General features: G+C 39.8%; 3 protein-coding genes across 11 annotated transcripts in view; all 3 read left to right on the plus strand.

Moving 5' to 3' along the window:
- Positions 1-4,199: 4,199 nt before the first annotated feature.
- On the plus strand, positions 4,200-13,392 carry c9orf72 (C9orf72-SMCR8 complex subunit). Its single transcript, XM_033987657.2, has 10 exons — positions 4,200-4,373; positions 5,164-5,663; positions 7,099-7,194; positions 7,942-8,006; positions 8,505-8,577; positions 9,090-9,206; positions 9,429-9,664; positions 9,745-9,802; positions 10,653-10,762; positions 12,407-13,392. The coding sequence occupies exons 2-10, from the start codon at positions 5,217-5,219 to the stop codon at positions 12,591-12,593; spliced, it is 1,389 nt and encodes a 462-aa protein (XP_033843548.1). The 5' UTR covers positions 4,200-4,373; positions 5,164-5,216; the 3' UTR covers positions 12,594-13,392.
- A 516-nt stretch (positions 13,393-13,908) lies between these two features.
- On the plus strand, positions 13,909-52,787 carry kiaa1109 (KIAA1109 ortholog). Of its 9 annotated transcripts, none has more exons than XM_055231222.1 (90): positions 13,909-14,050; positions 15,250-15,361; positions 15,452-15,568; positions 16,189-16,267; positions 16,344-16,408; positions 16,601-16,763; positions 17,179-17,260; positions 17,355-17,548; positions 17,728-17,807; positions 17,896-18,046; positions 18,755-18,911; positions 19,252-19,330; positions 19,589-19,680; positions 19,753-19,870; positions 19,982-20,137; positions 20,287-20,384; positions 20,497-20,681; positions 21,342-21,448; positions 21,524-21,756; positions 21,843-22,061; positions 22,169-22,306; positions 22,699-22,875; positions 22,966-23,094; positions 23,493-23,612; positions 23,696-24,030; positions 24,278-24,528; positions 24,597-24,837; positions 24,928-25,410; positions 26,213-26,486; positions 26,569-26,706; positions 26,895-26,965; positions 27,840-28,013; positions 28,110-28,230; positions 28,435-28,584; positions 28,795-28,922; positions 29,037-29,239; positions 29,309-29,509; positions 29,617-29,828; positions 29,906-30,057; positions 30,136-30,286; positions 30,361-30,513; positions 30,819-31,059; positions 31,250-31,398; positions 31,754-31,985; positions 32,090-32,251; positions 32,681-32,865; positions 32,935-33,110; positions 33,206-33,788; positions 34,234-34,432; positions 34,512-34,766; positions 34,877-34,970; positions 36,087-36,293; positions 36,390-36,625; positions 36,717-36,961; positions 37,037-37,142; positions 37,257-37,354; positions 37,437-37,625; positions 37,712-37,880; positions 37,955-38,166; positions 38,333-38,416; positions 38,952-39,150; positions 39,269-39,332; positions 39,464-39,686; positions 39,872-40,048; positions 40,519-40,649; positions 40,732-40,855; positions 40,940-41,052; positions 41,127-41,217; positions 41,454-41,507; positions 42,320-42,576; positions 42,652-42,867; positions 43,122-43,302; positions 43,409-43,598; positions 43,853-44,014; positions 44,107-44,246; positions 44,330-44,525; positions 44,716-44,916; positions 44,997-45,173; positions 45,306-45,443; positions 45,676-45,909; positions 46,277-46,430; positions 47,804-47,961; positions 48,571-48,760; positions 48,866-49,083; positions 49,574-49,825; positions 50,041-50,244; positions 50,354-50,548; positions 50,693-50,827; positions 51,370-51,535; positions 51,954-52,787. In XM_055231222.1, exons 2-90 carry the CDS (start codon positions 15,274-15,276, stop codon positions 52,171-52,173), a joined length of 15,447 nt encoding a protein of 5,148 aa, XP_055087197.1. In that variant the 5' UTR covers positions 13,909-14,050; positions 15,250-15,273; the 3' UTR covers positions 52,174-52,787. The 9 variants fall into 9 exon arrangements, with proteins under 9 accessions (XP_055087197.1, XP_055087198.1, XP_055087202.1 ...); XM_055231223.1 differs by having other exon boundaries at positions 44,110-44,246; XM_055231227.1 differs by having other exon boundaries at positions 43,409-43,505.
- Positions 52,788-65,063: 12,276 nt separating this feature from the next.
- sntg2 (syntrophin, gamma 2) overlaps positions 65,064-71,688 on the plus strand; it is a 73,141-nt gene continuing 66,516 nt past the window's right edge. The window contains exon 1 of the mRNA XM_055231236.1: positions 65,064-65,368. Coding sequence (XP_055087211.1) covers positions 65,303-65,368 — 66 coding nt within the window. The 5' untranslated portion in view covers positions 65,064-65,302. The remainder of the gene's footprint in view (positions 65,369-71,688) is intronic.

Consider the following 71,688-nt stretch of genomic DNA (forward strand, 5'->3'; position numbering starts at 1 on the left):
TTAATGTACCGCCTTTCTTTCACTTCTTGTACCCTTATACCCAGTCCTCTGCGTCTCAGGTGTACTAACTTGTATTAAATCAGACAGAACATGTTGTGAAGCTCTCTTTGAAAAACCTCACACAATCGTTCCCAGCCATCCCGTGTTTGTCTGTCTGTCTGTTGCTGGCCGTCTTTAAAAACTCATTATAATGATTGGCCCATGGCAGAGCACCGTGCAGCTGGGCAGGAGAAAATGAGTGGCTTTGAAGTTAGCTTGTGTGAAAGGCAGGCTATACCCAGACCCGCACTGCTGCTGCTGCCGCTGCTTCTGCTGTTGTTTCAAACCCGGACAGTCTTTGAATCCATACAAAAGGACCAGAGCCTATTACGCACACACTATCTATCCACACGATGGCCTGTAGAAAATCTGAATAATAATGACAATCACCAAATGAGCCCCTTCTGAATGGGGTGGAAGGAGCCACTTGCGTCATACTTTTAGGCGGTGTGAGTCAGAGATAGAGTCATTCATTGATAATGGAGAAAACATAAGCACACCCACTGATGTTAATGTTTTCTTTACGTCTTTACAGAACATTACAGCAATCTGCAATCAAATCTATAGGACATGCTCTTTCATACATACGCTTATGCATATATTATTAGACAAATCAATGTTTATAGTTTGTACCAGAAGGAAATTATCATGAATAGTGGTTGAACTTGTCAAGCAGAGAAGGGAGCAGATTTTTTTTCTTAATTTATTCTTTTTTGTCCATCATCTGATAAAAGGGAACAGTGAAGCTCCCGGGCATATAAAACATAAAGGGATAACTGTAACGCACTTGCTTTCAATTAAATCAAACACTCTGAGATGAATCTGGACCAGTTCTGCTCCAAACCCAGAAATAAAAAGTTACATTGAAATTCACAAAATTTAATAGGCCTTTTAGGATTTTTGTCTAAATCTTATTTTTAGTCATTTGGGCATTGTTAAGACCCAACAGATGCTCAGTCTAATGTCTATCAGACCATCCCTCCAGAGCAGCTTTACTTCTTCTTATATTTACCCAAAATAATTTAGGTGGGATTTGGAATCTGATGTTCCTCTCTGCATAGCTTGTCAGTGCGTATGATTAGAATAGTAGTCATTTTAGTCAAGAATTTTAAGAAAAATCACTCTTTAGCATAAAAAAAAAGCATGTCCATACTTCATACCTTGATCTCTGTCTCTAGCTATTATGAAACATTCAATATATATGGAATACTATTTGATCTGTTAAATTAGCTTGTGGCCTTCAAAAGCTTCCTTGGTGAAGGTATATGCTACAGCTGAAGGGTAACTTTACTAATAACAAAAAAACTCAAAACAATTAGAGTCCATTTCAAATAGGCAACTATATATAGTTTCACCATAGACCAAGTGGCATTTCTGGATTGCCGCTGTCCCTGCAGGATGCTCCGAGGCTGCTACGGGCCGTTTCTCCTGCATGATTCCTGGTCATGTGGCTTATTGTTAGAAGCAGGATTTAAACGCTGTAACTGTAAACCAAAACTGTCTGTTCATGCTCTCACTTTTAACTGAGGCAAAGCACTCTGCAGCCAATTCAGAAATGCACAATTATCACTACTCTTCCTCTTTGATACTTGTAATGAAAACCCCCAATTAACATCAATGGCAATTTATGCGCTATTTATCCTGCCAAACACTCACATATTCATTTAGGCATAATTATAGGAGCATTAAAGGCACAAAATTCACTCAAATCTCTTTTCACAAGATGAGATTTATACAAGCTTAAAGCTGATTAGCTGATGATCACTTTGCCATCTAAAGAAGCTGTTCTAAAGTTGTATTGTAACTTTTTAATGAAACATATGTGTTTATTTTAAAGGGATTATGTCAATGAATTAGTGAAGTTCTGTTTAAGTATTCATACAATTGTTACCATAGAGCTGTTGGATATGATGAATAAAACTTTCCATAAAAAATTCACTGCTACACTTGCTGCATATTTAAAAAAAACAACAACTATATATTATGTTTCCTGTTTTTCCTCTGACACTAGCTGAACCTCCTTGTATCTGGTTGTAAATAGTGCGTGGCATAGCAGGGGCTGTAGTCAGGAGGAGCTGGGGGGAACACAGTAACGCCATTAGAGTCAGTGTAAGAAGGTTATGTTCAGGGTGTTCTCTCACTGGGAGGAGAACACAGACTCACTGATTGCATCCGGGAATCTGGTCAGCAGCCAAAAACAATGGAAATGGGGGAAATGCGATTTTGATGATGTAATTTGTCTTACACTTTATTGTATTAGACACTAACACTGACCTACTGCATGTGTGACAAGGTGATTAGCAGCAGTGGTTAGCAGATTAGATATGTCAACACAGGGTCACACATCAAGTTTTAACTCCTCAATATATATATTTTTTCTCATCGGGTTGAGGGAACAAAAACATAACCTTTTGACGTCATGTGTCATCTAAAATAATCAAATAATGTCTGTCTAGTAGCAAGGAAATTGTTTGTCTTTTTGTCTACTTTCTCTAAATACTAACCAAAATAGCCAACTAAAGTGGATGGGAAAAGAAACCTGGCAATTACCCAAGTTTTTTGAAATGTTGGCAGATGGTGCTATGAGCCCAACTATTCAAATGATTAAAGAATAACTTTATAACATAACATAGTACTTTTAGCTTTACATGACCTCATATGATATCTACCCTCAAGATATTATTCCCTCTTGCTTTTCTGTTTTAACAATACTTCACCAAAACATAAAACTGACACAGAAACTCGTCTCACCAATTTACACCTGCCATCCTTGAACCCCCAATAAGAGAAATGAATCAAAGAAAGCCCGACTTTCCATGCACAGAGATGGCAAGTGGCAAAATGAAGTTAATTCTCTCAAATAATGTGTCACCCTAATGGGACTTTGATCCTTGCCGAGCTTTTATCTGGGTGTAAAAATTCATTTTCACCTCCAGGAAGACTTCACGACATCACCAATGTGCAATAACATCAGAGAGCCACATGTGGAGACCAGGACAGTTTGTCAAATTCCCTCCTGTCGACCTTGAGAACTTTCGTTTTAAACAGACTCAATCCTGTGTAGGTCTACCACACAAAGACATTATAAAAAAACAGTTTGCGTGCTTCATAAATGATACAAAGGACACTTTAAGACAGCAAACCAGCATAGGAGGCAAAACACTAAAAAGAATCCGCAGTACATTTGCCCCAGTGAACCTTTAAATGGTGGATGATCTAGTGCTATATATGTACTTTGGCCCCAAACTCATCAGCTCATTTCCCAAGAGAGCTGCATGGGAGCAATAGGGAGGAGGTCCAAGACAGAATTATACCAAGACACTGAGCTAACAACCAGCAAACAGCAAGATGGCCACCCGGGAGATTTGCTGTAGCACAAGTCTTACAACTTACTAGTTTATTCAGGGAGATTTGTAGCTGTTGGGAGAAGCTGCAAGAGGAAGCCATGAAGGAAAAATGAACACCGAGGGAGCAACATGGGTTGTAGAGTAGGATAGGCTCTATATGCTGAATAACAAACTAATAATTGCTTATCGTGCAGAGGCAGTTTGAATTGCTGATAAAAGACATTTATAGTGTCACTAATAAATATTTGTGTGGCTATTCAGTGGGGTGCATGGTGATTAGTTTTACTTGGATCACTGAGTTTGTGTAGCCTATCTATCTATATTTTGAAATCATTCAGGCTAGAACAAACTTCCATAATATGAAAAAACAAAACAAAAACAAAAACAAAAAACAAACAAACTCACATAATGTCAAATAGAAAGGTCAGTTGGCGGGGGTCAAATAGATCAAAAATAGGGACATCTGAGACACGTCTTGTAGAAAACTGGGACAAATCACTGGTTTCGGATAAATCTAGAGGGACATGGCATACGGGCTCAAAACACAGGGTAAACAGGGACGTCTGGTCACCCTATAGTCTTATCAAAACACTTTTTCATCATTGAAGAGAAAGAACAAGCAATTCAGACAGGCATAATGTCATGCTAAAAAGAGAGAACTAACCAGCAGAAGACACGTTCATTTTTTCCTAAAGTCGTATAAATAGATCTGTAGTGTAAGAACTCTGCAGGTGGATGCACGAATAAAAATGACATCATTGAGGTGCAATGACGAGACGTAGACACTAGAGGGCGCTTCGCATGAACAGCTGTGGGTGACGTATATGACGTACACGGAAGTAGCTGTGTGGCTCGTTCAAATGCTAGTCATATGAGTATTCATTTTGTGGATAATAAGATTTAATGATTACGATGGTACGACAGCAAAGGCTCAGTTCATTATCTGTGAAAACGCTATTGTGACCAGCAACAGGAGACTGAAAACAAGTAAGTCGTTGATCATCTTTTATTGCTATGTTTTGATTATCGTTATGCTGCGCGTGAGCTAGCTAGTAGATTGTGATAGTGGACAATTAGGTTATACACATTATTGCAAGTGTTTATGTTTCTTTTTCAGTGATTTGAGTAAAGACAAATGTTCAATGTTTGCTGTGCATAAAAATGTCCGCTATTCCTGACAATGCTTTTATATGGAGCCATTCAGTCTTCAAAGCTGCCATAACTGTCATATAAACTACCCAGATGATTGGCAACGTTGTAGTAGTGACAAACTTAACTTGAATAAATTATAAACAGTATAAACTGTCCTAACTTTCCTTCATCTCTAGCTGACATGTTGCATTCGTGACATATAGCGTTTTGCCTTTTTGTTAGGCAAAAGCTACATGGACAATTGAAGAAGGAAGTGAAATCTGTCCTCTGTGGTTTGCAATGCAGTGCTTATCAGATCAACACTTTGAAATACTAACTGATGTGGTTGTCAGTATTTGATAATCGTGGACACCAGTGCTGTCATTAACATTGTATTTAGTTTAACAAATTTTGATTGGTGAATAGACCTTATTCTTAAAGATCAAGAAAAAATATTAATAAAATCAATATATCAATGTTATAATGGTTTCTAGATTTTGACACTGCATAGCAAACTATAATAACCATCTCGGTCTGATCTAGCCAATTTTCCTGTACAACTTAATAACAATTAGAGCATTACTTACCCAAAGTAAATTACTTCATAAAGTGGCAGTAGTAAAATCACTACTCTCTTTTTTGGTAGGATTTAAATACAACCTTTCTTTCAAGAACTCATTTACTCCTCCACCCCCTCCAATGTCATCTGGCTGCCCGCCCCAGTCTCCTGCTGTGGCTAAGACCGAAGTCTCTGTAGACGGGGAATGCCCTCTGCTCGCTGCCACATTCGCCTACTGGGACAACATCCTGGGGCCCCGCGTACGCCACATATGGGCACCCAAGGGCAACCAAGTCATGTACCTCAGTGATGGAGAGGTGACTTTTTTAGCCAATCACACTCTAAATGGGGAGATCCTGCGCAGTGCTGAATGTGGTGCTGTGGATGTGAAGTTCTTTGTCCTGGCAGAGAAGGGTGTCATCATAGTGTCACTAATTTTTGATGGTGAACTAAAAGGAGACAAGAACACATGTGCCTTGTCCATCATCCTGCCTCAGACTGAGCTGGCCTTCTACCTGCCACTGCATTCCATCTGTGTGGAGAGGCTCAAACACGTGATACGCCGAGGTCGCATTTGGATGCAGAAGGTAAACCTCACTGTACCATGTATTTTGTTAAAGTGAAGCATTCTGTCTTTTTCTAAGTGTAAATCTAAATTAATTTGAAGCTTTTTTAAAAAGTGTGAATACTCAATTTGTACATAGTTGTATTTTTGCCTGTAAGACACGGGTGTCCAAACTATGGCCCGGGGACCAAATGCATTCCTCAGACTGATTTTTATTGGCCCTCAGGCCTTCAGTTGAACTGGTCCAATTGATCATAATCAGTACTTTTTACAGCAAATTACAGTAATCATACCAATATAACCTAAATAACTGCATTGTCATACAGACTTAATATTATATTTCAAGCCTTATTTAAAGTATGAAGTCAAAACTATGTTAATGCATTATTGACTGTATTCACCACTGGTCTGTGGCCCCCCGTGTCGAATATTTATATGGCCTTTGGTGAAAAGAGTTTGGGTACCCCTGCTATAAAAAAACAAAAAACAAAACAAATTTTCAACCTCATTAACCTTTGTGACCTGTTGGGACACCAACAGTACATAAGGAAGAGTTTTCCTTGTTGTGCATAGAAATATATTGTATAAAATATAATAAAAATATGATTTATATTTTATTTCCATAGCCTTAACTAGAAACAAATGGTCAATTTTCCAAATCTGATTTCGCATGAGCTGAAATGTTTTTTAGTTTTTATTTTAGTCGTGGGTATTAAGATTGGTAACAACATGAGTTATTAAATTTTTTGTTTAGGAGAAGTGTTTAGTTTGCAATGGGCCCTGTCACACCCGCCAAAAAATAACGAATCGACTAAGACACCATCAGCCGAACAATCGACTACGCGACTAGGCGCACAGCCCTAGAGATGACGTAAACCCTTTTAACTTAATTACATTTATCATCTTGGCTTCACTCTTAAGCATAATAGCAACATTGGCAGAATAATAAAGTTGCATTCCCTTAGCACAGAGGGGCAACCCGACTAATTACCTCCAAATGATCCAACCGAGGAAACTAGTGTGCATGTAATAATGTAATATTAAAGCAGTCAAAATGAAATGGCCGCATGTGGAGGAGACCTGCAGCCTTTTAAGATGGAGAGGGTCAGGTCAGCTCAGGTTGACAGCCTGTCTCTGTGTCCTCGTTTCAATATCAGATCTCTGTTTTGTTTTAGCTTGTGTGACAGCTCCTTCTGCTTTCAAACTCTTTCCCTTGATGCGATTAATATTTTACTAGACCTCAAAGTTTTATTTTTAGGGCTTTTGTGATTTTGATATGATATGAACCTTGAAGTTTTGTAGTAGTCAGGTAAAGGCAACTGTATTCTTTTAAGGATTAATAAAAAGGTTGTGGTTGTGAGTTGATCTTCAAACTCAGCACTACTGATCTTGAAACATATACTGGCTAGTATTAATATAGCTCAAAAATCTCTTATTTATGATGGTACTGCTTTCAGGGTTACAACATCATATCAGTGCTAGGCTTGGAAATCATCCCGATCATGGAGCTTCTGGCATCCATGAAGACACACAGTGTCCCAGATGACATTGATGTGAGTATATGGAAACATTTTTAGCACTACTGTCTCTTTGCACTGTTTCAGACGTATCTGTGTTTGCATCCCATATACAGACACACATCAGTAAGTTGCAATCCCAATTTAACCCCAAGACCTAATAGTTGCTTGTACTTTAATCATATTTTTATTTTTGTCAATAACACAAACATAGTTTTATTTACTCAGCTGAAAGTCTATTTTGCATGGGACTGTATAATATTCAACAATTGTTTTTGTAATTTGGTACATTACATTATTGTGCAATATGTAACTTTCCAGGGTCTGCCACCTGCTTGTCTCCAAGCCTCTAATTGAGTTATTGAGTCAAGCTATATGTCAAAGATCAGTGGAGAGATGAGCTTGCTCACACTATTAATGCAATTTTTTCAAGGTATTTTTGAGAAATAAAAACACCTATAAGTCAATATAAGCAAGACACATCCGGTTAATGCTATACTGTGAAACTTTCACAGAAAAACAATTACATCTGCTTGAAGACGCAGGTGGCGGACACTTCACCAGAAAAATTGCATAGTCCTCATTTAATATCAATCCAGTCACAACTTTTATAAATACTCTTAAAACTAAAATATTTTTTTGTGTATTGTGAGCTTATATAGCACGCTTTTTCTAGGCTACTGCACAAATTTACACAAATTTGCACAGAAGCATATTATTATCCCTTTAGCGTTTTAATTTAATTGAGATTAATAATACATTTCCTCCCTGGCTGTTGTGCAGATTAAAGACACAGTTCTTAATGACGACGACATTGGGGACAGCTGCCACGAGGATTTCCTGCACAAGTAAGTGCCGCAGTACAGGCAAATGGAGACAGATGATGAACACTGCCCATTTAACACCTATCAGGCCTGCAATGATAAATAATGGCTTTCCACTTAGCCGACTTTCCCCTGGAGAAAAGGGTGAAATCGCTTAGTGCCGAGAGCTGGTGAAAAGTACATTTTGACAATAAAGTGCCTAATCGCTCAAAGCAGCGCAGGGGAGCTTCAATGTCCTATGAAGATGACAAAGCATGTGTTAATCCCTGCCCACTCACCTGTATCTTAAAGATAAAAAGTGGACAAAAGTTTGACAATGTCTTTTCATGGTTTAATCAAAATCGGATTAGCCTACAGTACTTTGCCCAGGAGTACCGGTATATTTTATTTTCAAACAAATAATTAATCCTATTGTAAATGCATTATTCTGGCAACGCTTCTGACCTGATGATTAACCTCAAAATCTGTCATAAGAAATGCCTTGTTGTTCCTATTATTCTTGTCTTTATTTGTGTGTATCAGGGCCATTAGCTCTCATCTCCAGACATGTGGCTGCTCAATAGTGGTTGGGAGCAATCCAGAAAAAGTAAATAAGGTAATTTTCATAATCGGGAGATAATTTATATACACTTACTTTTTGCACCTAATCATCTAAACAATTTAGTTACAGTACATATGATTTATGTATTTAGCTTCTGGTACAAAAGGGTTCCTTACTTGTCCAACTTGATGAGTAGGCTCCAAGAATGTAACCTTAAATGCGTTGTATTTACATTAGGTGAGGCAAAGCAAGTTTATTTGTATAGCGCAATTCATACATACACCAATTTAAAGTGCTTTATGAAAGACATTAAAATCACAATACAAACTAATCAAAACATAAAAAATAATCATCATAAAATTAACTCTAAAAGAGAAGAGCGCAGAATAAAAACTTTTCAGTCATTTGCACAACTAAACAGAACCGTTTTGAGCCTGTATTTAAACACCGTCAATGTAAAGGTCTGTCTCACATCTTCAGGAAAACTGCCAGGTTTTTTAACTGCATATAACATTAGTATATTTACAAAACATAGAAAGAGGACATTGTACTTTTTGTTTCTGCAGATTGTCAGAACCCTGTGCCTCTTCCTGACCCCCTCTGAGAGGAAATGCTCGCGCCTCTGCAAGGCTGACTCCTCGTTCAAATATGACACTGGCCTGTTTGTTCAAGGTCTGCTCAAGGTAGCTTACATTTTATTAGACAGAAGGGACTCCAGATTTCACCAGTATAATACTCTTATGTGTATTTTTTTCTTTCTTGCTTTCTTGTCTTACTATTTTCATTTTTTCCTTCTTGCTGAAGTGTGATAACCAGATTTGGTTTTGGCATTTCAAGTTCTGTCATGTTTTATTGCAGATGAAATACACAAAGTACTGATTATGCTTTTGCCTTTTTCCCTCCAGGACTCCACAGGCAGCTTTGTTTTGCCTTTCCGCCAGGTGCTGTACTCCCCATATCCCACTACACACATTGACGTTGACATCAACACGGTAAAGCAGATGCCACCGTGCCACGAGCACACGTATAACCAGCGGCGCTACATGCGCTCAGAGCTCAGTGCCCTGTGGAGGACCGACAGCGAGGACGACATACCCCCCGATACTGTGATCCACACTGACGAGACCTTCACACCTGACCTGTGAGAACCATGCCGAGTCAGTGTTATTTTACTGAATCTTCAAGTTTATAATATATAACCATGGTATTTTCTGCTTTTAGAAATATATTTCAAGATGTGATGCACAAAGACACTTTGGTGAAGTCATTCATTGATGAGGTTAGTATGCAACAACTCTGTTAAAGCAACGGTATGTTGAATGGTCAAGAAAATTTGGATGAAAAAGGAATTACATTATGGTAAAGGAAGGAAAAATATAAATGTTTGATGATAATACTGTATGCGCTCAATGGTAATGAGAGGTTATGACTCAGATATCCTATTTTAAGACTATAATGCTGCATACACACGGGTTTCAAACTTGAATATAGAATTATGTCAAAAATTATAATGTCAAATCGGATACTAAGGTTTGAAATGTACAAGTTGGTATAAAGATTATAGAAGAATATGTTTCAAAGTATTCATCTAGACTACAGAAGTGTTCCTCTTTTTTTCTCCTTTTTTTTCCCATTTTTTCTCTATTTTTTCTCCTTTCAGATGGTTAGCCAATATGTTTCAATTTCAAAAACATTGTCCAGATGATTACCTTTTCCTTTAAACTTTTTCTACCATGGACCACGCAAGAGGGATTACATCAACAAGTTTCTCTAAAAAGACTATCTTAAAGACTGAATCAGGTCTAACTGCATCACCCTGATTAGTGCATTGCTAATGAACCTTGTATGAGCAATGTATTGGTTACTAAATACCCGCTAACCTTCCAAATAACTGATGTAATCCAGAGCCAACACTCAACCATCTCGCAGGTCACTTGGTGTCGTCTGTTTCCATGGCCATTCTCCCCCTGATGCTCTTTCAGGTTTTCTGCGGTGATTAGAGCAATATGTTCCGTGCTCAAGGTTAGCACAGCGGTGGGGGAAGTCTGTTCTGTACACTGTATTTGCTTGTGTCGCTTCCTGCCGAGCTGTATCCAAGACGACTAACTGACGTCTTGTGTCACACCCAGGTGTTCATGCTGAAGCCAGGCCTGTCCCTGCGGAGCACCTATCTGGCCCAGTTCCTGCTGCTGCTCCACAGGAAAGCCCTCACGCTGCTCAAGTACATCGAGGACGAAACGTAAGAACCATCACTAACAACTCTTAAGTACTTTTCAATTAGATTTAGTTTTATAAAAAGTAGGAGAAAATAAATTTTCTGAATAACAAAATGCAGACTTTTAATTTCATTTAACACTAATTTCTTCCTTCCAAGTCTGACTTCAGCTCCAAACTGCATCCTTTTATTGACAGAGGATTGGCTGCAGACCTCTCAATTGAAAAGCTAATCATTGAAGATTAGAAATGACTGAATCTCGATTAAACTTTGATTAATTACTCAGCCTTACCTCACACCACCCCCTTTTCCAACCCACGCATTACAAAAAGAATGCTTCAAAGTCAAAACACCTAAGCTGATAATGCCTTCTGTTCCCTTGATAGTGTATGACTTTGTAGTGTTGTTGTGTGACCTTGCCTTGAAAGGGACGTCACCACTGGTCACTCCGTAGGACATGAGGCAGCCTGAGCTTTGTTGTTGATTCACTGCACAAAGCGCTACTCAACACAGGGCATGTCTGTGTTTTTCTGTATTTAGTAATGTAATCCCCAGGGCTTTGCTACACCAGGGGCCAGGGTACAATCAGCTCAGAGGGGCAAACTCTAAGCATTGCAATAAACAGGGGCTGACATTCGAGGGTTCACTTGGAAAACAACCATGGACAAAAACATATGTCAAATGTTGCTAAAATGTGGAATACCCTTGTGTCAAATCATTCACAGGCCAAAACAAAAACATGTTTTGGATGCGGCATTGTTATATTCAATGGAGAATAGAGACATATAGACAGGCCTCTCTAACTGTTTCCAAGACAGTGGCTAAATGGAGAAGAACAGCAGTGCACCATGGGACAGCAGGGATTCAGGGTAGAACATGCATGTAAAGCTCCAAGAAGGAGCGGATTGAGGAATGATGGAAAAAATACAGTACACATCATTTACACTCTTTTTGAAGCTATTTTGATTTGTGCCAAATACTGTGTGGGAATTTTTAGAAACATTTCCAAAAACCTCTCTCTAAAGTGTCCCCAAATCTGTCCTCTCCTCCCCGGCCGTATGGTGACCTGGTCTTTCGTCCATCTGGGACACACTCTGTTCATTCTGTGCTTCCAAACAATGAACTGACCTTCCCACTCTGTTTTTTGAGATACTAGTAATTGTATGGATAAGACAATTATTTGTATATGTTTAGGGGTAAATTAGGAGTATCAATTTTCTTACTATGACTATAACAGGTTGAAATTTTAAATGCATATTAAACAAAACAAAAACATTTTACTACCTTTTTATGACCCAGAATTTGTTATTTACCATGTATGTAAGCAACACAAAAAACTTGCTCAAACTATTTTAAAAGTAGACCAACTGCTCTGGAAAATGTGACCATAGGTATTCTCCCTCACAAGCAAAGCCATATTCTGTGTCTTTCAACATAAATCTGTAAGAAACATAAAAAGTAGTCTTCTTACATGATAAGTGTAAGGGCAAGCTACTTTGCAGGTGCCCTATCTAGGTTGTTCATGCTCCCTGGTAGTCTCTTGGAAGCATAAATTATTCATTGTGGCATGCATAGAGCTGCAGCCAAACAAGATTCAAATGTAAAATCCTCTGACCCTTTGTACTCTGTTACAAGTTATACTAAAGATACTTTTTCATCTTTTCACAGGCAAAAAGGGAAGAAGCCGTTCCGGTCTTTGCGTAATCTCAAAACTGACTTGGACCTAACTGTTGAAGGGGATTTGAACATTGTTATGGCCTTTGCTGAGAAGTTAAGAGCAGGACTTCACTCATTTGTTTTTGGGAAGCCATTTTACACAAGCATGCAAGAAAGAGATGCACTCATGAGCTTTTGATGCACATTGGATGGTAAATGTATTTTGCTTGATATTAATTTGTTCTTTAAAAGCATGCACATTGTATCATTATCTAAACAAATACTAATTATGGTTGGCCTTTTATGTCTTCAGCAAGCATGATTTATCAAATAGTGTTACTGCAAATACGAGCCAAATGATTTTATGTTGCCATGTCCTGCTGTTATGGCATTTTTATTTTTTAGAAAAACATAACTTATTTTGAGTTAAAGTTTAAATTATTTTTGTGCCTATGAATGTGTTATTTAAGTTGAAAGCATGTTTTAATATAAAGTGCATTATACATTATTTTTAGCTGCCTTTTCAACAAATTTCATCTGGCCTTAAAATTATTTATATACACCACCACTTAACCTTACAACTGATGAAAACAAAAACGTTTTTCAAGAATTTTCTACCCATGACAGCCCTGGTTGAATCAGGTTTTTGTCTGTAGTTGACAGTCATTGTCATCATTATGTGTTTGCCCAGCTGTGTGTAAAATCGATTTACTCTGATCCTGGCCCCTCCTCAAAGCTACAGCTCAGCTATTTACAGTTCAGATTAACCGGCCGCACAGCAAACATTGTACTGCATTTTATTTCCAGCATGTTCAATTGTGATGGGAGTATTGATTATGAAAAATGGAAATGGCATTGTCATTCCAAAGTGCCAATATCAATCTTCACAATAAAATATTTTGTGTTTTTAATTTTTTTGGTACAAGAATGTTCCTAATTTGTCAGTACATACATTGTCACACAATTTGTCAGTATATATAAATAAATAATGCAAAGTGATTCTGGAGGAAGTTTGGTCATGACTTTTCGACCAACGTTGGCCCCATCTATATTAACAATTTCCAGCAAACTACTAATTTATTGTATAGCCAAAAACTTCAAGCAAGGAGCTAATTGAGTGTCCCCTTAATAGGTATAAACACACATATTTAAAGCATTATTAATCAAGTGCTATTTTTAAGAGAAAGTCCACAACCATAGCTCTGCAACTGCAATGGATTTATTGTTTAGTGTTAAATATCAGATTGAATCTATCAATATTAGTCATATTAAAATAACATTACATAATTTGTGTCTTTTTGTATCATTTATTACGCAGTATCCTCATTATTTGCATACCAAATTTGTGAGGTAAGGCTGTAATGACAATACTACGAAAACATTAACGCTTATTGGTCGAGGGCCGTGTCACTCTTCAAGGCATCAGGTATTGGTCACGCCTCTCTACGGTGATTGACCAGTCTCTAAAGCAGAACGTTTCCTATTGGTTAATTTTGTGGCCGTTAGCGTCAGAGCCGGAAGAGATGTCAGCTGGCCTTCTTCCAAGTAAATATTGAACAGAAGATGCTAGCAGCTCCAATGTCTCATATGACAAAAGGGCTACTCCTGCGAAATCGGAGGAAAGATGAAACCACATGCTGTGTCGAAAAGAATACGGTAAATTACAGTATTTACTAAAGTGTTTACAGAAGTGGATAAAAGAGAAGTTACAGGGTGCGGCCTGCTGTCATTAGCTCGCTAGCACTCTCTGCTAATAGTATGATATGTAGCTAGCTTAATAACTACTGCACTACATAAGCTATAACGTCGCACACGAAGCAGCCTGGTGGTGTTTAGGATAAGCCGCTTTTAGCATCATACAATAACAAATAGCATACATTCATGATACTTTTAAGCTGCATTATTGTGGACATAGTGAGGAAATTTCTTAAGAGTAGGGATTAACCTAGCTGAATAATAGTGTTTCTGGTCGTGTGTTGGCATTGTATTTGTTGTTTGTTAATTGAATGTTGGTCGAGTTAACTGGAAATGAGCTGCAAATACTGTGATATTACTACGCTAAAAATCGATCCATAACAACGCCACACATCACGACCCGGTGTGCCGGTATCCCAGGCAAATACGCAATTTCAGTAATATGATAGTGTTTTAATATGTTTCAAGGCTGTTTCTGTTTTTGTTGTTAGCTAATCCTTGCAAAAAATATAATTATATTTACCGGCGATGCATTTTTGTTAGAAAGCAATTTACATGCTTTAATGTTTGGTTATTGATGTTGAATTTTCATAATTATTCCATAATTATTTTGTGATCGTTACACAGCTACACCTTCAGACTTATTTAGGGTGAAAGACAAAAGATTTCTACTCATACCTTGGGCAATAGGTAGAGAACTTGCTTTTCAACTTTGTTAGAATGAATCACACTTGGCTGATTGAATTATATCACCGTTGAAGAAACATACTTGATTCTAATCAGTGTTGCTCATAATAATAATGAAAGCAAGGTGAGGACCAGCAGCTGAAAGAAATCAGCTCACAACAACACCTACTTAAGTTGTCAGGGAGGGCTCACTTTGCATACTGTACATACTTGCACACTCATTTTCACATTTTTTTCATACATAATCTGGCAATATTTTAAGGGGATTGGAATAAGATTTCAGTTTCTGTTCCTTTGTATTTGAACATGTGAAGGTGTGGGTAGACAGCACCTGCTCCTGCTGCTGATATACAATGTAATCCTTTTATAGTGTCATAGTTTATTTTCACAACAATCTATTCACAAAATAACGTATCTTTGCATAACTGTCCTTTATTGTATGTACATATTATTATCAATGTGCTCATTTTCAGATGTTACACTGAAAGTCCATAGCCATGGATGGGAACAATACATTTCCCAGCTTTGTGGATTTAGATAATTTTCTTACAAAACACAACTCCAACTTCATTTGGCTCCTCGTGGGTAAGTTCCCCAAAGCTTCAGTCTAATAGAACCATGTCAACATATCTTGTGCATATCAGTATTGTGACACTGTTGTGTCTTGATTTACAGCCACTATTCTGTCCTGTGGATGGATTATTTATTTAACTTATTACAACTCCCGCAACATTGGCCTCATCCTTACCCTGATCATCAACAGGCTCTACAAAGATGGCTACATTCATATTGGTGCGTACAGAAAGTTTTGTTGGACAGCATTAACAAGCAGTCCAAGGCGTGAAGTTGTTATATGCTGTGTCATTTACACCATGGAGTAGTTTAAAAAGCATTATAAATGCACTAGAAATGTGTCGGTATGAATGTGTGGTGAAAAGTGCTTTTATGTAGAATAAGATTCCTTTACACTGGTTTACACTTCTGAGTAATACTGGACACCTTGATCTACTGGCCTTTGACAGAAAAGGAAGTGTTAGAGTAATGGCTCTGGCAGCATTAAAGTTTAAAATGTCAGACAGAGGCATAGTTAACACTACAAAGTGAGCAGTAACCTGAGCACCAGCTTATTTATTTTTAAACATTCTAAATGTAATGTATTATGCCTTTTATATTTTATAGTGCAATATTCCATGTTACAAATGTAACATTACTTACTACAAACAATGCTTTAAAAACTTCAGCACTTTATTGTTAGATGTTTGCCTGGAATATTTGTCTCAATTTTGTGACATTTACTTAAGCTTAAAATGTGTAAAAACACTTAAAAGCTGGGTTATAAATAATTTGATGTTTTATCTGTAAGCAATTTCATAATTTTTTATAATTTCATTTTCTTCAAATTTGCTCCCCAGGCTCCTTCTCTTTCTCTGTGCTGTCAGGGAAAGTCATGTTCAGAGATGTCTACTTCATCAACCCGGATATGTCAATCAGGTACTACATTTGAGCCGACTCCTTTTTTTTTCTAAATCCATTTTCAGCATGTTTTGAATTTTTCTCTTTTTAATAGGATACAAGATGGATTCCTTATATTCAAATGGTGGAAAATGTACAACCCAAAGCAAAAACAACATGGTAAGTCATTTAAGGTTATGTTGTACTTTTTTATTTTTTTTATCTTGTCTTACTAAAATGGGAAGTGATGCCCATATTAAGAATAGATATTATGGAAAAAGCTAAAAACAAAGCCACACTCGTTGATGTTATTTTGAACCATTTGCGTCTCCTGTGCAAATGTTTTTTTTGTTTTTTTTGTTTTGTTTCTAGATCCCAAAGCAGAAACCAGGCTCTATGTGACAGTAAATGGCTTTGAATTTCATGTCTACAATCGGACTGACCTTTACGCAAGACTGCAGAAGACCTTTGGCCTGGAACCGACATTAATTCCACCCAAAAAAGAGGAAGAGGAACAGGAAGAAACCCTCGAAAGGTAAGTGTCTGTACTGTAGTTTTTTTTTTAAAGTGTTAAACATGTGCCACTGGTGGTATGTGGACTACCTCTGGAAGCAAGCAGGGCCCTCTGTAGTTTTAATTTTTGTATTATTTAAAAACAAACCTGTTTTAAATTTTAGACCCTGTTTCGCCCAAATTTAGACCTGATAAAGTCCAGGGTTGATCTGGTTGATTTGGAAAGCCAAATATTATATAGCAAGTCACAGTAATTATTTTTTAATCCCTTCTATTCAAAATGCTAGAAAAGCTGTTTAGTTACTTGTTTTGCTTGAAATAATATTATTTTTTACAGATATACTACAGAGCATATGTGTATCTAACTTGTAAGACGACCTGAATGTAGGTATGTTGAAATACAGCATATAAGACTTAAAGTTGTTGTTCGTTCACAGTGTGAACATCAAAGCAGAGACTCCAGATCCTTCGACATCCTGGCGCTCCCTCATCCCAGTTATCAAAGTCAACATCAGCACTGTAAGGCTATAACTAACATCACAATGAGCAAAATGACTCTGTATTATAGACAATATTAAAGCAAAGTTCTAAAATATGCATCCCTTTGCTTTAGGGACATTTGGCTTTTGGGAATCACCACCTACCCCAGACACTCTGTGTATATTTTGAAGATGCCTTTTTGACCTACGCCACCAAACCTCCATCAAGCCACCTCGACCAGTTCATGCACATCGTCAAAGGCTCTCTGGAAAATGTCCGGGTCATGTTGGTTCCTAGCCCACGTTACCTGGGCCTGCAGAATGATGAGTAAGGCCATAACCAAACCTATTTTGTTAGCATTTTAGTAGTTACTTAAATTGGCTCATTTTATATATACTCTGGTGATTTACTGCATATTAATTTATTATATATTATTATATTATTATTATTATTAATTCTGTATTTAACTACTATGTATAATATTTGTAAACTGGTTTCTTCATCAGACCTCCAAGACTAATGGGTGAAGGCTTTGTGGTCATGCAATCCAATGATGTTGACATTTACTATTACCAAGATGAACCAGGTACAGAACATACAAACATGGTTGAACCTTCTCTGCATATGCTCCATTGTATTGTATTAAATGTGTGTTCTGTGTGTGTATGGTGCAGGTCTGGTCCCAGTGGAGCAGGAGGGTGAGGAGGAGGCAGAGACATGCAGTGAGGACGACAAGCTCCAGGACCTGCCCCCCTGCTGGGGTCTGGACATCGTGTGTGGCAAAGGCACTGATTTTAACTATGGCCCATGGGCTGATCGCCAGAGGTGAGGGAGATGCTTGCATCAATACTTCATCCTAAATCTATTTAATATACCGTAAATTTCGGACTACAAGCCGCAACTTTTTTTCCACGCTTTGAACCCTGCGGCCTATACAGCAGTGCGGCTTATTTATAGAATTTTACTAGATAATGGGCCCTGGGGGGCGCTCTCTAGCTGTAAACGTAAAAGTGAGACAGACGTGGGGAAAGATTCTGCTCTGAAGAATTCACTAGTTTTGATTTTGAACGATCATTTTGCGCATCATGAAATGGATATGATGCAGTTGTTAAGATAAAGAAGGAAATAGAGCAGGGGTCGGCAACCTTTAACACGCAAAGAGCCATTTGGACCCACTTTCCACATAAAATAAAACACTGGGAGCCGCAAATACTTTTTGACATCTAAAATGAAGATAACACTGTGTATAATAATAATAATAATAATGTAACGGAATAATGTAGGTTTTATTTTCACGGACAAGCCTTCTACACGTGGCAGATAAATATGGCAAAAATAACTTAAGTGCATAAAAAAATATTCAGGAGCGGCTTATATATGTACAAAATTGATTTTCTTTTCAAATTTAGCTGGTGTGGCTTATATTGAGGTGCGCTCTATAGTCCGAAATTTACGGTAATTCATGTGGATGAATAAAAGTAACCCACAAAAAATGCAAATGTGTCAGTAAAAGATGTGTTGCATCCATTTCAGGGACTGCCTGTGGAAATTCTTCCTGCCTGCTGACTTCCAGGCCATGCAGGTGACAGAGGTGCCTCAGCCTGGGAAACCTCGGCAGATCCAGGCCTTTGAGCTGCGCATGAACATCATCGCTGATGCCACCATTGATCTGCTTTTTACCAAAAACAGGGTGAATATCTCTCTGTCTCTGCTTTGCTCTAAGACCCTCCTCCTTTGATCTCTCTCCTCCTCCGCTCCCTTTGTGTTTATGCCTCGCTATGTTTTTGGCACTGGCATTAGAACATTTTTATGCTCCTTTTCAAATAGTAATCCCTCAACATCTGAGGAATTCCACAAATGAACTGTGATTTGCATGTTAAGAAATATACAATACTAAAATATGTGTTAAACTGTTTCCCCCTGTTTAAGTGCTACGTAGTAGGCAGTTTGTGTGAACCCATATTAAGCATTTTGTTTGTTTTGTGCCATGTTTTTGATTTTGCTGTTTTGTTTCTCCATATATTTACTAGGAAACCAATGCCATTCATGTGAATGTGGGAGCAGGCTCTTACCTGGAGGTCAATATACCTATGACTGTAGGACAGACTGGTAAGCAGAAAATGTAGCTAATCTATTTCTATGCATAAATCCATCGTGCATTGCATCATATTACATTTTAACAAACCCATATTACATTTAACGAACACAGCTAACTGGTTCCTTGTGCAAAATATAATCTAAAAATATTATGCTATTGATTAGTTATTGAACATATTAAAGCTTCCAGCCTATTCTTACAGGCTTGTCCTAGATTTGTTTTTGTCCGATAAAAATATCTCAGATTTTCTTTTTTATTTCTACTTTTAGGTTACTCTCCCACCATCAAAGGGCAGTTGCTTCATGTGGATGCCACAAGCAGTATGCAGTACAGGACACTCCTTGAGGCAGAAATGCTGGCAGTAAGTAGTATGGTATGTTCAACAATATCACGCAAGACAGACATAACTGATTATGCTATTCTGTCTCTTTAGTTTCATGTGATCGCCAGCTATCCCCGAGTTTGGAACATGCCTCAGACGTGGCAGTGTGAGATTGAGGTTTATAAAGCGACATACCACTTCATTTATGCTCAGAAAAACTTCTTCACTGGTATTGATGCCATGGCGCAAAATATACTATATATGTACTATAATAAAAAAGTGAATATGATTTCTAAAACAAATTTCCCATTTGTTTTTTTGTTTTTTTGTTCTTTTTTAGACCTAATTAAGGACTGGGCCAGTGACAGCGCACCTGATATCTATTCCTTTGTGCCATATTCCTGGGCATTTAAAATTATATTTCATCAATTTGAGATGCTCTGGGCTGCAAACCAGCACAACTGGATTGATTGTTCAACCAAACAGCAAGAGAATGGTAAGGCATACTAGTATGTGAATTAAACTTATGAAATATATGAGTATTTCTGAACAATTAATTTAATGATATAGGAATCTTGAACAACATTTTGCCCTGGACTTTTGAGTATAATGTTTTATAGAAGTATATGTTGTGTTTTTCCACAGTGTACCTGGCTGCATGTGGGGAAACCCTCATTATTGATTTCACTCTGCCCTTCAATGAATTTGTTCCCACGACCTGCAATACCCGTTTCAGTTTGAAGGTTAGTCATAGCAAGTAAATGGATTTTGATGTGTTTCTGAACAATTGACAAATGTGGAAATCTGCAAGGTGTAACTACGGTGTGTGGGTGCATTGTGATTTGTGCTTCTCAGGCAGAGGATACAGACATGCGCCTTTCTCTGCCAGAGTGTCATCCAAGTCGCTATCCCCTCCTCACCTTGGCCAAAGACTACCAGAACGTGAAGCTGCCTCCAGACATGTTTATGACAGGAGAGAGCCATGGGCCGCCCCCTCCCAAACCCAGCAAGCCCCGCTGGAGGAACATCACCCACACCGAGTGAGTGTAGCATGTATCCTCATATTAAAGCACATGCAGTTCACTGCTTGGACTTGTGGGCCAAAGCTTTGATAAATGATATCAGAATTTAGCTTATGAGTGCAAGCTGGCTAACAGGAGGGCAAAAGAAAGTAGCTTAGGGACAGAAATGCAGCATAGTTTTTGTGAAACCTATTATATAAACGTAGTGACTAACTATTGTTCCATTATTTCGATTTGTCTTGCGATGACAAGAGGCTTATTTTTCAATTGAAAAGTTTGTATTTATTTTGATTAAACTTTCAGTTATACAGAATGTTTACTTTACTCACAAGAGATGTTTGAAAGCCAGAGTTGGTGAGAAAGCACTCTCTGTACACACTGTACATGGCATCTCCACATCAAGTTCATCTATTATGAATAGCTCTGTGCTGGAACATGTACCGTACACTACTTATGTAGGATAGCAGAGTCCCTGCACCCCTGGGAGGTTACGATCAAATTCTGTCTGGGCTAGTGCACATTGGCACTGAGGTGAAATCAAGCACAACCCATTTGCAGTCTTTTATCTCCACTCAATGTCCTTGTATTGAATGGTCCATAAAGCAAATGATGAAGTGGAAAATTCACTTAAAACCTCAGCAGACGGCCCTCTCAGTGAACTGTTTTTTCTCCTTACAGAGCTGGCTGGGTGGACTGTTGGAGCGTACCCAACTTCTTACTCATCATTGACTATACCTGGCACCCTATTTATCCCCAGAAGGCTGATGAGCAACTCAAACAATCCTGTAAGCTTCTTTCCAGCACTATTATACTGTTTGTAGCAGTGTAATGTTGAAAAACTGTAAGTTTATTTGTTACAGTTTCTGAGATGGAGGAGTCCATGCTGTCAGCACTGCGACCCCCAGAGCACTCGTCTGGACCCCACACTTCACAGCCCCGCCACACCCCTGCCACTGCCTCAAACGCCTACAGCCGCATGCCCACAGACCCCTCAGAGCTTCCCCCTGACAGGCTGCATGTAGAGATGGAAATGTCCCCTGACTCCCAAATAATTCTCTATGGCCCTCTGCTCCGAGCACTGCTCGCCATTAAGGTACCATCATTTTATATTACTTACCGTAGCAGCCACAGCAGTCCAGTGATTTCGTTTTTAACACTCCTCCCCCACTGTTTTCACAGGAGAACTATTTTGGAGAGGATGACATGTACACAGACTTTGAGGAGGCAGTGACCAGCCCCGTGTTGTCCACAGCTACCTCCTCAGGCCTGGGCTGGTCCCCTCTGGGGATGGAGGACAGTGAGCACAAAGACACAGCTGACATCCATCCACTGGATCTGCGGCCGTGGGACATCACAGTGCTCATTAACCTCTACAAAGTGCATGGTCGACTGCCAATTGTAAGACTGATGAGCCAAGAGGAAAATGCCATTTAATACCAAAAATATTTAACATTGATTGAATTTTGAATGTAATTTCAAAGTCAACATTATCCTGCCTCTTACAGCATTGCAGCAGCGAGGGCCCTGAAGGCCCATCAGGCTTCTTGGAGCGGCTTTGTTTTGAGATGAAGAAGGGCTATAAGGAGACCATGCTACAGCTGCTTCTGTCTCCCATTCACATTTTTGTCAGTGATAACTACCAGGTAGTAAGCATTATGTATCTCATCTTTCTCTTGACAGTAACAAGCGTCAGAAATGCACTTACTTATTTGTCCTTTTGTACAACCACGACCTATAACAAATAATGATAATACAGTAGATGCCGCATGAAATAATAGTGCTGTTATTCCAGGCTGAGTGAACTTTCAGTAAAGCCAGTGGTCAGTGTTGCATAATGGAAAACATGTAGCACACATGTAGCCACATAGAATGTCTGCATTCTAAGAATTCTGTGCTCACTCTTTTAAATTCTGTTGTTAAATAATGTGCCCTGAAGCCTGCTCATCACATCTCCAAATCTACCTCCATTATGTACAAATGTATGGTGTTAATTGTACATGATTGTTTTAAATGTGCACCACTCTTTTATCCACAGAGGCCCACTGCGGATGGGGTGCTGAGAGATGGACACTTAAGTTTGTCAGGGATGCAGATGCGAGCACATGCCATGTTCTCTGCTCAGGGCCTTCCTTTGGGCAGTGACACACTGGAGTACGCCTGGCTCATTGACATGCAGGCAGGAGGCCTCACAGGCAGGATCTCTGTTCCACAGGTTAGTATTGCTTCAAACACTACATTTCAGGTTCAAAAATGACTTTTTTGTTAAATTGTCTAATGATTTGCATAATTACTTTTTGACTAGCTGGCCAGTATGGTAGAATGGGGTGAAACTTTTATTTTCCATGTGATGTCTCGAGAATTCCAACTAGAGCAACCCAAACCCACTGTCATCTGCCAGCATGGTGTAGACCGTCGCACCTGTGACGCTAAGGTATAAACAAGATAGACAATGTGCAATTCTTACAGTTTTTATGCACTGTTTTATGTTTGCTTCTGCTAATATGAGAAATGTCTCAGATGTGACGCTAGCTCTGTGTTTGAACCCGGCTTTAGAAGTTGCTCATTATAGCCAAAGGCACTGTTCGCTTGGCTCAGTGTTGGTCCAACACCAGATAATGAATGAAGACCAATGCAGACTCTCTCTAATGATCTGTTATGTTCAGATACAAAATGATTTCTATTCAGCTATTGACTTTTGTTTTATACAACATCAAACTTTTTAAGTATTTGACAGTTTAGACAATTTAAATTCAGTATTTTGCAGGTGACTTTATGTGACTGTATTGTCATGAGCCCATCATGTCACTCATGAAGTACGTTGTTTTTCAGCTGACGTGCATGCCTGGTCACTGCCGCACATCAGAGGAGCTCAAGTACACTATGACCCGACTTGCAATGGATGGAATTGACCTCTTCATTGTTGAGCATGGATGTGCTGCTAACATTAAGGTATAGAGTAGAAAATTAATGAGGATTTTATCTGCTTTTCAAATTGATATACTCCAATATCTATCATGATTTATTTTATCCAGACTGGTACTGTTCGGGTGGCAAATTGCAACCTACATAACCAAGCAGTTGGAGAGGGCATCAGTGCGGTGGTACAGGACATTAATATCCGGCAGTACATTGAGCAGCAGCAGCAGTACTGTGAAGCCTCCAGACTGCAGCCTGCCGGTCAGAGCCAAGGTCCCGGGCAGCCACCAGGTCTGGGTCAGCCCCCTCTGCTGCGACGTTCTGTTTGGCTGGAGGCGGGTTCAGTCAACCTGAACCTCATTACAGCAGACATCGCCCTGGCCGCTGACCACCCAGCCAAATGTGAAGTCCAGAGGCACTTTTTGGAGCTACACGATACACAGACCAAAAGGTGGACATACATACTGTCATCAGTTATCTGCGTCTCAGTGCACTTGTCACATTGTGAGTGCATGTGAGGCTATAATGTCTCGATGTAACAGCTTAGGGCCTGTGCTCAGAGAGGCATGTTAACTGCTTACTGAACTGAAGAGCAGCATGACATGGCATGGCTCTTTATCTCATATTGCCTGGCAGGCAAAAATATTGCACAGGTTATTAGAATTTCCATTAATTCTTCCCTTTGTTTTACTTTCCAGGCTCTGGTTTCTGTGGCCAGAAGATGCTAGTGTTCGTAACAAGCGTGGCAGAAATCGCTGTGGCTGTCTTGGAGGCTGCCGTTTCTTTGGAGGCACCAACATGGGTTTGGACTTTTTCAGGCTTGAAGAGCTCACTCCTTCCTCCTCGTCTGCATTCTCCTCCTCCAGCACTGAGACAGACATGTCCTATGGACAGTCCCTCCTGCAACCTGCAGAGTGGATCATTACCAAGGAAACCCCCAAAGTGGATGGTATACTTTTTTGAGCAGATTTTTTTTGTTAATTCAATTATATAGCCCTAATATAATTTGTTTTTTAGGGAAGGTTGTAGGACTAAAGACAGAGACACACTCTCCTTGCATCCCTCCTGAGGTGCCGGAGAGAAGATGTCAGCAACATCTGAATCTACAGGTGCCTCAGCGCTCCCACAGCTCTGCATCATCTTCAGAAGAGAACAGCTCTTCGAGTGCCGCACTGCCCCTTTTGGCTGGAGAAAGAGACACCCCCTCTCCTAGCATAGAGGAACGCATGTTTACCATAAACAGCAAAAGCCCTGCTGAGTGAGTAGTACAACTTTGTAAAATGGTCTTATTACAATATTATTATGGAATATACATGAAACTGACACCAAATATCATTATTCTGTACAGGACCCTTGGAGAGGTACCAGAGGTCTCTCCAGTGTCTCCCAGTAACTCTCAGGACCGCTCCTCTGTGCGCTCACCTCTGTGCTCCCCTCTCAAGCGGCAGTCGTCAGTGCATTCGGGTCGCCTGGGCAGCACAAAGAGTCTCTCGGCTGCCGTCTTCACAGATAAACCTCCTGTGGTTTTGACTGGAGGTGTCCAGTTCAACAGTGAAGTGTCCCGCAGTGATGAGAATGTTCTGGATTCGCCTCGTCAGCGGAGGAGTTATGGCTCTTTTCCCTTCACACCATCAGCCGACTCTAACACCTTCCATCAGTATCGTTCTGCAGACTCCAGCATGTCTGTGGCTGACAGTGAAGCCTACTTCTCAGCTGCAGAGGACTTCGAGCCAATCAGCAGCGCAGACGAGGGTCCGGGTACTTACCCCGGACGCAAGAAGAAGAGGAGACAGCCTCAGCCCCCACCACCATACTACATAGAAAGCTACAGGTCAGTGCTGCCTGCTACATTTTGTGCTATAAAGTCTAGTGCTGGTGGCAGAAAATGTCTTAATAAAAAAAAACATTAAATTAAACATTATGCAAATATGCCAGTGCAAATTATATAACTGTATTGGTTTTTACACGTTGATAATATGATGACACCAATATGTCCTTTTGTCATCCTGTTTACTGTTACATTTTTAACCTTGTAATTTGATCACTGTCTATCAGATATTATTTTATAACAACTTTAAAAACAAAGATTCAGAAATACCCACTGCTGACAGCAGCTCTGTGGGGGTTGTGTTATAAAAAATTCTTCATAAAACAAAGGAGAATCAATGAGGAGAAATGGATCAGTGTGATGATTTCATATAACACATTTAGCAATTCATTGTGCAAACCATCTTGGCTGTGAGCCAGACACGTTGAGGCTTTCATTTATTAGATTGATTCAATCATGGAGGCTATGATGTAAATGGCTTGTACTGAATGAGATGTTTGATCCATGAGAAGGCACTTGCTGATGTGTTGTGCAAATTGGATTTTGGTCTTGCTCTGTAACTACCTTGTCATTTTTCTATTAATTTAAATGTTGTTATTGATTTCGCCATATTTTCTGATTGAAATGGCCTGCAAATGAATGGGAATAAAATTCTTAGGCTCACGTAGGATTTAAATTAATTCAAAACTATTGCAGTATTAACAGTAGTAGATTCTAAAATCACCAATTGCCTTATAAAAACGAGCTAGTAAACTAGTAAGGCTTTTAATCATAGTGGTCGGATTGTAATTTTTTCTTTCTTCAGTCGAACGTCCATATACCACAGTGTGGAAGGGCCTCTCACCTATGTTCTCAATGGGGAGCTGATCACTGAGCCACGCCCACTGCCTTTACCTCCAACACTGCCTCCCCTGCCTCCACATCCCCTCCCCAGCCACATGTCCCAGGCCTCTTTTGTCTCCGCTCTGGCCATGGAGGAGGAGAGCTCTGTGGAGGCTGAGAAGACCGCTGAAACTGGCCCTGTCACTCGCCAACCCCATGTTATGGCATGCTACCAAAGCTACCTCGCCCAGTACCAGGTAAAACTTATCTTACACTCAAGAAGACACACTACTACTATATTTGAGTTGTGCTTTTGTGCTTTTGTGCATTTTTGCATAGGTGTCTAATTGGTCTGTCAAGCAGCCGACAAACAAGAGAACATCTAAATCTTCACTCCACCGTCCCTTAGACCTGGATACACCCACCAGTGAAGAAAGTTCTGGATCTTTTGACCAGCTCTCTGTTCCTTGTTTTAAGGTATACTGTACATGTTGATTAATGTATATATTGAAAGTATCTTACTTTCAATATATACATATAAAATATATGAAAATTAACAAGAAATATGTTAATAATATATGTTAATAATATGTCATTTGTGCTGCGATCTGAAGATTGAACTATAAACCTTTTGAGTAATAATGATTGATTTTGAATGATTTCAGGTCATTAAGCAGGGCCTTTCCGCCAGCTCACTATTAGACAGAGGAGTTCAACTCATGGGAGATAACAACAGGTATTTAATCAGTTTGTGCTTTTTATATATTAACTAGAGCTGAGCAGCAGTAAAAATATTTTATTGTGATTGATTGCATGCTTAAATTGTAAGCAAAAGACAAAAAACAATATTATAACAATATAATATATATAATAATATAAAGGGTTTTCTTTTAGCTCCTTAATAGCTCTTTATTTTACCATTTAGGCCTAAATACACTGCTGTATTCACCCAGTTCTTTGCTGATTTGACTTGGATATGTCTTTCAATGGATCTGGGAAGTTATTTAAAAATAACATCCAAATAATATCTAAAAGCTCAGCACTAGCCTGTTTTATTACTTTTATGTTATTTAACCTTTTGAAGCTGAAACTATTTTTTTTTATATCAAAAAGCTTCTATTCCTGTGGCTGTTCTGTGTAGTCTGCTGCTTCTTTCTGCTCACTGTGAGTCTAAAAAAAGGGTGGCAGAATCCTGATGTAGTCTTGCTTAGGTCCAGATTCAGATCTGATAATCAGTCCTCCTGCTTGGTCCTTGTTTTGTCCTGGTTCAGTACTGGTGCCGTCCAAGTTCAAACCTTATTAACACATGAGAAGTGAAAATCTGTAGTTTTCAAAATAAACAGGATTGACACATGCGGTAAACTCCACGCATTGCTGCTGATTGATCACAAATCCTCTGTGCGCATATTTAATCATGTATTTGGCGTCACCCTCGGATTGAGCACTTTTTTTGGATAGTTTAAAAACTCAGACAGAGCTTTCTGTACAGCTTGGCTCTCTTCCTCATGTCCAGTGCGCAAACGTGCGCACATCAACGTGCCCAGCCCTAGTATTAACATTTTGTTTGTTTTTGTTTTGTGTCACTGTTATAGTATATATTCTTTTTGTAGTACACCATATACTCCTCTGGATAAACGGGCCATGGAGAACACAGATGAGGACACAATGACTGATGACTGGACTCTTGAGCAGCCTCTGGCCCAGACCAGGACAACTGCCATTGTGGAGGTGAAAGGAGCCATCAATGTGGTGCTCACACCTCTTGTGGCAGAGTCTCTGGACAGGTAGCAGTCATATTATATATTCAAGTTCATTTTATATTGTATACCAACATTTTTGAATAAATGGACTTGAAATATGACCATATTATTGTGTTTCAGGTACATTGAGGCCATGGTTCATTTTGCCAGTATCCGACATCCTGCAGCGATACTAGACGACCTGCATGGCAAAGTTTTAAATGAGGCGTATCAGATAAGCAAGTCCACTGTCACGGAGTCTGTAAGTCAACAATCATACTTCTATGAAAGCTTCTTGTAATTTTATATGAAAACAAACATCAAATATAAGATGAAGTTTACATTGAGCTTCTTTACAATCTTATTGTACTTCAATTATTGTCACAAATCAAGTCAGTTATCTCATAAAAAAGTTAGTTGAATGAAACTGGTGCTTCATCGTTGTCCAATCTGTTTCACCTCTCAGAGCCAAACGGGGAAGCAGGAGCATAAGCTGTCCAAGAGCGAGGCCGTGAACCCTAGCTCCCTGAGCGTTCCCCAAGGCCAGACTGATCTGTCAGTCAAACCAGATAATGTGAAAATCAAGGGCCTCCAGGCCAACGTCTCCATCCCTAAGGTACGACCTTTGACCCAGACTAATCAAAGGCTATGAAGGTTCCACAAAATGTGATCTGAAGCAGAATGCTCCAAGTGAAATCATCCCTATGCTTTAAATATGCTCTTAAAAGCCTTTGACTGTGCACATTCTTGAAGCATCACATAAAATGCATATATTAATTTGAATTCAGATTTTGGATTTGTCTGAAAGTATTTATTCTCCGTCTAGGTGAAACTTTGCCTTCTACAAGCTTCTGTTGAAGAAGGGTCTCCATCCTGTTCCAGTAAAAGTGTCACGCATGTGTCTCTTGTGGCACTCTGTTTTGATCGGATCGCCACCCAGTTCAGAATGAACAGGTACATCTTTTTTGTTATTTATTCATTAATGCAAAAAGTTTATTACTTGTTAGTCATTATAGAATTCTTGATTGTTTAACAAGATTACCTACTACAAAAATTGTCTGGTTTCAGAGGGATTGTGGAAGAGACCCCAAATGCAACAGAACATGGCCGACCCTCAGTCATGCTAGAGAAGTACGCCTCAGCCACGAAAATGCAGCCACAGTCTTCGGGCTCGCTGCGATCGAATGCAGGGATTGAGAAAGGCAAAGAGATTGCTGCTCGACTCAACATCCATCGCATTCACAGTCAGCTCCGAGGCCTTGACTCGACAGGTCAGAGTGAACTCTGGCTATTCCCCATTTCAAACTTATTTTACGCTTATTTTTTCTATCTCTTTGTAGACATTGGTACCTGTGCCATTACTGCAATTCCTTTTGAGAAATCCAAAGTGCTCTTTGGCCTGGAGGAAATGGAGGAGTTTTCAGTGGTGGATGAGACTGATGCTCAGGGCACAGGAGGTGACCTGGGTCGCTCCATGTCTTCACTGGAGAAATGGGGATGGATTATGTTTGAATGTGGCATTGAGAATCTTACAGTCAAAGGTAAAACATATATAATATAATATAATATAATATAATTTTTTATCAGCATCAATTTTGGAAATGGTGGGTGGAAAATAACTATATATGAAAACTTTTACCTTTTTTAGGTGGTCGACAATCAGGTGCCATCCTTTACAATGCATTTGGTGTGATGGGTCCCACGGACACAGGAGGGAAAACAGGAACGTCAAAGTCTAATGGATCCACAGGTTCACAGACAGGCAGCGGTTACAGCACAGATGTTTCAGATGACAACCTGCCACATGACCCCCTCAGCCCACCCTCTGATGCCAACGAACACTCCGACTCTGATGACCAGGTGAGGAGCCCTAATTACAAAAAAACACACACACACCAGACTGTTACTAGACAATTTTTCCTGATTTGTGCTTGTAGGATGAAGGTGTTGAATCAGATGACCTCAAGAAAGACCTACCCCTCATGCCTCCGCCTCCTGACTCCAGCAGCATGAAACTGACCATCCGAGAAATCTGGTTCAGTTTCGCTGCTCCAACAAATGTGCGCTCACCTTCACAAGCTATTTCAAGGTACAAGATCATTAAAGAGCCGTACGTGGCTTGAAAATGGTACACCTCTGTCTAATTAGTTTGTGTGCTACTTTTCAGGCAGCTCAATCTACTTAGCACAGCTACACCTGCCATTGGCGCCTGGTTGGTTCCCATTGACCAGCTCAAGTCCTCCCTACGCAAACTGGACATGGAAGGCACACTACGAATCTGTGCAGTCATGGGTTGTATAATGACCGAAGCTTTAGAGGTTAGAAAACTCACCAACAAGCCCTTGATATTTATTATTTTTGTTATAAACATATGTAATATTTATACTAACAGAAAAAAAGTATTCACATTCCAATCCGGAGCAAATACAACAGAGTTACCAAGAGAGCTCGGTATCTGCACGAGAATCCCTCATGTATGCTGTGTAACATCTTGCATCGCTATCTGCAACAAGCAGACTATTCCATTATTGAGGAGGCTACCATGGTAAGTGCATAACATATTGAGGCTAAAGTCTAATCAGTGGTGGATTGAGTAGAGCAAATTGTAGAAAGTATTGTTATTTTTAACATAACACTAATAATAATAAAGTAAAAGTCTGAAGTCCAGAAGAAAAAATGTGATAAAATAAAGATGCCCTTTCTCACATTGTAAAGCACTGATAATATTTTTTAACTCTCTTTAACACTGCAAATAGGTTTATGTAGGCTAATTGTAACTGAGTAAATAAATCCATTACAACGCACTTCTGAAACTTGTATCCTATTCAATCGGTTTCTCTTTTATTTCAGAATGATGGCGTTCCAGCACTAGTAACTCTAAAGAAGGGTCTTGTGGCATTGGCAAGGCAATGGATGAAATTTATTGTAGTGACTCAGGGTTTCAAAGCCATTGGTCTGATGAGACCTAACCAGCTTGCCAAGCCAAAAGAACCTCAGCCAACGCTGGTAGAAACAGTCATGGGCCTGGACAATGGTGCTGCCCTGCAGAGTGACACCAGCGCTGATGGAGCCGAGTTTGAATTCGATGCAGGTGGGAGTATAGAGCTTTCAAAGGGCTGGAAATTGTTTGGTGTACTTCACCTCTGCTTGTCAGTGTTTACACAGACATAAAATAACTACGTTTGTTGTTTGTCAGCAGATAGTATATTGAGGAAAGAATATTTGACTTAAAGTAGTTTCGGCATTCTTCTCAGAGTTTGATTTAATATTCTTTTGTGAAGCCACAGTGAGTGAACACACCATGTTGCTGGATGGATTGTGCAGCCGCCCGCCGCCTAAGGAAGCAAACACTGGTCCTGTCAGCGGAGTGGAAATCATGAGGAAGCTCTCAAAGTCCCACACACACAACGACTCCGGTCTCAGAATAAAGGTATACGGATTTTTGTGTAGTCAGTGCCCATATAGGTTTGTATTGATTTTCAAAAGAAACTCAGAAATATATTGTAGTACAATATTTAGCTGTGAATGGGAAATACAGGATCTAGAATGAAAACACCTGGGGGACAACTTTTGTTAATGAGATAATGTTTGCTGAGTTTGCTGACACATCTCTGTCAATCAGCCCCAAGGAGATTGTGGCTGTAGTTGTGGCTTATCTGATGTGTGAAATTAATGAATAATGCAGTATAAATCAGGAGGTTATAAGGTGTGATTCATAATTGTAGTGACAGATGACACTGTGTTAAATGGCCAGAGTTTTAAGTCTTGTGATTTACGATACTTAGGGTTCACATCCGTACCAGTCGCTCAGTTACACCAGCGGTGACACGGCAGCAGACTCCCCGGCCCATGTGAGTCGAGGGGGCTTACAGGCCAAGGACAGCCCCAGGAAGGAGAGTCTCCTGAGCAATCTGACAGGCAGTTTTCGAAGCCTCCACAACTTACTTGAGGGCACACCACAGAGGAACGAACCGTCTACTGCAGCTGCCGCCAACACCAGCTCCCTCACTCGCACAGGTATTCATATTCACAAAGAGCCTATGCATTTAAGGCCATTTGTACAGATGCATTTATACTGGCATTTCAAATAGTCTTTATGTAATGCTTTTGTGGCATTTCAGGGAACAGCCTTGGGACAGACATGCTGACAGAACATCCTCTGCTGTCGGCACCCTCTTCTGTAAGTTTTTATAACTGGATGTCCAATGCAGTGGGCGGCAGGAGTGGAGGTATCACGCAGGACTCACCAGCCACCCGCTCCCAGCACAACAGTTTACAAACAGGTCAGAAACCATGCCATTTGATTTACTGAAATTTTTACTCAATATTAATATATTTTACTTTTAAATGTTCCACAAGACTCTCCGGAATATCTATCCTTGGATAGCTATTACCAATATGAACTACTACCAGCAGTTAACAGCCCAGAAGGAGGTTAGGGATTGTTGTGTTGTCCTCCTGAAACAATCAGGAAGTCTAGTTTTTTCAGTCCCCCATAGTAAAATAGCTACACCGTGTTTATCCGTGTAGGAACATTTTTGTATGGAAATCAATTCTGTGACAAAATGTGTAAAGTAGACGGTGGTTAAGTGTTGTCATGTGTTAATATTAGTAAATACAATTCCTAGTCAGACAATCCAATGCAAAATATTTTCTCATCTTATAATTAATTAGGGCATTTACTATTTACACAAATCTCATTGGCATTTTAGGTGGGACCTGTAATCTCCCCACCATCCCTTCTGCATCAGACTTCAACACAGTTTTATCCAGTGACCAGAACACTTTGGACGGTACACAGTCACAGCATTCCCAGCACAGCACCAGCCAGGATGACATTGATGACATTGAGGAGGGCAACCAGTGCCCAGCAGCTGTACAATTGGCTGATGCCCAGGTATATAAAAGTCAATTACTGATCAAACTACTGTCACTACTATATTATAACTATGTTTATTTTTCTTAGGTTGTTTTCAAACCCCTGCTAAACTACACTGGCATACAGGCCCAGGATGCTGCCCCTTTAAGTTATAAAATGTATTTTGGAGAGCATTTGTCTTTTTCTGGGAACCTTGAATGTCTCCGAGCAGATATTGTTGATTCTGACACATCTAAAGAACGCAAGAGCAAAAGATCCAGAAGGTACAATATCATTCTCTTTTTCTCTTCTGTTTTATCATAATAATCTTCCTCTTGGCATCTGTAAGCACTATCATACCTCATCTTCTATTCTAAAGACAAGGCATGGTCAACCTCCCGCCTCTGGAGTTCAAACCAGCTTTGTTGATCGAGACTTTCAGCCTGAACGCGGTTGTCATGGAGAAGTCCACCAGCGCTCCACAGGGTCCCACTGCCGCCCCCCTGTCCTTCCATGATCTGAACCGACGTCACTACAATACTTTCCACTGTGACTTCACCACCGCCTGCCAGGCCATCAGCCAGAGAGTCGACATGGCCCTAGTGCGCCTCATCCACCAGTTCAGCACCATGATCGACGACATCAAAGCTACGCAGACTGATATAAAGCTGAGTCGGTACACTGCAGGCTCAGCTTCTCCAACACCCACCTTCAAGGCCCGCCCTTACCGCCATTTTAGGTCGTCTGACTTCAGCCGCAGCTCGAGGGGCAGCATCAATGGAGGGGGTCGGAGCGCCACACAAACATTAAAGAAAAGGGGAGCGGCAGGTGCTGTGGCAGGAGGAGCGGGCATGAGCGGAGGTCTGCCCCCAAATGGACCTCCATCAGGAATGGACACGCTGGGCAGAAGAGAACCAAGAGGTCGAACTTCTCTGGGGCGTTCAGAGAGACGCACTTCTAAGGTAATTAACATATTTATTTATCTCTTATTAGAAATTCAGACATATAGCCCTTTGTTTAACTGCATTTTTACACAACATAGCTTTGAAGACTGTAAAAAAAAATGCAATCCGCTGTGTAAACTATAACACTTATTTTTTTATAAATTGCGTTGTACTTGTCCAATCACTCTTGTATCATTATTTGAATTTTATTAAAAAGTTTTAAAAATGTAGAACATTTTGAAGTTTTGTCAACTATTATAAAATTATATAATTTGAGGCTCCTTTCTTATGAAATTAGTAGAAGTATTGCTACCAGTAGGTGGTGCCAACAGATTACAATAATTACATAGTGGTCATTTCCTTCAAATATATTTTTACATGTCAAGCAAAGAATAAAGTAATCATTTATATATATATATATTATATATATAAAAAAAATCTTGATCCTGTGTTATGATTGCAGGTGTCTCGAAAGGGTTCTCGTGACGTGGCAGACCACATGGCGATCCAGATGGATGACTCTGACTCTATCACGGTGTCGGAGCAGAGTGAGCCATCAGCCGAATGTTGGCAGAACATGTACAAGCTGTTAAACTTCTATTCTCTCATCTCTGATCCAACTGGCATCTTAGAGAAAAACTCCCCAGAGAACTGCCTTACAGGTTTGGCATGGCAGCAGTACATTATCACCCCTCTTTAGTTTTAGGGAAATGATGATGAAAATTTGTATGTGTTTTATAGAAAATGGCCACAGAACTTCAGAGTCGTTTTGTAAAGTGATTTTTGAAAATGAGCAGCAGGAGCCCACCACACCTAACAAGCCGTCAGGAAGGAGGAGGAGTCTAGTGAGCTCAGAGCCGCAGCATGTCACCCTCATTGTGTTTGGGATAGGCATGGTCAATAGGACCCACCTAGAGGCTGATATAGGAGGACTGACCATGGAGGCGGAGCTCAAGAAGATCCATGGAAGTTTTACACTGAAGGAAAAGATGAAAGGTACTTGGTAGCTGTAATAGTTTACTCATGTTTATTCATGAACAAAAATAATGGATCAACCTTATCTATTGTAGATGTGTAATGATTAAGGATGCCTTTTTTCATCCTAGATATCCTGCACCAGAAAATGACTGAGACCTGTGCATCAGCTCACATAGGAGGAGTTAACATAGTTCTATTGGAGGGCATTACACCAGACATTCAGTATGTGGGGTCTAATTTCTTCTTTAATCAGTACATTCCAGTTTTAAACTGTATTTAATAGTAGGCATTTGATGCTCATTTTGGTTTGGACAAAATTTGATTACTAAGCAAATATTGAATGTAGTTTCATTTTTACACTATGCCACTGTAGTGTATAGCATTCTTCCACTAATTTAAAAGAAATCCTCAATATTGCCTTCACCCCTTTCTTATTTTGCCTTTTTGCAGAAGATACAAGGTGAAGTGTTCGTCTCAAGTGTTTTTACAATTACAAAGCCTGTTCCAGCTTGGCAAGCAATTTCCCTAAAACACAACAACCCTAATCAAGTTACTAGCCCAGCAGTCATGCATCCTGGAAAGGCTATGAATCTGTGTTCTCACTAAGCATCAAAGTTAGATGTTCAAAAACACTTCAGGTCATTCCAGGACTCGCAATACGACTTCTTATGCTGATGTTTGGAGCCCCCCTTTGGTCATATGTGAATTGGGAAAATGCGACTAAGCTACAGTATCCCTTTTTAGCATTGTCTCACACTTCCCTCTTCTCTTGTCTTTTACTATTTTGCCTTTTCTGCCTTCTATGCGTAGACTGGAGGATTTTCCAACATCTCCCACCAGCACAGCTAAACAGGAGTTTCTGTATGTTGTTGTTAAATGTAAAGATTAGGCTTCATTTGTGAATCTACTCCTGCCCTTATTGTACATCGTCATGTGTCACCACATCACCATCACAACACCAATCACCGTGTTGTTGTTTTTTTTTGGTTTTTATTTTATTTTATTACAACAATTAAAACTGATCATTCGAAGTACCAAAATATCACTACTGATGATATTTTAAACCTAATAATTCAAAATCTCTATTTCTTATTTCTTAAACTTAAGTACAAGAAAATAAAGTATAGTACTTGTCTTGCTGCTCATATTTTCAATGTCATACAAAAATCACGCTCAATCCATTGCCATTATCAATCCTAGTCATATGAATGCTTACCTGAGGGTGCATGGCATTTGAATGGTAAATTCTCTTAGGCATTGTCGAAAAAAGTGTAAAATGGTGAATTTCCTTCACCTTATAATGTATTTATTTATTGTATTTTGTTTTGTCTTTTTCAGAACGGTGGTAAAATGTAACATTGCCAAGTCTCAAGCGCTGTATAGTGCACAGCGGGGACTGAAGACCAATAATGCTGCTGTTTTCAAAGTGGGGGCAATCATGATCAATATCCCCCAGCATCCAGCTACTTTGCACAGCATGATGGTCCGGAGCTCCCACCAGCTCTCCAAACAAATCTCAGACCTCATTCGCCAGCCCTCCAATGCGTATGTGCAAATATTTGTCTTTTTTAAACAGTTTTACATCCCTTGATAAATATCTTCATGTATCTCCTCCTAATATTCTTGTGTGTGTGTATACAGTCAGCCTCCAAACCGGGAGGACACACCCACTCCACAGCCCTCAGACAAAGCGTCCAGCATCAATCAGACGCCTGTAGAAGCCAATGAGTTCCCCCAACTTCCTGAGGGCCTGGAGAAGAAGCCAATAGTGCTTAAGTTTAGTGCCATGATGGATGGTATTACAATTGGAGCTGCCCTGCTGCCATCACTGAAGGCGGAGTACAAAATGGGCCGCATGAAGAGCCACGGAATGACAGGTGAGTGTGTCTGCCACAGATTCAAATGCAGCTTTAATTGTAGATCCTGAGTATTTGTTGTCATTATAATACACTTTTATTTACAACCAAGGGGCTCAAACCAGCTTCACTTTTGAACTGCCAAACCATAAGCTCTGTTTCCAGTCCAAAGTGTCACCTGTGGACTTGTCCACTATGCCTCCATCAGCCAGTCTCACTCTGCCCCCTGTCACTATGTCTGGAGAGTACATAATGGAGGACCATGACACTCACTCAGACCATGGGTGGGCACCTGATGACTTTCCTACAAAGCAAGGAAACTATTTGCAAGGAAACTACTTGCGCTGTGTAGCTGAGGTATTACACCACATCACCTTGTCATAAAGATTCAAAAACCTTTTAGTTAACAAACAAACATTTTCTTATATACAGATTGGTTCTTTTGAGCATAATCTGACCACAGACCTGCTCAACCACCTAGTTTTCCTGCAGAAGGTTTTCATGAAGGAGGTCAATGAGGTCATTCAGAAAGTTTCAGGTATGTCACAGTAAAGCCACTGTGTTTCATTTGTTTTGATTAGTTTTAATGTTTTAGTTGTCTAAATTGATCATATTTATTCATTGTGCATGTGCATCATGTTCATGTTCACAGGAGGAGAACAGCCCATTCCTTTGTGGAATGAACATGACACCTCGACAGATGCAGATAAGCCAAAGATTCTACTTTATTCCGTTAGCCTCATGTTTAAGGTATCTATCAAAAGTGGATGTTATTTTATAACTTATTGCCTATAATCTTGCTGAAATAGGAAGATTGTCCTTGTTTTTATAGGGCATTCAGATGACGGCCACTACTCCATCCATGCGAGCTGTACGCTTTGAGACTGGACTCATTGAACTAGAGCTGTCCAACAGAATCCAGTGCAAAGCCCAACCTGGTGGCAGCAGCAGTTATCTGAAACTCTTTGGCAAATGTCAAGTCGACCTGAACCTTGCTCTGGGACAGATTGTCAGGCACCAGGTATAGTGAAGCAAAATTATATTATTATTTGACCTTTTGCAGTTTGAGAGAGTTTAAGAGTCAACATTTCTTCTATTCTTGCACAGGTGTATGAAGAAGCAGGATCAGACTTCCATCAGGTGGCATACTTCAAAACCCGCATTGGCCTGAGAAATGCTCTGCAGGAGGAGATCAGTGGCTCCTCGGACAAAGAGGCTGTCCTCATCACACTCAACAGACCGATAGTTTTCGCTCAGCCTGTGGCTTTTGACAGAGGTTTTGATTCTCATCTCAGACCTTTTTACACTCATCTCACACTTTATTTAATTTCAAAGCATTATGTGTTACAGCGGTGCTGTTCTGGTTGAATTACAAGGCGGCATATGACAACTGGAATGAACAGCGCTTAGCTCTGAACAAGGACATCCACATGGCCACCAAAGAGGTGGTGGACAAACTGCCTGGGATTCAGCAGACCTCAGCCCAGGCCTTCAGCACTCTCTTCCTGCAACTGACTGTCAATGACCTGGGCATCTGCCTGCCCATCACCAGCTCCTCTCAGGTGAGCACTGCTGTTGTTACAATTTTAGCATTTGTGTGACTTTATATATTCATGGTGCTATTTGGGTTTTTTTTTGTTTTTTTTAAAGACAACTTTCATTACAAACTGTTGGAGTTTGTGTATGTGTACAAATACGATCAGTTGTTATGTGACATGTATTCCATAGAGAGGACAAGTGCCAGTTACCGAGGCCAACAGCTCTGAACCTGGGACAAGCGCATCAGTAGGCCGCCAAAAATATGCACGAAAAGTAACCAACGGTTTATTACATCTTCTGTGGCTTGTTGTGGGGAAATGACTAGCTTTGATCATTTCATACAAGTGGCAATATCACTTGTGCAATTTGTGTACCCATAACAACTTTCTATCTTTCTGGCATAACAAAGAAGTTTAACGTGGTGTATGTGCTTGGGCTGTCTAAATACATGGTAATGCCAGTTTCTGGGTGTAATTAATAATAATAAGAATAATATTAAAAAATATTAACGTGCAAAATGTGGTATAGGGGACTGCTGTGACTGCTGTGGTTTGATTATATTCAGCTCTAATGACTCAATGGTGAATAAAAAGATGTATATGAATATTTCTCTGAATATCCAGAACGTCCAGTTAATGACTTGATTTAGTGCCTTGTCAAAGTAATAAGATAGTCATTGTATTTAATCAATTGCTTCCCTCATGTGAAGCTTGGCAAAAGAATTCCAGCTTTAAATATTCCCATTATGTCGTTATGAGCCAGTGAACACATTTTCCTAATGTCATAGCATTCCTTATTTCTTTCCCAGGCCAACCACAGCATAGACTTCGACACCGGCTCAGCTCTGGTCCTGACCATTGAGAGCACACTGATCACTGCCTGCTCCTCTGAGTCTCTGGTGAGCAAAGGGCACTTCAAAAACTTCTGCATTCGCTTTGCTGAGGGCTTTGAGACCTCCTGGGATGACTGGAAGCCTGAAGTGCGAGGAGACTTGGTCATGAATGCATGTGAGTATAGTATAGAATGCACAAATATAGTATGGATATATCTCTTGAGAACCTTTGAGTGGCATGAGAGCTGACTTCGTCTGTACACATTGCTTCTAATTCTTGTTTTTGTCTATAGGTGTTGTCCCTGATGGCACATATGAAGTCTGTTCCAGAACTACGGGACAAGCTTCTGCAGGCAAGTTCTTTTATTTATCCGTTGGTCTATAAATTATTGATCAGACCTTAAAGCTGCACAATAAGCACAAAACTCTTTCCAGTAATTCTCTTGTACTGCCTCTTCCCTTTTATTTTTGTTCCTCTGAACAGAGAGCAGCAGCGCGGGTACATGGACATTGAACGTCCTGTGGAAAATGTGTGGCATTGATGTTCACATGGACCCCAACATTGGCAAGAGGCTCAATGCTCTTGGCAACACTCTAACTTCGCTGACTGGAGAGGAGGATGTCGATGACATCGGTGACCTCAATTCAATCAATATGGCTGACCTTTCTGACGAGGATGAAGCTGACACCATGTCTCCCCCCATTCATATGGTATGCCCAATTTAGATTTTTAATGCCACATTTTAGAAAGTGTGGTTAAACATACATAGAATCATACATGAGCTTATGCAATTACATTGAGTACATTCTATTATCCTACCTGGCTCACTTAAAAAGGATTCAATGGTAAAGTTGTTGAACTTTGCTCCTGCGCTTCCATGTTCCTGTTATTGCAGAGCCCTGAGACCCCGTACAGCCCTCGGCTGACCCTAAGGAAACGTCTGGTAAACCACATTCTGGGCCTGAGCCCCAGACCTCAGAGTGTGTCTGTCCCAGCTGACTACTTAAACTGTGCCTCACCTCGCCCAGCAGCGGGCACGGCCAGGTCCCAAAGACCTCTCTCCTGGGCCTGTGTATGTAGCCCCACAATGGAACTCTTGTCTGGGCTGACCAAATCATCTGATTCATTGGAGGCAGTACTGTTCTCTAAAATGCTGAGTAATGCTGTTTCAAATCATAGGACACTAAATCAGATGCATGGTACTTGGTGAATTGTTTTGCTGAGCTTTTGCTGCCCTCATTGAACTCAATGGCAGGTCAAGTAGAATAGACTGGTGGTGCACAGTCCCCATTGAAAGGGTTGCCTTATTCTTTTATCTCCGATTGAAGTGGTGGTGGTTTTACTGTTTTGGAATCTATTCTTTCTGGTGTGTGCACTCTTCTCAAATAAATTTATTAAACAACAACCAAATTAAAATCCAAGAAATGCAAATGTGGGAATGTTGCCTGGCTAAAATAATGTTTTGATTCTTGAATATATTTGGGCTTAACAGAGGGACTTTGAGCCTTATGTTTGTGAGTCTAACTTGTGTTTGACCTGCAGGAAAGTGTGGACCCCAGGCGGCAGATGGTTTTGGGGAACCAAGTGACTGATGCCAGAGGGAGGAAGTTTACCAAGAGAGTGGTGGACATCCGAGAACTGAATGAACAGGCCAAAGTTATTGATGACCTCAAGTAACACTTCTTAAGATTTATATTTGCTCTGATTAATAAATGCAATTTTATTGTTCTCTTTAACCTTTTCACCCCATTTCAGAAAACTGGGGGCCAGTGAAGGTACAATCAACCAGGAAATCCAGCGCTATCAGCAACTGGAGTCCGTGGCTGTTAATGACATCAGGAGAGATGTCCGAAAGAAACTGCGTCGCTCAAGCATGAGGGTACAATGCCTTGTATTTACTATTTTCATTACATTATTCTCATGTCTTTTAGTTGTTTGTGACTTTGTTTTGCTCCTTTGCCAGGCTGCCTCCCTGAAGGATAAATGGGGTCTCGGCTACAAACCCAGCTACAACAGGTCCAAAAGCATCTCAGCCGCAGCAGGCAGACCACCGCTGAAGAGGATGGACAGACAAAGGCATGTTGTGTTTTACTGCCCTGATGGCTCATTACAGTTCACATAGATCATATGATGTATCACTGTGACTGCAGCTCCAGAATAGGAGATGTGGAGGACTTTCCTGATGTGAGGATTGATGTGGCTTCCCCTGCACCTCGGGTCACTTTCAACATCCAAGACCCGGTAAAAACAAAAGAAAAACTTTTTAGAAACAACCTTGACATTCATTTGAATACATTTCTTTTGTATTTTCAGTAACTACTGACAAATCAATTCTATTATAGTCATTTTTCTACCAATTATTTTGTACACCTCTGTGAGGTTTATGAATGTTGGTAAAAATTAACAAACTTTATTTGCAGTTTGGTTAGTGATAGTAAATGGACACCTCAATCACATTAATTTGTGTTTAATTTAAGTCTAATAATCAGGCCTCGGATTCAACACCTGTCAGTCCAGGAGAAATATTTAAGGTATTTGGTTCAAAAATCTAACTTAGAGAATCAGACATTTAACAAACACCAACAAAAGTGTGTTTCCTTTTCTTAATGAGATATGCAAACTCAAATCAGGATGATGAATGCTATCCCACAAGAACATTCAGAGAACAATATTCATTATCAGATTTGTATGTTAATGCATCATCATTTCTTCTAAGTATATACCACTGAATAGCTTTGTTCTGGATTACATTATATTCAGACATAACTGAGTTATTTTAATGCACAGTCAAGTCCATACTGTTGAATTCTTATTTAATCACAAACATTCTCATCCTGACTTGAAATGCATCTGAATACTAAGCTTTCCTTCAGCCGCAGATTTCTTAAAACTTTTTTGTGTGCCTTTTAAGCAATCAGATATTAAACATAGCATATATAAATCTATATTTACTAACTTAACTTAATTAAATCTTAAAAATGGTGGTGTCTTTTGTCCTGCTTGCTTGGTTTGGGGCTTTTTGGAGTCAATCATTTGAATTCAATCTGAAATTTGCCCTACATTAGTTAGGGCTTACAGTTATGACCAGATGGGTTTGGAACAGTTTCTGGAATATGTTGGTACTAACTTCTGCTGGAGTGTGCTTCATCTTGTTATTTTTGGGGTAATATACACTCTCATCTTGTTGCATCCTGTCTTTCATTACCAGAAAATGCATGAATTTCCAGTTTATTTGAAAGTGTTGGTGGACTGCATAAAATCATGCATTGCTATTCATTTCCGTTTACTGCACGTCAAGTTTGGTTTTTTTTTTCCCTGGCCCTGACTCTGTGTTCCTCTGAAGTTCCCAGAGGAGGCAGAGCTGGACCTGTTGTCAGTCACCATCGATGACCCATCCCATTCATCTCATCTCCATCCTCCATCTCCATCCACTGAGACACATCGCTCGGTGTTCAGCGCTCCGGGCACTCCTGCTGTCTTCTCACCCACAATTCCCTTCCAGCATGATGACTCCCGACGCGATGACCTCTCCACTTCTTCGTCTGAGGACTCTGAAAAAGAGGATGACTTTGATAGATTACCCAGCTATCGACGGCCTATGTAAGTCCAGAGTTTACTCCAATTACTCTTACAGACTCCAGCTTCAACAAATCTTTCTCATCTTTTTGTCTACAGCCCACCCTCCCACAGAAAGTCCTCAGGTTTCGTTAGTGTTAGTCAGCTGTTCTCAGATCGCTGGCCGGGCACACCAACCAATCGCAGCTTCAGTGGCACCGCGACGGAGCGCAACATAGACTTTGAGCTGGACGTGCGTGTGGAGATTGACAGCGGGAAGTGTGTTCTCCACCCCACTACTCCGCAGCCGGAGCACGAGGATGTCTCCTTGAGGAGGTGGGATGAAAAGAGCTTTCACACTCTGAGAAATAACTCAGCCTTATTTGAAGTCTGACTGACATCCCGCGCTGGTTCCCATAGGGGTAGAAACGCCTCTGAAATGGTCAAATTATACTTCAAATAATGAGATCCTCTTGAATGATTTGTCAGATGAAAAAGTCTTTAAAATTTGTATTAACCTTGTGTATCTAGTGACATTTCATTATAAGGTATTGACCGTGCTCTGAAATGTGCAATTGGTGCTGTTATAGAAGCTGTGAGCGTAGTCTTAAGAGTTTGGAGCAAGACTCCCCTCCTAAGAAGAAGAAACTACAACCAACATACACCTCCACCACTCATCTCTTAGCCGGAAAGAAAAACCCCTCCTCTCTACAGACCAAATCGAATGACTTGGAGACCACAGTTTTTTACATTCCAGGAGTAGACGTTAAGGTTAGCATCTCATTCGCTAATTATACTGTATATTCTTCAGGTATATGTTTTGTGGGGATTTATTGTATATATATATTTTTTAATTTATGTATATATAATTTCACAGTTGCACTACAATTCCAAGACGCTGAAGACGGACTCACCCAATGCCTCACGTGGATCCTCTCTCCCTCGCACACTCTCCAAAGAATCAAAGTTATTTGGTATGAAAGATAATGGCCTTTCCAACCCTCCCAATGCTGTCCAAAGCAAGACTAACTCGCTCCAACCTCCCCCGCCCCCACCTATTCCATCAGGTATTATGCTCTCCTCATAAATTATTGCATGCCCTAATCCTGGACAGTCACATGCACAAGACGTCAATTTAAAAAATAACACAACTCCACCCAATGCATGTTACAAACATCGGGCATTTTGATCAATGGGTTCATGCATGCAATGTGCATCAAAGCTGGTGACATACCACAAATTGACAAATAATTAATTCTAAACATTAACCTAACTGTACATAAATCTAGACTATAAAATTAACTTGTTTTTGTCTTCATAGCCAAAGGTAAGGGTAGTGGAGGGGTGAAGACAGCTAAGTTGTATGCATGGGTGGCACTCCAAACTCTACCAGAGGAAATGGTCATCAGTCCTTGTCTGCTTGACTTCCTGGAAAAGGCCTTAGAGACTATTCCTATCACTCCTGTGGATAGGAACTATGCAGGTTTGTCACATATCTAGGAGACAGCCCACACATACTGTACTGCTGATGTTGTGTTTTTGAAATATGTATGACTATGTTGTGTTTACCTTCAGCAGTAGCCTCTCAGGAGGATGATGTGGGTCAGTTTGATGCCGTGGACCCATTGGAAGAATCCACTACTTCTCTTGTTTCTTCGTCTACGTCTGCCTACTCCTCTTTCCCTGTTGATGTTGTAGTTTATGTCAGAGTTCAGGTAACACACTGGCTACTGTCTTGAAATCTTGCAGTCAATTGTTATGCCTAATACTATTAAAAAGCCTGGTTTCTTTTCCGCAGCCCTCACAAATTCGGTTTAGCTGTTTGCCCATGTCCAGAGTGGAGTGCATGCTCAAACTGCCGTCCTTAGACCTGGTCTTCTCTTCAAACCGTGGAGAGTTGGAGCTTCCATCAGGACCCCATCCCACAGAGGCAGCCCACCCTCCCTCCTCCACCCCTCCTGGGCAGCATGTACCAAAGATACCCCCCAGCAAAGGTGGGCAGTGTAGCAGCATATGGAATTCTTACTATATAGTATCTGAACTATAATCTGCTAATATTTCAGTCTTTTTTTGTCTTTGCTTCAACACTTGGCATACACCCACAATATGATGTTGTTACATACTGGAGTGAAGTTTTCTAACTAGTTCATCATGCGTCCCTTTCTTCTCCTTCTTCATGGGCAGCGTCTCCTCTGCTGGGGAGCCCTCTGGGCAGGAGCCGCCACAGCAGCAGTCAGTCAGACCTGACTGGCCCCCCCAGTAACTCCTCCGGCCTCAGCTTCACTGCCTGCATGTCGGACTTCTCCCTGTACGTCTTCCACCCCTACGGCGCTGGGAAACAGAAATCTGCAGTCACAGGGTTGCCTCCAGGCCCAGGACCCCTAGGTATGGAAAAGAAAAAGTGATTTTGTAATACACTGGTTCCTGGATTAAGTATTTGATAAGGCTGTCATTTGTGGTTACAGGCACAGTGGATGAGGAGCCATCTTCAGTCACAGGAAGAAAAGACTCCCTGAGCATCAATCTGGAGTTTGTCAAAGTCAGCTTATCCAGGATGAGGCGCACCGGGGGCCCCATGCTGATCGAGAGCTTCATCCCAGCCAAGGGGGGCAAGATAGACACCACTCTCATCAATATTTCAGGTACATTCTGGCTCCAATTCTGATGGTGACATTTGTTACAACAGGGGTTCTCTTTGACATGATCCTCTTAAAAAGCTCATTAAATGTTGAAAAGGTGAACCTGACATCATGTTACACCCTTCTGTATTCTAGCTGTGTGCGACATTGGCTCTGCTTCCTTCAAATACGACATGCGGCGGCTGGGTGAGATCCTGGCCTTTCCTAAAGCCTGGTATCGCAGGAGTATTGCCAGGCGTCTGTTTTTAGGAGACCAGACCATAAACCTGCCAGGTGACCTGTTTTTGGATTAGCATTGATTTGTTTTGTATTACACAAATATCACACTCCACGAAACACCCGCTCTGGCCTCTTTCCACTAGTTCATCCTCAATCTCAGTGGATCTGTCTTGTGTTCATTTTTAATATCCCATCTTGTTGCCCTTCTTGAGCCAACATGATCCTTCTCTGTTCTATGTTGACATTTGCACGGCTGTCCTTTTACTTACATCTCCATTCTCCACAGCCTCTGGCCCTGCGACCCCTGACTCTGCTGAAACGCAGCACCTGTCACCTGAGTCTAGTCGAAAGGCTTACTGGAGGACGTGGGACGGCAGCAGCGGGGCACACGCCCCTCAGTCTCCAAATGTGTTTTCGGAGCATTCCACAGGAAGTAACATGTCTCCTGCCCTCAGCCACCTCAAGTCACCCGGGCCGGGACGCACAAGAAGCGTGTCTGACTCCTCTGCTCCAAGGAGAGGTAAGCAGAGAAATTAACCCTCAGAGCACAGTGGTCTATATGAAGAACAATCAAATTCACATGGTTTTGCATAGCTTAGCTGTCACACTGCATGACACTAAACAAGGCCATGTTTGAGGATCAGTAAAAGAGAAAAGTCAATTTAGCTTCAACCTCCTTCTTGTAAAACTTGTATTCCAGCTGGTCTATAACTGACAGATTTAATTGGCTGTTTTAAAAACACATGATTTCTGTTTAATCACAGCAGGATGTTTGTACAGAGGTTGTAAACATCTTTAATTATTGTAGAAATAAAGCAGTCTCTCTATTTGTAAAGTTAAATCTCATAAACAGATTCTGATTTGAACATTAATTTTCTATTTTTCAGATTCAGTGTCAAAAACCTCGACTCCATCCTTCGGCAAAAATGGAAAGACCACCGGGCAGCAGGGGGCGCCATGGGAGACCCTTGTAGTGTTTGCCATCAACTTGAAACAGCTCACTGTGCAAATGAACATGAGCAATGTTATGGGAAACAACACGTAAGGACACATCAAAATAGTTAAAAGCTGTAATTCCTCTTGGTGTAAGCTGTTATAAAGAATGTATCCCTTGATGGACTGTGATGGTGCTGGACTTAATCACTCTTTGTTTACATTCATCACAGTAAGAAGTGATTGCAGGTTTTCTCTCTAGGGTGACTTTTTGCTCATCCTTATTATTTTACCATCAGTTCAAATCTGATTTTCTACCCTCTCTGGCCTCTTTTCGCCCACCCCTTTCCGTTCCTTTCATCTGTTCTAATGACTGCGTATGCCGGTGACTTCAGAAAATACAGCGATGTACAAGTTTTATCTCTCTGGTTAAGGTGGCTTTGCAGAAAAATCTGCTGAATCATTGACAAACAGGGAACCTTCATAACTTAGACCCAACAGTTTTATGAGCTCTGAGTCCAAGAAAGTCAGAAAGGAATTGTGTGGGCGCATCTTTTAGTCACAAAAACCACACCCCACTGTTGTTTACAGCAAGTATCTACACTGAAGGCTGTTGTTCCAATAATACAAGATTTTAGACTATTTAGAGAAAAAAATACAGTTTTCTTGGTATTTCTACTACAGTTTGCACATGCTCTAACATTCTTTGATCTTGCATTGGATAATAAATTATTTTAAAAAATATGAAAAATGCTCAAACAACAAGCGTTTTGGTAAATGCATTTGAGTAAATTTTAGGACTTTTAAAAGATGCAGTATGTAACTTTTATGGAGGAAGATAAGTCTCTTGCTTGTCTTCATAAAGATGTTATTGCTTTGCCTTAAAGGATCCACAGTATGGTATTAAACTTATCTGCTTGAGATTAGTTGAATAATGCCATCAGGTCAAGTTACAGGTCAGATCTGCGGAGAGGTGACCCCACTCCCAGTAAGATTGCATTGTATTTATTCAGGTAACTGAATAAATGCAAAATGACACCATATTGTGGAACATTATACACAAAGCACTATCATCTCTAAAACAAGCAAGTGGTGTACCCCCCTCCAAAAATGTTACATTGTGCACCTTTAATTTAATCACTATAATTTTTCACTTTATTTGTTTATTTTGCCTAGTAATTTTAAGATATGTTGGTGTACTTATACTTTGGTACAAATTATATAACAGATTATTTCTAGTTTATAATACAAAAAACATGTTTTTTGTTATTCCAAATACAGCACGCTAACAGGTGCCATTCTGTTTTTGTAGCAAATCCAAAAGTGGAGCTGTCAATCACTTATTTGGCCAAGATTTATTTTTCACTTCTGTTTGCCGTGTTTACACCTGGCCAAGCCTTCACGATGAGAGTCATTTATGTTTGATGGAGAATGTGCTCCATTATTCAGCGCCCTTTCTCTGTGTGTTTTGGCCCCTGCAGCTGGACGACCAGTGGACTGAAGAGCCAGGGCCGTCTGTCTGTGGGCAGTAACCGAGACCGTGAGATCAGCATGAGCGTTGGCCTGGGACGTTCCAAACTGGACTCTAAGGGCGGAGTGGTGGGTGGCAACATAGATGTCAACACCCTGGAGATGGTCTGTAAGTGAACACTACAATATCTCCTGTTTTTCCATGACTTGTTAGCTGCTCATTTTTCTAGTCACATGAGCCAGGATTCTCACTCTGTGTGTAGAGCTGGGTAGACGTAAACACATTCAACATGATAGTATTTTGATTATAAGGTTTGGCTTGTGGTTAGCAATTCGATATGTTTTGGTTGTATTTTGGTGAAATTTTGAGTAGGCATTAGAGATTGGAAAAAAAAAATTATTTACTCTGCTTTTTCAATTATTTTATTTTAATGAATCTTCATTTTACCTGGCAGAACATAATCTTCTATCTCCACCACTCACTCGCACACACACATACACACCACATTAGTAATAGGGAAGGTGGGAGAAGTGTCACAACAGTTTTCACAAGGACAGTTTATGCATAGGGTTACAAATACAATATAATGGTAAATGTTCAAGCATTTCAGTTGATTTGGTTCATTTGTCTATGTTGGGGTTGCTGTATGTGTATAAAAAAGTGATTGCCAGTTATTGCCAATTATCTGTTTGGGTTTTTTTTTGTGTTTTTTTTTTTTTGGGGGGGGGGGTGTTTGTATTTTTATGGAGTAAAACATAAAAATATGTTTTTTTGTAGCTCATATCTCTGAACACCCAAACCAGCAGCCAAGCCATAAAATCCAGATCACCATGGGGTCAACTGAGGCACGAGTGGATTATATGGGCTCCAGCATTCTAATGGGTGTTTTCAGTAATGCCGATTTACAACTGCAGGACGAATGGAAGGTCAACCTCTGCACTGTGGACACCAGCATGTCGGAGAAAAGGTGTGAAATGCCAAATTTGAATATAGATATATACTTACAAGTCTGTTGGATTCTGTCTTTTTGCCCCCTGCCCCCACCCTCATCAGACTCCTTTGCTTCTTCCAGTGAGATCTTCATCCATGGAGACTTGCACTGGGACATTTTCCAGGTGATCATTTCACGCTCCACCACTCCGGATCTCATCAAGATTGGCATGAAGCTGCAGGAGTTTTTCACTCAGCAGTTTGACACCAGCAAACGGGCTCTTTCCACCTGGGGCCCTGGACCCTACCCGCCTCCAAAAACCCCCGTCATCAACAATGAGAAAGGCACCGCCGAGCTCTGTAAGCACACTTTACCTGTTAATGCTTTGTACAGGACTGTAGCATTAGCTGCCTCAGCAAGTGCGCCGCAGAGACTGTAGCTTAAATGAGCAGGCACAAGTTATATTTTGTTTAGTAAGTGAAAATGACTTTAGAGTACAGTAGGATAAATATGATAGATCAAAAACTTTACGGAGTGTATTACTTACTAGTTTAAAATCTAGTGCACACTGATTATATACAGTACAGTGTGAAAGTTATGTTTACTTATATTACATCACACTTGAAGAGAGATTGCCAGCATGTCTGTAGTTAGATTGTGGACCCCAAAGCAAAGTTTCAGCATAAGATTGAATTTGTAATCTTCATAATCAGGACATTAAACATGAAACTAAAAGGCTTACAGAATTGTATTATTTTTGTGCAGTTGCAGTTATTTGATGATCTTTACATCATATCTGTTTTTGTATGATTTTTGTGTTTTGACTTTTAACCGTGTCTTGCTTCTCAGATCTGGATGCAGCTCACCACCGACACTGGCCAGGGGTGCTGAAGGTGGTCGCAGGCTGCCACATCTCACTGTTCCAGATGCCTCTGCCCGAGGACGCCGTGCAGCTGGGAGGGTCCATGAGTCTCCACGGCAACCACATGACCCTGGCCTGTTTTCACGGGCCTAACTTCCGCTCAAAGTCATGGGCTTTGTTCCACCTGGAGGAGCCCAACATCACCTTCTGTACTGAGGCACAGAAGATCTGGGAGGATGGTGAGTGAAGGAACTATAAATGTGAAGAATACAAGTTTCTTTTTTGTTTTGTTATAGATTCTTCCATGAGTCTTTAAAAAGTTGCCATGTGAAATCTTCTGAATATGTTGTGATACAGTGGTATGGAAAAGTATTATTTTTCTAGGGCATTCTTGCCGGTGTGGACATTTTGATATATTGTATTTTTAACTTGCCTTTCTATCTTTTGTCACCAGGTTCTAAAGATGATTCTACGTACGTCGTTCAAACACTGGATTTCCACCTTGGTCACAACACCATGGTAACCAAACCCTGTGGAGCACTTGAAAGTCCGATGGCTACAATCACCAAAATCACCAGACGACGGCATGAAAACCCACCACATGGTGTCGCCACTGTTAAAGAATGGTTCAACTATGTCACTGCCATGAGGAATGAAGGTATAAGAACTCACGGTGGTATCTTAATAAGACATTGTAGCTTTTTATTTGCATATGCTACTTTAAAATTACGTTGGGGATGGTGCATAAATGTAAACTCTTCTTCCAGAGTTAAACCTGCTGAGGAACGTTGAGGCCAACAATCAGGAGAATGGGGCCACTGCCAAAAGCTCCAGTCTTCTGAGCAGCTTTCGCGGCTCCTCCAGCTACAACCACGAGACAGAGACTATCTTCGCTCTTCCCAGAATGCAACTGGACTTCAAGTCAACACATGTGCAGGACCCAGAGGAGCCTACTTTATCAGGTACAAGATTCGCACATGTTTAACAAAGATAAATGTATCATATAAGGGACAAACAGCCTTAAACCAGATCAATAAGTAATAAACTAAATCTGGATATACATGTGTGTACTCCCAAAATTCCAACAATCCAATTCTTCTTCCCAGATGCCAACAGTAAGCCCAAAGTGGAGTGCAGCGTGGTGACAGAATTCACAGACCACATCTGTGTTACCATGGATGCGGAGCTCATCATGTTCCTCCATGACCTTGTCTCTGCTTACCTCAAGGAGAAGGAGAAAGGTTACAAAAGTCTTCTGTCTTTGGGTCAATCCTAGTATTTAACACAGCAGCAGGTCTACTAATAAAACCTCATCTATGAGGAACTTGCAGTGGGAGTTGTGACGTGGTATTTAAATAGCATTGTACTTAGCAATAAACTCAAGCTCATATGTATGTCTGTGCCATTAAAGTCATTTGTTAGCTGTTTCACTCTTCTATTAATGGCACCAGCATTTTAATGACTTTGTGCAGTGTTTCAAAAAGACACATTTGCCTGCAACCCATTGTTTTAAAAAACTATTAAAAACACTTGTTTCTATCGATTGAGTTGCTGAAAAGAATAGAAAGGCTCAGACCTGTTGAGATTTCTTCAGTGTTGGATTATTGTTGTTTAATTAAGCTGGAAATGGATTTATAGTTCCAAAGTGACAGATCTCAAGGCTCCTTGTACCTCTGTTGGGAGTTACTTCTTTATATTGAAGAATTAACAAGAAAACATCTATTCACCGAAGTGTGGAAAAACAAAAATCTCATTGTTTGTGTTTTTGCTGTTATTTATTTAGCGCTGTTTGCCCCACGGATGTTTGCAACGCGGCCCGGACAGAAGAGTCCCACTGCCCTCCACGATGAGAGCTCCTCAGATAAAGACAAGGACGACAGCTCCAACTACACCACCGTGGACTGGAGAGAGTTCATGTGCAACACATGGCACCTGGAGCCCACACTCAGGTCAGCCCCGCTACACTCACACGCCGGTATTTATATGACAGGGCTGTTCTTTAGTTAGCTCAGTCCAACAACACTTCAAAGGCTGGGGCTGGAGCGTTTGACAAGTACATCAAGTTTGCTCTAACAATATTTCATAACAAAACTCAGAATGTATTATTTTACGAATGCATTCCATAGTTATTTTCCATGAATTTTTCTTTGTTATGCGAGAGCAACTGCAGTTTTGACAGTAAATAACACTTACATTAAAAGGTATTTGTTTTATTGTTTATTTGTACAATTCTGGCCAGAAATCCACTGGAAAAAACATTCTGAATTTTACTGAGTCCTTGCTGGTTTAATAATATGAAATCAGAGCTAAAAGTATTGACAGAATTATCCGGTGGTCCAGCTCTCATACACATTTCTCCTCTTCCAGACTCATTTCCTGGACTGGGCGTAAAATCGACCCTGTTGGTGTGGACTACATCCTGCAGAAGCTGGGCTTTCATCATGCAAGGACTACAATTCCCAAGTGGCTGCAAAGAGGAGTGATGGACCCTCTGGACAAGGTCCTGTCTGTGCTCATCAAAAAGCTGGGCACTGCTCTGCAGGACGAGAAGGAGAAGAAAGGTCAGCGAGATAAAGAAGAACACTAGCATATTCACTGCAATGGAATGTTCTCAACAGTCATACACTGAAACTACAGGAGCCACTAAAGGACCATATTAAACGTGAATTTCAGCTTAGTTCACTGTGGGACATGCCACTACAGCTCTGACTGAACTTTTTGCACCTACTGTATGTTTTTGTGTATATTTGGAACAAAGTAGCAGATGGTAGTATTATTTGACCGCTTTAATGGTGAGACCCACCTCTTGTAAATTATCTTAATGAATTGCTCAAGGCTTGCAACTATTTCATCCGAGATGATTTTGAAACCATTGCCTTTTCTTTGTTTCCCATGGAACACATGCTTCAATATGTGTTATGTTCTGTATAGTGTAGGTTTAGCCTATTTAAGAACACGTTGATGATTTTGTTACAATGAACAAAGATGTCCTGGAAGCACATCATCCAAGTGAGGATGCCATGACGACCTGTTATCATTATTATTTAGATCCGGTTCTTTATTTAAGGGTAGGCAAGTGCAATGTTAACATGTATGTATAAGCTTGGTGTGACAAGCTAATGTTTGTCTTTTTTAATCTTAACAGTAGAACCACTGTACATATTGTAATTTCCTAACTCAATAAAATGCCATTTGATTTTACATGCTTTTGAAGTGTGTCTTTGAGAGAATTACTATAAGCCTCTGTTTAGTCACATCTTGTTTGATGTTTCAAGAAAGAATGTTTTGAAGAGTTTTTCAATTTGTTTCTGTTCAGCTTTTTACGTCCTTAATGAGCTCGAGTATAAGCCTAGAAAAAGCTTTTAGTAATTCATAACAGCTTCCAGTAGCCCTCCTCTCATGTATGTCGACACACCTCCTCCCATCCCATAATAATCCTGCTGTGTTCACAATGGGGTACAGTATATAATGTATTCAGAAAAGCTAGCCACTCTTCTGCAGTCTTTTTTTTTTTTTTTTTGCATTTTTGATAGGGGCGTTGGCGACCGGAGTGCAAGGAGAACTGGAGCTCTGGTTAACTCTCTGATGCTTGCTGACAGATTATAGCACTTCACCTCAGGGAACCCACCACCGTCTGAGAACAAAGTCTGAGCTCCTGCTTGGCTGGTCTGGACATTATTTTTAATGTGAATATTCTGTAAGACTTCTCTTTCTTTGAACTTGATTTGGATATTCCTGTTTCTTTTTCAATGTTTTTACAGTTGAATAACCAGTAGGGGGAGTCACAAGCTCAAGCCATCCACCTCCCTGATGTATACTGTCCAATACTAAATTATGAACTGCATACATAAAGAACAAATGAGGTGGGAAGATACAGCATGTTGAGCACGTAAGTCTATAGCCTGGATGAGCCCACTGAGGGGTTGTGGGGAATTGTGTAACTTCGCACAGTTAAGGGAGAAAAAATATTGCAGTGTTAAGAATAGGAAAGTTGACTATTTTATCAAACATTTTCAGATGTTTTAACATTACCAGCACACGCTTTGAAGTGGGCAAGATAGCTCATGCTTTTGACAGGTACCTATAGACATTTTTTTTTTTTTTCTCTTAGCTTTAGTCTAGTACAGAAGTGAACTGGTAGAATAGATAAGACTATAAATATGTTTTCTATTGCCACTGTGATAGTCTTCAAGGCTTTAAATCACTGCAAATGCGCTTGTGAACTTTTTTTCTGAAAGTTCTAAATGTATTTTTTTCTTTTTTTTCCTCTGGACAGTTGTTCAGATGGGAAAAGCAGTCGGCATCTAGATCTTAAGTTTAATTCTTACTCTTCCCTGGTCATACTGTCAGGGTGCCTTTGGGCAAGACAGTCCTGTAAACGTCCCTGTCAGAATTTGGAGACAGAGACATTTTTAAACCCCAATGATATAATTAAACAAGCTTTATTTTATTTATTTATTTTTTGGAATACTGCTGCATCTTACAACTACTATATCGTCAGCTCGTGTAGTACAATGGACATTACTCCATTCTACTACCTAATTACTACAACTACAACTAATACTACTACTGATGCTACCATTCCTACGATCTGATAACCACATGTGTGTTGTAGTTCAGAGCTTTCACTTATAGGGGGTGCGGTTTCAGGTAAAATTGAGCAGTCCAAGTCTAAAATATAAAGATAATAATAGTCAAAATACTTCTATAGTAAACAGGTGTATTGGCCTGAATCTGAACTACTGTGAGACAAAGCTTAGAGGGTACTTCATGATATGTTTTGTGTTTGTTTTGTTTTGGGGTTTTTTTGTTTTGTTTTTAGGAGCAAAATCATATGACAGGTTCACCTTTGATTTGCTTATAAGAAATATAGGTCTTGTTATCGAATGATTCATTAGCAGTAACAGAAGCAGCACCTTTTTCAAAACCTCTTCAAAGCTGAAATCAAAGCACTGCCCTACAGTCTGTATGTGCCAAAGTGGGCCAATAAAGACCGGGGTGCCGCGAATAGCAGAGCACTGTGCATTGTTATGATGTACAGCAATTAAAGTGCCTTAATAGTAATGAGCAAATGAAGGTTTGAGCTCCTTTCTGATTGAGTCCCTAATTGCTTGTTCCACTTCATCGGCTTTACTTCGATTTAATAATTCGCCGTTACAATATGGTGCTGCATGGAGCGATGTCGTTAGCATAAATCAAATGTTGTGTGCTTTAGCTGTGGTTAGCCAGCTCCCCTCCAGTCCACAGTTGGCAGTGGCCTTGGTGGTTACATCTGCTGCTCTCTTATGTCTGAAGCCTGGATGTGCTGTCTGTAGTGAGGCCAATGTGGCAGGTTCGGTCCTTGTGCTGTGAAGGCTGTCTCGACCCAAGGGAAAAAGTTAACCGAAAAGCCAGATGATTTCAAATATCACAGCATCTTTCAGCTTTTACTCATGGTAGAAGGATATATCTATTTTTTATAATATATTTTAGAAGGTTTGGATGGAAGTTAACTGTATCATAATGATTTATAGGAGGAAAATACAGTCACACAAACACATCAAGTTTTGGAGAAGATGGAGAGGGTGTATTAAGCACAACAGCAAAAATATAAGTAGAAATAATGTGCTTTAGGAGTAGAAGAAGTACACACAGATCAGAAAAAGGTTTAAGAAGCAGCGGTATAAGTGATGTAGTAGCAGTAATGAGTCATTTTTTAGTATTTTCATGCATTAACGAAAAATCTACCGAAAAGCTATGCATATTTAAAAAGTTGCATAAGCTTTCAGACAACTTGTCACAACAGTGTCGTGTAATTTGCTATGTTTTGGTAACTCATATGCTGCCTGAGTTAAAAAACCCTTTTGATTTGAGTCATATCTGCCCTCCTCATCTCTGTCCAGCTTCTGTCCATTCTGTGTCCAGTCCCAGCCCACTGAACATCAGCCGTATTCTCAGGGCCAGAAGGCATGGAATACCCACGTCTGCACTCACATGTGTCCAACTTATCTCTGCACGTGCCAGATAAACGCCGAGGTTCACCCAAACACATCAGCACCGCACGCTGAATATCAGATGTGGGTCGCACGCAGTTACATTTACTTTAGTACTTTTCTAGCAGTGTACGTTTACTTCTACTTCTACTACATTTTTATTGAAGTAACAGTACTCCTACAACCATGACAAAAGCTTTATGTTGATTTGACCATTTGTGTTTTTGCACCGCTCCTTCAGATATGAATTTTCTAATTTTTGTGGTCTTTCCTGTGACATTACCAGATTTTGTGCATTATTTAATATTCTGTCGTTCCAATTACGTTAATTTTAAATAATAAATCAGATGTAAATATTTTATTGAATAGTAGCTCTCCCAAATATATTTTCTCTCTTAGTTGAGTCAATGAAATGAGTCATTTCTTGGACCAGTATTTTGTACTTCTACTGAAATAATACTATTTCTCAAGTTTCATTTCATTTATTTCATTCAGCCATGCAATATCAATAATGTATTTCGACAACAATGCAGTTAAGTCAACACAGGGGTCAAAAGGAGCATGAAGAATTATGTCTTATTCTTACATGCCCTTTTTAACAAACTGAAAATAACCATCATCATTGAGCCAGTCAGCCATCACTTATAAGGTCACTTCAGCCAAAAATAGTTCCCTTTAATACATATCCTTCTGCAACACTTACCACATAATATCCTCATCAAAGTTCCTCTATTCTTTAATATCTCTCAAATACTTTGTTGAGCAAAGTTTTTTTTCAACTGAACAATCGAGTTACAGGATTTGATATCCTTGTGTAGATTCCAGAGCCTGACACCACTGAAAAACCTCTGTGCCTGAGTGACGCGAGGGAAAACGGCACACAGAAATCTCCCTTTCTTCTACTGTCATCAGTAATTAATGTAAAGAGATTACAAATGTTTTCTGGTGCCAGTCTTTTAGCAGCTTTCCACATAGTTATGCATATTTTAAAATCTTATATTTAATGATTTTTTTACTTAATAAATAGTTCATTTGTGGTTCTCTGTTACCTTCATGATTGATAATTCCAATGGCTTTATTCTAAAACAGAAACAACACATTTGCCTGACTAATGCAGGCATTACCAGTAACTTTACTCTTACTTGAATACATTTTTACCAGTTTGCAGATTATTGGCATACTTTTGGACATCCATTTTGGGTAGTCACTGCAGTAACTAGTAACCTTTTAGGTAAAGTATTTCATTTATAATCAATCTGCACTACAGTAATTTAACATTTCAAACATTAGCCACGGATGTTGCTGCCCTGAGCTGTTTTTGTTGTAGTGTGGTGATTCTGATTAATTTATCCAGACTTGTGTAGCCGTAGGCACCTTGTGAACTTTGTGTCTCTTACCTCACAACTTGTCCACATTATTCAGATGTATGTAAAGAAGGCACAACATTTCTCATTAAATTTTGAGGCTATACTTTTGTAATGTGGATACAAACATGGCTCGAATTCAGAATGAGACTCAGAGAAGTTGTTTATTGTCTATTTAAATGTTAGTGTAATGTAATGTAATGTTATTACTTTGCCTGGAATCTTACATAATAGGGCATTAACCTAATCTGCCTTGCATTTATTCAATTAGAGATATTTCTACTGCTCAAACAACACACATCGCTCTGAGGGGACGAGCCTCTCCAGATCTGACCCGTAACATGGCCTTGTGGCATCATCTACTTGTCTCCATGGAGATAGATAAGGTTAATGCTATACAGTGGAACATTATAAGCAAAGTTATAACATCTCCATGGAGACAAGCAGGCGATTGACCCTCTAGCAGAAAAGTTTCATCGTGCACCTTTAAAGCACAGAGGTACATGGCAATGAGCTCAGCAGCATTAATAAGAACAAAAGTAGTAGGAGCTTTTTGTTCTAGTGTAGCCGAGGGTATTTTTTTCACCTCTGACAAATATTGTACTTTGAGATCTTACCGTTCTTACCTTCGCTCAAACTTAGTGTTTTGGATTTGGACATAAAAATGTAATGTCTTGCCTTCATTGAATCAATACAGATGAGCTGTGCCCCCAAAACTATTATTGCTGCCTTAAATTTTACCTCTCCGGTAACTTTGTCTCTTTAAAAGTGTTTAATAGTGTTACTCTAAAGTCAAAGGAATCCTACAGGGGTCTGTTTTGGGGCCTATATTTTTTGTATATATATTCTATAAGTTGAATTTGTTTAATATTTGGGGGGGGTGTGATGGAAATACAGTGACATTGTTGCATGAGCCTGAGTCCTCACAGTGCAGTCCATATGTGCTGCCAAACTCCTATCAATAATGGAGCTGATTGAGATGATTGCACGCCATCCCATCATCAGCTGAGACCCTGAGAACTGCCAAATGTTTTTCCCAGACAAATATTTCCTCTGAAAATTGGACTTAGAGGTAAAAGTATACTCTCAGTCTTCTTATTTTATCAAAGTCTTATGAAATGTTTTTTAATCCAGCAGTAATTTTTAGTAGCCCTGGCAAGAAGTTTGTCCCTAATATTTCTTTTACCCCACTATTAATTTTTTTTACTTACACTTTCCATTTTTGTGTAATTAATGTAATTTCAAGGAAAAGCTGACCTATTTACGTGGCCCGATTCCACTTTTTGAGAACCCTTGATTAACAGACATCATATCTATTCTTGGTATTTTTTTTCCTTATGTATTTTAATATGCTGCAGTTTTAAGGTCACATACTGTATCTCTTTAACAATAACCTTGATTTTAGTCAGAATATAACAGTAGAATTACCATAGAAATGAAGCTTTCTTTTCTCCATTAAAAATATGATTATATTTTATATGGAAATTCATAATATGGAACACTTCTAATGGATCATATGTTATGTTGAGCCCAGTTTTAGTGGCCCACTTTATACAGCTATTTTTCAAACTTTCATTGCATTTTCGTTTCTGGTTGGGTCCTCTCCTCCTATTTTGTCTTCATGGAGCTGTTATCATGCCTGAAATGCTTGTCAGTATGGCATTAAACGTCTATCAAAACGATCAAGGAATGAGACCAGGTCAGGTTACTCTTTGTGGAAAGCAAACAACGAAGTTAAATCTGTCAACTGGACAAATCTTGTGGGAGTGAAGACGTTTCGCTGCTCATATAAGCCGCTTCTTCTTTGTGGAAAGGTGAGTCCAAGCACAGTAATGATGCATAATTAAATGCAAGAAAGATGGGTTTAATGCCATACTGTGCAACATTACGAGTCAAGAAATAACGTCTCAGTAAGACAAGCTGGTTAATTACTTAACTGCCCACCAGAAAACCTATGTAGAGAATTAGCTCGTCATGTATGTTTAAGGGTAATCAGAGTACCCAGAATCCTTTAAGAAAACCCCACAAGACGCAGGAAGAACATGCAAACTCCACGCCATTTTAATTCCTGTCCACAAATTGAAAAATACTGTACAAAAATGTTTCGCCTTTGATTTGAACTTGGCTGAACCTTGACCCACTTATTGTCTTCCTAAAATGACTTTATGATGAGTTTTTAGTCTGGCGGAAAGGATTTTGGGCGAGAACAAGATATGAGCTCAACCAATTTCCTGATGATTTTCTTAAAGCTAAGCAAGATTTATAGGGGCGCAGAGGCTGTGGTTAGATAGCGACAGGTTCCTGAGGACGTTTGACCTTAAATCACCTTTATTACAACAGCATTATAATTTATTCTTTCATTCAGTTTGTGTCTTCATCCTGGGCTAAGGTAATGAAAAATGGACCAGCCCCACTTTTACCTCATCTAATCCAGTAATGAGTTAAAGGTGCACTGTAACTTTTCTGGTTGAAGATCTACCATTGTTTTGCCTCCATAGAGATGTTATTGTTGCACAGTTTTAATCTTGTCTATCTCCATGGAGACAAGCTGGTGACTCTACTAGGCCAAGATTCAGGAGTGACAACCTTGCTCACTGTGTTTTTCAAGGCATCTGTGAGCAGTAAAAAACACCTATAATTGAAAAAGTATAGTATACAAGTCTAATGTGGTACTGTTGAACATCTCCATAAGGGCTAGCAAGTGTGGGCCCCCCCCCATCAGAAAAGTTACACAGTGCACCTTTGACATAATGGTGATTCACTGTAAACCCAAGATGCTGCAATATGTAAAACACAAGCTTAAAAGGGGCATATTTTAGATAGGAATCAAAGCAGAGAAGTGATTGAAGCTTTAACATACGTTTTTCAAAGCTCCCTTAGAACTGACGCTGAAGGGCCCAGCAGAGCCTTATAAACAAGCATTTAAAACACATCGAAAACTTTTTCTTTGAACTTTGGAGCTCTAAGTGGATCCAATAGATGCAGATTACTACACTATGTTTTAAAGGGTGTTGAAGTATTGAACAAAATACGAAAGTTGTATGGATTATTAAACATGAACGTTGAGGAAAGTTAATAATTCAGTAACACTTTATAATTACTCATATTAAAAAATAAAAATGTAATGTCTTGCCTTCATTGAATCAATAAAGATGAGCTGTGCCCCAAAACCATTATTGCTGCCTTTTACTTCTCAGGTAACTTTGTCTCTTAAATAGTGTTACACTGAAGACAAGGGAATCCCACAGGGCTCTGTTTTGGGGCCTCTATTTTTTGTAATACATTAATATGCATTTTACAAACTTCTCTAATCATATATTCTGAATAAATTGTATTTTGTTTAATCTTTGTAGTTTTGACAGGTTTTTGAGTTATCCCAGATTACTACACTATGTTTTAAAGCATGTTGAACAAAGTATGAAGGTTGTAAGGATTATTAAACATGGATGTTGAGGAAAGTTAATAATTCAATAACACTTTATAATTAGCCATATTAAAGCATGAAGAAAGACTTAACTCATAATGAACTAATTGTTTTTCTAACAATGATTCAGGCTTAGTACCTATTTAATTAATACCCTAACAATTAACCCTAACCCCTTAAGCCTTAATTAATACCCAAACCCTAAATTGTAATCGTTACATCCAGACTATTACTAGTCTTTCTTCATGCTGTGTTAAGGCCAATGAAGGTGACGTTATTATAAGGCCGACAATTCAGTTGTCGACAACTGAGTTTGTTTGTTGCTGAGAAAGTGTTTGAGATGATTGGATTTGTGAAACTTGCTTGAAAAGTGCTGCCCACGTACAAGGCCCTAACCTTAACTCGAAATTCCAACATCATTGAGTTGATTATACGACATGCTAGTTCAGGGTAAAAGCTCAAATAAAAACTATTTTTATTTGGAAAACTAGACTATTTGTACACCGTCTGGGTCGGAATTGTACTTTCATGTCTTGCAGAGAAACCTTGCAGTGGACAATAAGAGCAGTTCAAAAGTTCAGCCCTCAAACTAGTTGCACTGATATAAACTTTTTTTAATTCATGCAAACAGAAGGGTCCTCCGACTGATTAAACTTTTATAATATCTGAGCCCACTTGAGCAGCTGAGACCTGTGTTTGTGTCTCAAGGTGAGCCACTTTCAAAGTAAAGCTTTACACTTAAATATTTTATCAGCCATACAGCTTATTGAAATAGTCCTGAATACTGAAATGCAAAAGTCACTTCATACTATGCATATCATCAGATCAGATTTTTACATTTTGTTCGGCCTGGTAATAGAAGCACATCCATTAACTTTCTATTCAAATCAATTTACTTTTTTAAAGTAATTGTAAGTAAGTAGTGGGTGGAGAAAGGGGGTAGATGAAACCTTTTCTTTTTTTTTTAACACTCAAGCTCAAGCGTAGAACAATACATGATTCCTCAAACATGCATGAATCAATCACACCAACCCTAAGTCTATGAGGAGAGAGTGCCATTATAACATGGTCAAAAGCTCATAAAAGTTTATTTTACATAAGAAGTCCCCTTTCATTTCATTTCCTGGATAGCGTACCTCTCTACTAAAGCAATGACCTCGGTGTCATTATGAACCTATAAGGCACCGCAATTTCAGTTATTCTCCATCATTTGAGCTTCAATAGACCCTTTTTTGTATTAGCCTAGTAGATTTCACTGTAGCTCTAGTAAGGCAATTTTTCTTCTACATTTTGTTACAACTAGAGCCTCTTGGCAACCGTCAGAAGTCCAAGTCCAGATCTTGGGCCAGGATCTTAGTAGATGGGATGTGTGTCTGGAGGAAAGCCACAGCAAGTTGACTATGACTGACAACTAAACCCTGCATGATGTAAATACTGTACACGGTAATACATTTTTGTCTTTTTACAATTTGAGAAAAAAATCAGACAAACACTTCTATGAGTTAAAATCTTAATATGCCATCTAGTTTTCTCTGCTACTTTCAGCTCAACTATAATGGCCAAATATTATGTATGCATGTAATAACCCATTTTGTTCATTAAAACTTTTCCAGCGCAACAAATATCTATTTATCTTTGCAATTGCCTCCAGAAATATTTCCATGACTAAACTTGCACTACTTAATGACTCCCTTCAGCCGCTCTGTATTTCAGATGGTGACAATAACAACTTGTATATTTTGCTGTGAAAACCCCATACCTCCTGCTCCTTATTTCAGAGCGCACCTGAGCGTATCGTAATGTTGCAGTGTGGCTGATGAGTGCTTGTGGTATATATGTGCAGTAGAATCCGAGCCGGCTCACTACAAATAGGGCTTTTCAAACCAACTGATGATACCTTTTCACAGCTCGCGGTGACAGAGCAGAGCTGGCACGGCCTCATATAGCCCCGTGCTCACTCAAGTATACCTCAACTGTGCATAATGCTGTAATCCTAAAGCTCTTCACACAATCTCTATGTCTAATAATAGATTTGTAATCATGTTGCTTTTCCAGTGATGCAGTCGTCTGATTGTATGGAGCAGAAAATAAAGAATAAATAAAATATGTTCCGCTGCTCTGGTTACTTTGAGACACTTCAGTATATAAGAATTTGCCATTAAAGTCATTAATCACTTAAAATCCCTGCTCATATTGTGTTATTGAGCCAGAAAAGATGCCCAAATCTGTACTAAGAAAGAATTATTGCTACTTGAAAGTTAAATATACATGGCCTACAAAAAAACTGGCAATCAATACATTCTCTGGGTAATGATTTTATAGAGAAAAAATATCAATGTGCAAATTCTGTTGTGTCTGAGAAAAATAACACAAAACACTATTCAGTAATAAGCTATTGAAAAACATAAACATGCATTCACAAGGTAAAGCTGTTGAAACCAGAGGCTTAGAGAGAGCGCCAAACACTGCAAGTGCGGTTACTAAATAATACAATACTCAAGTGGAAGTCAAACTGTTGTGAAAGAAGGACAAGTACTGTTACTCTTTTGCCACCTCTGGCTATTCAAACCACACAGGGGGGCATAAAAATCTTTGTATTATAAGTGGGAGTGTTGCAGAGGTTGTAGTGAGTATGGTGGCTGTTAGCACTGGGTCCCTGAGGCGAAGAGGAGCCTGGACAGAACTGGCCCCATCCCCCAGTGAGGGAACCAAGACAGCCCTCCAGCACGCTTCAATAATTCAGGGGTTTGTAATAATTTTATGGCTTATAGGCTCAATACAGCTCCAATACATTCTCAAAGTAGACACACATTAATTATTCTTGGAGAGACAACCACTAGCAGTCACGCTGGTAAGGGAAAGTATGGGATGGAACTTTTACTGTCTCATTTCTTCAAGTTGAAGCAACAATAATTGCTCTAGGCATAGCTATAAGCCTACCCATGCAATATATGTTGGTAATATCACAGAGTAACAATAAATTTTGGACAGGGGATTTAGACCTCTGGATTTCATGTCCATCCATCCATCCATCCATCTTCTTCCGCTTTATCCGGGGCCGGGTCACGGGGGCAGCAGTCTAAGCAGGGACTCCCAGACTTCCCTCACCCCGGACACGTCCTCCAGCTCCTCCGGTGGGACCCCAAGGCGTTCCCAGGCCAGCCGAGAGACATAGTCCCTCCAGCGTGTCCTGGGTCTTCCCCGGGGCCTCCTCCCGGTGGGACATGCCCAGAACACCTCCCTAGGGAGGTGTCCAGGAGGCATCCTGAGCAGATGCCCGAGCCACCTCAGCTGGTTCCTCTCAACGTGTAGGAGCAGCGGCTCTACTCCGAGCTCCTCCCGTGTGACCGAGCTCCTCACCCTATCCCTAAGGGTGCGCCCGGGTGGATTTCATGTGCAAATATAAAATAAATCTTACTAGAACTTTGTATGTAGGACTATGTGTATATAGGCCCATATGTATGTGGGCCTATATGTAGTAGGACTACATGTATGTAGGACTATATGTACAAGAACTATATGTATTAGGACTATATGTATGTAGGACTATCTGCACTATGACTATATGTACTAGGACTATATGTACTAGGACTATGTGTATGTAGGACTATATGCCCAATTACTATATGTATGTAGGCCTATATGTACTAGGACTATATGAATGTAGGCTTATATGCACTAGGACTATTTGTATGTAGGCCTATATGTACTAGGACTATATGTATGTAGGACTATATGTACTAGGATTATATGTATGTAGGCCTATATGGACTAGGACTATATGTATGTAGGACTATATGCACTAGGACTGTATGTATGTAGGCCTATATGCACTAGGACTATATGTATGTAGGACTATATGCACTAGGACTATATGTATGTAGGACTATATGTATGTAGGACTATATGCACTAGGACTATATGTACTAGGACTATATATGTAGGACTAAATGCATTAGGACTATATGTATGTAGGGCTATATGCACTAGGACTCTATATATGTAGGACTGTATGCACTAGGACTATATGTACTAGGACTATATATATGTAGGACTAAATGCACTAGGACTATATGTATGTAGGCCTATATGCACTAGGGCTATATGTATGTAGGCCTATATGCACTAGGACTATATATATGTAGGACTATATGTACTAGGACTATATGTATGTAGGCCTATATGCACTAGGACTATATGTATGTAGGACTATATATATGTAGGACTAAATGCACTAGGACTATATGTATGTAGGCCTATATGCACTAGGACTATATGTATGTAGGCCTATATGTACTAGGACTATGTGTTTGAAGGCCTATTTTATTTATCATGTCTTTTTACAGTTATGATACTTACACGTAAACTTACAGGCCTGTAAGCTTTTACATTTGGAAGACAAGTTTGGCATGGTCCAGTTTTCATAATCAATCAGTCCATTTCCAATAGCCCAATGACATTCCAACAAATGATTTATTACAGAATCAGCAAAACTCCACACGGACGTGTGATCACCTTATGCACTTTCAACATAACCTTCACCGATTTTATGAATGATTAATGTCAACTCATAATGTCACCAAAAAAAAAACAAAAAAAAAACCCCAAGCAGCCTTGATTGGCCATCTCGCGCGCGTCCTGAACGGGTTAACGCGCCTCTGACGCAGGGATGGTTAACGCGCGGACAGCGGCAGCAGCAGGTGGAGATCCACACAGACTGATGAGCGGCAAAGAGTAGCGCACTTCCCCGACTCCAAGCTCGTCCTCTCCGGAGTGAGACCTGCACAAAGCCCCGTCAGCAGAGCGCACAGCTCCGCCATGCCTCCTCCGTCCTCCTCCTCTTCGTCCACCCCTGTCATACCACGGGACGCCGGAGAATAACCGTCTTTCCTAGGATCAATGACTTGAAAAACTCTCGCTGAAGTCACTGGACAGAAAAAAGCGGTTTTATGGGAGATGAACGTGGCGGGGAGACAGCCTGAGCTGATAGAGCGACCCGCCAGCCTCCTGGTTCCAACTTCGGTAAGAAAATAAAGAAATGTTAGATGTTGTTATACTGTCAGTCTTCACTAAAGTCAAATATTTAGCTATTAATACTCTGTTTCAACTGTCACTTTTGGGGTTAAAGAGGGTAGTAAAGTATAGCTTTGTAGGTTGCCATTCATAATTTCGTTATTGCACTGATTTAGGCTCATTTTAGACTTAAAGGAGGCTCACTTTACGTGCAGCTTGACAGATGCGGGTTCATGACTGATGACGTGAAAGGACAGCAGTCTATGGTTTGATTCTAATTCTATTCTAGCCTATTCACTCTCTAAAGTCTTGCCCAAACAGTGGAATTGAGTCCAAAATAGTCTCATGGGATTGTTCTTATACAAATACTACATTTAATCAAATTATTGACTCTGTACTTGCATCTAATCATCTTGTGTTATTTCTGTTGTTTTAATTGTTTCTACTGGGATACAGTACTGTGATTTGTGGTGTATACACTACTTCAATGATTTCAACCTTATAACACTGTATTTTGACCTCAATACTTCAGCTTTACTATCATGCCCCTCCTTCATACCTCCACTCTGCTGCTGCTGTTTTCTTTCATTACTTGCACAGACACATAGCACCTTTAATTCCGCTGCTCCCTTGGGTCCTTCTCACACTTTCCGGTCATAGCGTTTTCCTTTTAGCCCTGATCCTCTCAGGCTTTTCAAAGTGTGGGGCAGCTTAAGCCCTCTCAGCATGTGCTCATATGTCACACTTCCATTTAGCACTGACTTATAGCTGGAATTATACAGTAGCTGTTTAAAGGCGGGCTTTGCATTCTTTGTGGTCACCTGGTGCGTGCTGGCAGCTTTCACTGTAATTAAAGCCTGGATGCTGCAGGTCCTTAGTCCTTAAATGGGTTTCATTAGTGAAAGGGTGAAGGTGAGTGATTGTACGCAGTGAATGTATAATCAAATGAGAGCGTAATGGATGTTAATGGGAATGCTGGGAGTTTTTATGCCATAGAAGAGTGTTCAAATTTGTCGTTTTTGCAGCATTCACTAATGGCATTATGAGTGCTGGACAAAGCTGTTAAACTGTGATCTATGGTGTATTCAGGAGGAGGAACCTGAAGAACCAGCATGAAACGCCACAGGGCAGCCATTGCTTTTCACATGTAGCACCTGTTCCGGTTTACTACTGTTCCTTCTTTGAACCACTGATGGATACTGACCGCTGCAGAGACTAGCCATGCTGTGACTCACTGAAATCGTTTCTGATAATTCCTGCTTCTAACATATTATCTGAGTGCACAATTTTAACTCCTGGTGGGATATTATTGGCTCTATCCTGTGTATCAATTCAATTTCTTATGGGCAGGTGTGGAGTAAAGCAGTCAGTTAAGCAACACACATGACCGTAGCAATAAGGTGATGTTCAAATTCTTGGTTGAGTGATAAACAATAAGTTATTTTTACATAGACCCAGCGTTAATCATAGACAGATTCGAGCCGAACAAACTCACAGTAGCTCTGGGCACAATCTTTGACTGTTCTGAACAAAGAGCTTTGACTTGAAGCTTTTCTGAACGTGATGCTTCAATGTCAGTGCAGATAAGCAAGACTGAAGCAGAAAACAAACCAGTGTGAATGGGCCACATACCAGGCCAAATCTGGCATAAATATAGCTTCACCCATTGACCTGTTGGTGGAATATCATGGCTGACTGATGTTTTTGGGCTTCCATCATCATGAAGTCAGTTCATACTATGCATATAATCTCCAAAATCGTCTGATTTTACCCACTCATCAGTAACAAACTGAACCTCAAACTTTGCGTCGTACAGTGGGTTGCCAGCTTAGAACCTCCAGAATTCACAGTTTGAGCTGCGGTGGCTGCACTAACACTGATTAATGATTGGGTGCAGCTTCTGGGCTTTAGGTAGAGAGGATTCAAATCAGAGAGACTCATTTTAGGTTTAAAACAACTATAATACGGCATTGCAACTGGCAACCCAATGAGACTCTTATGAAACTCATCCTGCTTTCAGTTGGATAATAGTCTTGAGAATCAAAAGACCAAATTTACTATAAACTACTTGTGTAATGTAAAACAAATGAACATTATGAGTGAGAGTGAGAGCTGTATTTGATTTGATCTACTACTACTACTACTACCTTGTATCCGGGGACACAGGTAGGTCAAGTTTATGGAATTTAGAATCTAAATCTTACATATTCCTTTAATTCCTGCCACAGTTTTGGAATGATAAGTCGATGACAGCCTTAGTTACGTCATGTCCTACAAATTCAACCTGAAATTTGCACTTTTGATCTATTTCCCTTCGCAGCACTTTGAATCTAGCTTTTAATCAGAATGAGTGATCTTCATTTGGCATGTGGAGTTAGAAGTGGCAATCACTGCGGTGCCGGAGAGACCTACCTTTTATCTTGTGTCAAAGATGATAATGTGCTTCTAATGATCGCCGCGGTGATTATCGGCAAATGGCTGTAAATCAGGTCACAGGAGACACGGGGAGGTGGTAGGGGCATGCGGGGAGAGCGACTGCGCATGTGTGGGATATATGGAAAATGGTTCAGAACTCGACATATTGTTGGTCCTCGTGGGTCAGGTTTGCACGGGTCATTGGGTGTGCATTGTCGGTGAGGTGACCATATGGTGCGACTTTGAAAGCGCAATTGCTTTTGGTTACAGTTGTGCAATGTGAAGCTGCAGATATACTGTAGCTCCAGTCTGTGAAAGCTAACTTTGGCAGAGACACAATTTGGCAGTGGTTTTGTTTAATCAAGGCTTGTACAAGAATTTGCAAGTTTGGACAGAGTTTCGGCCTGTCATGATAATTACTATATCGACTTAGCGTTCAGTACAGGATAGATAGCGTCATAGCGCCATATGAACCATTTCACACTCTGAGGACTTCAGGAATCAGCCTCCTGCTCGTGCCCAGAGTCAGGACTAAACAGGACTTTATATGTTTTGACTTGTTGTATTGTGATTTTATTGTCTTTCTTATTCTGTAAAGCATTTGAATTACTTTGTGTACGAATTGTGCTATACAGATTAACTTGCCTTGCCTTGCCTAGATGGAACAATCATTTCTGGGAGTCTATATTTATCGTAGAGACTTTTTCTTAGTACTAATTATTTTTCTGTGTTGTGATACAGTTTGCTTCTACTGTATCACATTCTAGATACAACTACTGTCAGATATTTATTTATTGCAGCTCAGATTTTTAACAATAATGTACATTTAGAATACTTTTTGGGGGATAATTCTGCTTTATGATCTGGTTTCAATATTAGCGCTATTTATTTCAGCAATATATCATAGTTCAAATTTGTTGGGGTTTCACTTTTTTGTCTTATGTACTGCATGAAGTGAGGAGTGGTGACTAGTAAAATAGCTATTGCCCATTGGTATAGACTGCACTTCTCTCAGACAGGTCACACACTGTCAACTTTTAATGCTGTGAAAGGTGGTAACCAATATGCCACTAACCACCTCTTATTTATCTGGCTACTCTAGCTACATTATTACTGAACTACTACTGAAGTACTAACATTTCAAACTTGATTTTGAAATGAAGAGAAATGCTGATACTTATTGCCAATTTTGATCCCAGACTCATAACGCTATAGAGCAGGGGTGTCCAAACTAAGGCCCGGGGACAAATGCGGCCCTCGGACCAATTTTTATCGGCCCTCAAGCCTCCTGCTGAACTGGCCCAATTGATCATAAGCAGTACTTTTAACAGCAAATTAAACTATTTCTACCACTATAACCTCAAACATCACATTGTATTGTGATAGAGACCTAAAATGAATGTGTTTCAAGCCTTATTTATATACAGTGGCTCCGTCAAAGCTGCGTTTAAAGCACCGAGCTGCATTGATCACTGGTCTGTGGCCCTCCGCTTCGAATATGTTTTGAGATGTGGCCCTTGGAAAAAAAAAGTTTGGGCACCTCTGCTATAGAGTGTAACTTTCAACACAAAATATTCAAGTTCTTTCATTTTAATAGTACATCTTATACTAGTTTTGTTCAAGGCCACTGCAAAACTAGTCTATTCTACTTCCTGAATAGACTTTAAAGCAGCTCTACCAGATATAATCATAATTGAAACTAATCATAGTTTCAATTATGATTATATCTGAGTATCATTTTTAACAACCCTACTTCAACATTAAAAACACTGAATTTTACTTATAGACAGTTTTGTAGCATTTGAATTATGTCACTTTCCTACTGCAGATGATAAAAAAAATGTTTCAATCACTTAATAGCTTCAATATCGTCAGATGCCAAATTATGATACTCCTATTCTCTGGCAGGGGTTACACTTGAAACTATTCTGTCACTGCTTTAAAACCTATCATTGATTAAACTTACTACAGTGAGAGAACAGACAGTCCCTTCTTGTTCGGTTGTGGGGTCATAAGAATAGATGCCAAAGTTCCACTGTGGGGGTCTCGTTGACACAAGCTGCACTACTATAATTATTCTGCAAATGAAAGTGTGCGTCATGAGTTTTGTGAGAGCTCGTTTTAAAAGAGACAAATTGATTTTGACTTAATAGAATTTTGATATTTTTTTCTCTGTGTTAGAACAAGATTTAGTTTTATTACCGAGATGTATTGTTTTAACTCTTTTGTACATGAACTCCTTGTACTTAAGGTGGGTGTAATTTTCCAGCTTCATCTTCATTATAATTTGACTAGCTATTATTAAAAGCGTCATTGTTATATGACGACTTTTGCTTGTATTACTCCTTAGTGGAGTAATGGAGCATTTCAGTGTTGTCTTTGATATAGTTACAGTGATTTATCAGGTGTTTTGTCCAAATTCAAACTAGAAATGTTTGTGACAGGAGTTGGAAATGTGCTCGTAGGCGATAGTAGCTCAGTTGGTAGAGTGTTTAGCGGTTCAAATCCCTCTCTCAACATAAATATCGTTGGGTCTACTCACTCTCAGGTTGGCGGTGCGATTCCAGCTCCCACTGATAAATGCTTACCTCCAGTGTCTGCACACACTGTTGTATGAATGTGTGTGTGAATTGATCCTAAAGCTCTTTGAATGCCTTGAAGGTGGAAAAGCTCTATATAAAAACGTGACCATTTACCATGGGCTCAACAACATGTGTTCAAACAAACTTGAACCACCAGTTGATTTGAGTCCCACTTTCTGTAAGCTATTGTCACGCAATTATTAAAGCTAGTATCCGATATAAATCTAATCAAGTTCCAAGCTCTTACAAACCGGCACATTACTAGTACTCGCATGCATTTTTGCACATGCACATATTTTGTCACACAGCGCTGCTTTAACAATTACAGTATATCCTGAAGCAAAAGGTTATGGAATCGATAACCAAATACTAATTCAACTAAAACTCAAATCAAAACTGAATCATTTGAATAATAAAAATGTGTTTTTTTTATTATGATTGTGGTAATATTGAGTCTCATTCATTAGCATCACAATCAAGTTTGAAATGTATCATGACAACACTACCACTTTTAAACAATGACAAGCATACATTCATCACAATCTAATAACAAAACCTTAATCAAATCTTGATTTCCCACTCTTACTAATGTTTCCTCAAACAAACAAATAACATACTTGTGCATTAAACACATTCTTTCTGATGGCTGGTCTGTTTCACTGGAGCCTTCCTTCTGTTAAAGCCCATGGGACGAAAGGGCGCACTCTGGAGTTATGCCATAAATGAGATGTGAAGCCCTATAGGAGGAACACACACATACATACACATACACACACACACACACACATTCACCATTCCTTTTTCTACATTATTCAAAGCCAAGTCTAAATTAGCCGTCGTTTTAATTTTTCAAATGTCAAGAGGGACACGCCATGTCATAAATCCAAATGCATCAAAACAAGTAGCACTGTCACCGTGTAAAGAGTCTCTTCTTCAAATGTTTCCTTAGCAAATAAAAGGGAAATTGTGTCCCCCTGCATTATTAATACCCACGGCGTGTCATTAGCATTTTTATTTAGATTCAAGGCAGGGAACTTATGCATTTTAATGTCGCCCCATTCACATCCGAGGGAGATGGAAAGAAATGTACCTTGTCTCATTTTTAAGGAGCCAAATTGCTGCGGACAGTTTGTAAATATCTTGTAAAGGAGTCGGCCTTTCCTTATCTTCGTGGAATAGATGACACAAAATAGTTAGCACATTTGCATTCACCCTTAGTTCACCGTCCCATTGAGTAACAAAAGTTTGACAATAAAAAAAAGTTTGGTGTTGTTTCCTCTGAGATTGGAAGATATTTTGAATGGTGTAATATGACTAAAGGGAGTTTAAATG

Source organism: Periophthalmus magnuspinnatus, chromosome 22, assembly GCF_009829125.3.
Source record: "Periophthalmus magnuspinnatus isolate fPerMag1 chromosome 22, fPerMag1.2.pri, whole genome shotgun sequence".
Lineage (NCBI taxonomy): Eukaryota > Metazoa > Chordata > Actinopteri > Gobiiformes > Gobiidae > Periophthalmus > Periophthalmus magnuspinnatus.

Bases quoted from the DNA above. Each gene is read 5' to 3' on its own strand.
- kiaa1109 (XM_055231222.1), top strand. From the start codon at position 15,274: ATGGATGGGAACAATACATTTCCCAGCTTTGTGGATTTAGATAATTTT. The intron at 38,167-38,332 runs GTGAGCACTGCT...TGTATTCCATAG, and splicing joins CCATCACCAGCTCCTCTCAG to AGAGGACAAGTGCCAGTTAC. The intron at 41,053-41,126 runs GCATGTTGTGTT...CTGTGACTGCAG, and splicing joins AAGAGGATGGACAGACAAAG to CTCCAGAATAGGAGATGTGG.
- c9orf72 (XM_033987657.2), top strand. From the start codon at position 5,217: ATGTCATCTGGCTGCCCGCCCCAGTCTCCTGCTGTGGCTAAGACCGAA. The intron at 8,007-8,504 runs GTAAGTGCCGCA...TGTGTGTATCAG, and splicing joins CACGAGGATTTCCTGCACAA to GGCCATTAGCTCTCATCTCC. The intron at 9,207-9,428 runs GTAGCTTACATT...TTTTCCCTCCAG, and splicing joins TTGTTCAAGGTCTGCTCAAG to GACTCCACAGGCAGCTTTGT.